General features: G+C 44.7%; 1 protein-coding gene across 9 annotated transcripts; it reads left to right on the top strand.

Moving 5' to 3' along the window:
- The first annotated feature begins 16,960 nt into the window (after positions 1–16,960).
- On the top strand, positions 16,961–71,620 carry pthlha (parathyroid hormone-like hormone a). Of its 9 annotated transcripts, none has more exons than XM_069519915.1 (12): positions 16,961–17,067; positions 22,889–23,055; positions 26,687–26,857; positions 53,595–53,788; positions 55,019–57,085; positions 58,116–58,248; positions 59,012–59,170; positions 59,461–59,671; positions 59,794–59,886; positions 66,123–66,231; positions 70,344–70,836; positions 70,997–71,620. In XM_069519915.1, the coding sequence occupies exons 10-11, from the start codon at positions 66,125–66,127 to the stop codon at positions 70,813–70,815; spliced, it is 579 nt and encodes a 192-aa protein (XP_069376016.1). In that variant the 5' UTR covers positions 16,961–17,067; positions 22,889–23,055; positions 26,687–26,857; positions 53,595–53,788; positions 55,019–57,085; positions 58,116–58,248; positions 59,012–59,170; positions 59,461–59,671; positions 59,794–59,886; positions 66,123–66,124; the 3' UTR covers positions 70,816–70,836; positions 70,997–71,620. The 9 variants fall into 9 exon arrangements, with proteins under 9 accessions (XP_069376016.1, XP_069376015.1, XP_069376017.1 ...); XM_069519914.1 differs by lacking the exon at positions 16,961–17,067 and adding an exon at positions 19,872–20,281 and having other exon boundaries at positions 59,461–59,667; XM_069519916.1 differs by lacking the exon at positions 16,961–17,067 and adding an exon at positions 19,872–20,281 and having other exon boundaries at positions 59,461–59,667; positions 59,791–59,886.
- Positions 71,621–72,089: the final 469 nt, after the last annotated feature.

Here is a 72,089-nt window from a genome sequence, read left to right as displayed (position 1 = left end):
GGCCGGCGGTGGCGCTCAGTTTCCTGTTACAGACGTTCTTTTGTGCCTCGTCCTCTCAGCTTTTATTTCCTCGAACACGGAGGTAAGAGGCCGCGCTGCGTTTCTTCCTGCAGCTAATTGGGAGCCACTTTAGCCGCCGCTCGTTATGACAGGGTTAATGGCTTTACTGAGGGGGCACTTTGCACTGGCGCTGCCGCTCGGTGCCTCACGGCCAATTACAGTAATCAGAGTCAGTGAGTGGACGGAGCCGGAGCGGCCACATGTGGAGCTTCAGGTGAAAACAAATCCGTGGAGACTCGGCTGCAGAATAAGTCATTGTTCAACCTGCAGAGAGGCTCAGGATCCTGCAGCAAGAAAAACGTCCACACGACGAGACAGAAGGTTTCACACAATTCAGACGATCAGACGAGATTTAACTTCAGGCCTCGTCAACTTTAATAAAATCTGTCTTCATCAGAACATGTCTCTGTGTGTGTGTGTGTGTGTGTGTGTGTGTGTCTCTGTGTGTGTCTCTGTGTGTGTGTGTGTGTGTGTGTGTGTGTGTGTGTGTGTGTGTGTCTCTGTGTGTGTGTGTGTCTGTGTGTGTGTGTGTGTCTGTGTGTGTGTGTGTGTGTGTGTGACGATGAGGACACTGATGTATAAACCAGCGTTGTGGGCGGAGTCATCAGTCCATCAGTCTGCTCACTGTCACCTCACACTCACTTATTGGCGTCAGTGACAGCAGCGACGCCGCTGCGCTCTGATTGGCTCCTGGATGTCTGCGGGGATCAGAGGATTAATGAGTCACCTGATGGGGACGAGGACGAGGAGGTCGTCTGAGTCCAGAGACGCCAGAGGTTCGGTCAGACGTTTGAAATGAGCGACATGAGGTTTTGTTGTTTGCACCTTGTTTGACATGAGATTCATCTGTGTGTGTCCTGAACACACGCCATTAGCTTAGCACAAAGACTGGAAGCAGAGGGGAATGTTAGCCTCGCTTCAACCTCTAAACCAGGAGTGTTTCCAGGGGCTTTGGGGCCCCGAGCAAAGAGGACCTGGGGGCCCCGAGCAAAGAGGACCTGGGGGCCCCGAGCAAAGAGGACCTGGGGGCCCCGAGCAAAGAGGACCTGGGGGCCCCACATCGAATAGAACCTGAGTGTAAATAAAATGTTTCCTCAATAAAAACACGATCAACAGAATCAACACTGTCACTGATCTTTGTATTGATTAATGATTATTAACATTTTAAATCTGAGTGTAACTGGAAAACTGAACATTGAACAAAATGTCTGCAGCTTCAGTCCCGTCAGTCTGCAGCTCCACGGCGTCCGCGGGTCGGCTGCGTCCTCGGGTCGCTGCAGAATGAAACAGTGACTGAAACCACGAGTGGAAGAAGAACGGTTCCAGCGTGTTCATGAAACCTGAGCTCTTAATTCGAACAGTACAAAGTAATAAAGTGGATCATTAATACGGCCCCCGCCCTCGCCGCTGTCTGTTCTTCTTCTCTGGTTTTTCCAGCGTCACGCGGCGGCTTTGATGCCACTCATCTGCGCGTGTCTCAGTCTGCCCACACTTTCCCTGCAGTCGTCCAACCGGCCGTCAAACGGCTCCGTGGAGAGCGTTCAGTGACTGAGCCCAGATGACGAGGCGGCCCCGGGGCCCGACATCCATCCCAAATGTTTTTATCAGCTGCTCAAGGATTCCTGAGCTCGATGACCTCATATAAACGAACACAGGAGCCGGCGCTCTGTTTACCGTGCGCCTGCTCTCAGCTTCCCTCAGAAGAAAAACCCAGCGGGACGTTTTATTGGTCCTGGGGGACAAAGTGTCCCCCACTGAAGCTGGAGTTCAAAGTTCACGTTAACGTCTCACAGGTGGACAGGTCACTGTCCTCAGGAGCTTCTGAGACACGTGTCCACAAACTTTTGTCAGTGTGAAAGTGTCCGGGGTCACACTGAACTCTGACGCTGACGACCTCTGACCTCTGACCTCTGATCAGTGACTCACACATATTGATTTTATATTGAATGTTTGAGTCAAAGTGTTGAAGTCGCTCGTCAAACATGACGTCCAATCGTTTTCCAGAATAATAGTTATTTATAATAAAGTTATTTATAATAAAGTTTAATTGATAATAAAGTTATTTAATAATGAAGTTATTTGATAATAAAGTTATTTAATCCAGTTCTTTATCTCGCAGCGTTAAATCACTGAAACCAAAGTGATGATGAGTTTATATGAATATACTTAAAGGGACAGTTCACCAGAAACAAAAGAAAGATTTGTCCTCACTGATGTTTGACATCATGGACGTGACAACAACGTCTCATTTCCTTGATTCCTCTCACATGGTGTGAGGAGGACAGTGAGGAAGAGGAGGAGACGTGCTGAGGAAGTGATGAAGGTGTCTCCTATTAGCAGCTCAGAAAACACAGAGTCCGTCTTTGAGCCTTTAGCTCCAGTAAATCTCCTGGTGTGGTGAAGCTGCAGCGATGAACCAGGAGCCCGAGGCTCATCGAGCGCTCGACCAGCGAAGCAGAAACGCTTCACACACTTTAATGAATCTTTGAAATCTTTGAAATCTGTCTCTTACAGTCTGGATGAGACGTCCGGTGCCTGAATCAGGGAAATGGGTCATGATTCATTTGTTCATGTTAACGATCAGAGCTGATGCTGAACGTTCTTTCGTCTGGAGTCACTTCTTTAAGGTCAAAGTCAAACATCAATCACAGAGAATTTCAGATTCTTCAGTCTCACACCACGTGGACGTGTCCTCTGTCCTCTGTCCTCTGTCCTCTGACACCATCTGTTGAGGGTCCGACCATCAGATAATACTGGAAGTACGTGAAGAGTGTTCTTCAGAATACACGGGACCATAAATGGTTTCTAACACGACGTTACCGGTAGATTTGTAAACGTGACGTGAGGATTAACTTCTTATTGGTTTAACTCGACCGATTGTCGAGTGAAAATTGTCGTCTAATTTCCTGAGCGTGCTCCTGAGAGGTCGTCGTGTTGCACCAATCAGACGTGACGGCTCGGCCCTGCGGCACTAATGGAGGCCGCGTGAAAAGAGCAGAGTCTGGCGGCTGTGAGCGAACCTGCTCCTGTCAGCTGACATTTCCACAGAGAACAAACCATGTGGACTGAATTTAGCGGAGGAGAGTTTCAGAGGAAGGAAACCTGGAGGGAGCGACAGGCTCGAGCTGACGGGATGAATGAGGAGGTTTTACTGAGTCTTAATTCAAAACACACTCTGTCACAGAGCGTCAGACGCTCAGGTTCTATAAAAGAGCTTTTTAAGACTTTCACTGTGATGACATCATGAGAGACGAGCTGACGACAGGATCCAGGACGAGGTCGTGAACCGTTTCCCTCTGAAATCAGATTGATGTTAAAGTAAACTACATGTTTCCACAAACTCATTTCACTTCACGATCACAGTTCGTCACGTAGAAGTTCAAAGTAAAAGATTCTTCTGGCCCTTGACAAAGACGACATCATTGAAAGGTTCGGTGAGTGACCTCGTCTCCTCCTGTTCCAGTCCGACCCTGAACTCGACTGTTCGTCATAAAGCTGAAGTGACATTAGCTGCACATCTGGAAACTTGTGAATGATCTTTAATTATAATCATGAACCAGCAGGTGGTTCGTTAAGCAGCAGGAGACAAAGACCACGTTAATTAAAGTGACATTAAAGTCACTTCTCAACAAAGAGCCGCTCTGACCCGTCGTCACCGCTTCCTCCTCCAGACAGGAAGTGATGGATCGGTTTATTCTGATTGGCCGATGTGCGGTTGTGTCTGACAGCATGTGAACGTCCTCACTGCGTTAATCACAGAAGTTCCGTTAGCTGTGAAGTCGCCGTGAAGCCGCCATGAGGCATTTATTTCTCAGGGAGGTCCGGACGCTAATTTGACCCTGAGGGGGATTTTTAACCTCGACGGAAATGTGGTGTGAAAAGATGTTTGCATGAGTCAACAACGGAGGAGGCTGCAGCTCGGAGGAAAACCCACGGATGATCATCGACGGCAGGAAAACACTTTATGCGAACGTCCATTCAGAGTTAGTTTGATCTCTGAGGTTTGTACGACCTCCTTCTACTGCACATCAGGAGGTGCAGTCACCAAACATCTGGATTCTCCTCATGTGTAAACTTGGATCTGTTGCCGGAGCAGTTGAGGTTTTGTGTAATCATGTGATTCGAGGATTATATTCGCTCTGTCAACTTTGACTCGCAGCCTCGTCCCTCCAGCGCCTGAGAGCCACACGTGGTTCACGCTGCTGAGAGCGGATGCTGAGATCCTCCTGCAGGTGATCAGGTGGAATCCAACCTCCTTCTTCCTTCAATCCCGTCTTATCTGCTTATTTGTTGATGGAGGCCTCCGTGCACCTGCGGCCACTCCGCCCGCAGCCTGTTATTGGTCTTAAGACCCGTGGGAGGCGAGCAGTGGCCCGGGTTGGTCCCACCCAGCCTTTCCACACGGGCGTGTTGATCCAGATGTCAGCGCATACCAGCAGTACAACAGAGAGCGCGGGGTTTACCTCCAATCCCCCGACCTGTTGACAATAGCTGCCAGTGCTACTGTGGGAATGTGCAGTGTTATGATGAAGGGGGGGTTCTCAGGGTTTTTAGTCGGAATCGAACAGTGACGTCTCCTCGGGTTGCTCAGTCGGAATCGAACAGTGACGTCTCCTCGGGTTGTTCAGTCGGAATTGAACAGTGACGTCTCCTCGGGTTGTTCAGTCGGAATCGAACAGTGACGTCTCCTCGGGTTGCTCAGTGGGAATCGAACAGTGACGTCTCCTCAGGTTGTTCAGTCGGAATCGAACAGTGACGTCTCCTCGGGTTGCTCAGTGGGAATCGAACAGTGACGTCTCCTCGGGTTGCTCAGTGGGAATCGAACAGTGACGTCTCCTCGGGTTGTTCAGTCGGAATCGAACAGTGACGTCTCCTCGGGTTGCTCAGTCGGAATCGAACAGTGACGTCTCCTCGGGTTGTTCAGTCGGAATTGAACAGTGACGTCTCCTCGGGTTGTTCAGTCGGAATCGAACAGTGACGTCTCCTCGGGTTGCTCAGTGGGAATCGAACAGTGACGTCTCCTCAGGTTGTTCAGTCGGAATCGAACAGTGACGTCTCCTCGGGTTGCTCAGTGGGAATCGAACAGTGACGTCTCCTCGGGTTGCTCAGTGGGAATCGAACAGTGACGTCTCCTCGGGTTGCTCAGTCGGGATTATATCTGTAATTAGTTTATCAATTAAGTGATTGTTCATTTGTTTGTAAAATGTGTGGCCCTCGTACAGGAAGTGATTTTGGAAGATGAATCTTTCAGGTCACAGGAAACATGATGGAAGTAATGAGATGTTGTTTAACTGACCGACAGGCCGATGATTCACCATCTCAACATCTATTGTTCATATTTCTATAATTATCAGACGCTCTGACCTTTCCTGATGATTTCCTGTTTGTTGTTTTAATGTAGATTAATGGTTAACGAGGAGTCGTGGTCTGAGGATGACCTTTCTGTCCCACGCACCACGCTGCTGACGGACGCGGGACAACAGGAGCGTGACATTTAGGGCGACCTGATCCTCGTCATGGCGACTGGAGGATGACTCATCGCTCACAGTAACTCCGCCGGTCGTGTTGAGGTGCTGCAGGTTTGACTCGTTACCGTCAGTAAATATTAAAACCCACGAATCAAAGTACCTGGGATTTAACCTCTGAGGAACATGAACTTCAGTCTGGACCAGAGTGATGCTCCGAGCCGCTGACCGACAAACTTAATTTATTCTTTCACTTTGATTCTGATGAAAATGTTAAATCATCAAAGAGTAAAATATATTTATCTCTGAATCATCACATGATATATTATTCAAGATTATATAAGATTAAGAAACAGATTATTACAATACCTGAATGTGAAGATGAAAAGTTAAACATGGATGATATTAAAGATATATCTAAAGTTTATTATATCTTTATTATATTTATATTATACAAATGGATGGCGTGTATTATTATTATCTAACATTGATTCTGACACAAGACATAAAATAAAACACATTTCTGAAATCCATGAAATCGACGTCCTGAGATTTCACTAGTTTCACTTTGTGTTGTGTTGTTTGTAATATTCTTCTTCTTCTTCTGTTCGGAGCCGTCGGACCTCTGGTTTCTATCTGTCTGATTCCGTGTTCAGCCACATGACGAAGATGATGAAGACGATGAAGACGATGAGGACCTTGTGCGTCGGCCAGTCAGCTGCCTGCTCACTTATGCAAATGTGAGAAGCTGCAGCTCATGCCTGAGCGTCGAGTACCCGCTCGAAGCAAAGCGACGGGCCTGCTCTGCATATTTACAGTGTGAGGAGAGAGTCTGGGAGATGAGCGGTGGAGGCTCAGACACTCGGTGGTTTTGGGTAGAAAATGATTTTACATCGCTGGTTAACCACAGCTCGAATACTGCACAAGTATAATTTACTCAGGGCAAACACAACAGAGTTTTTACAGCGTGTATTTCTGACGGGAAAGTAACCGCCGGGTGAATTAGTGGAGGCAGCGCGACTCAGTGTGACGGATGATGACAGTCGGAGCGCTAACACTCAGTTAGCCGCAGAGCTGCAGCTCTGTAATGAGCTGTGGACTGACACCGGGGATCGAGGTCCCTGCTCCCTGTGAGGAGGTCGGCTCAGAGCCCAAAGAGTCCAAATATAAATCTGAGGCGTCGTTACATGATTGGACGAATGAGAAGATAAATGTTGCACAAAGTTAAATATAATTGTTTTTTGTATTTTGACTCTAATGATCCTTCAAATGCTCATTTGTGTGGATTTACTCCTGGCTCACAAACCCTCCGTCATTCTGACTTGGTTGAGTTTTAATGAGTCACAAGTAAGAAGGTCTGGAACAGGTCGGACCAGGTACTGAGAACATAGTCTAGCTTCAGAATCTCTCTGCGGGGCGCTAAGAACACGGTTTTAACATAAATTAATAATAACGAGGATAATATTATGGTTCACTGTGACATTCATGGCTCCAGAGGTCGTTATTGAATCAGGAGGAAAACATGAGTGAGCAGAACGAAACAGATTCCAGGTAAAAGTTTCCTTCACCATGAACCAATCAGAGGCTGAGGAGTGAACCACGGTCTAATAAACATCAGCAGATCCAGGGTCAGTTTGCTACAACAAGAAATCAATTCAATTAGTTTTTTCCTTTAAATCTTCATCTTTTACTTTTTCTGCAGAAACACTTGAGCGTGACTTTAAATCCACGTTGTCTGTGTTTCAGAGAGACTTCCTCTCCAGAGGCAGAGAAACTTCTTCCTGTTCCTCCTCTGAAACTTTCTGAAGTGATGAATGATGGATTCAGATTCTGTCTCCGTGCTTCTCTTTCTCAGTCTCCATGTCCCATGGGCTAACATGGAGGTTTATGAGCTATGCTGCAGCCAGACACCAGGGGGCGATCCAGATGATGTAGCTTCTGTCACGTCGTCCATCTTTATTTACAGTCTGTGGTCTGAACAGATGTCGTCCCATTGAACAAACAAAAGAAAAGTAAAAAAACACTGATGGATAAATTTGGTTTAAAATCACGTCTCACAAACGTCTTTGGCTGGAAGCTGCAGCCGAGGATCAGATATGTTTCTTAATACTCAGGAAACTGTAAAGAGTTTGGTCGGGGGCCAGTTGGGAGATTTTTCGGTGGATGGGTTAGCGTTCGGGGGGATTAAGATTCATGACCTCAGCATTTCTAAAATCCCTCTGAGCAAGAAGCAACACAAACAGAAGGACTTTTAAGTACTCGCTTGGTTTCATGTGAAAATCTCACATTTAAATTTGGACTGGAACCTTAATCCTGTAATAGTGTAATGATAAACACATTGTAGTGCTGCGGAGCTGCCTGGCTCAGTCGCTCAGTAAATACATGCGTGTCCTTGCTTCGGTGAGCGTCTGCACTCAGCTCCTCAGAGACAATTTGTTTATTAAAGTTCCTCTAATTTTCCAACATTGCCGTTGCCAGCGTGTTTTGGAAATGAGCGGTGATGTCAGCGGTTTGTGCTTCTCGCTGTTTAAATGAGGCCAAGTTGGACGATTCGCTGAGGATGAGCAGGTCCAGAGAAACAGAGTCCAGAGGGCAGAGATGATCTGGGTGTGGGCCGCAGCGTAACATGGCCTGGACCTATCAGATTGATGAACACTTGGACCGCTCACCTCAGAGCGCTGTGTTTATTGGTGTTGGAGAACCACCCTCGAGTCCTTGAAGCGGTTCCAGGTGCTTCGATCAGGTCTGAGAGCGGAGGAGCTTTAGCAGAAACTGATGACACAGCTCAGACTCTGCTAACGCTTAAAGGTGGGAAGGATTTTCATGTTAAAACATCTTCGCCCTGTTCCCACTGACTCAACCCTCAGATCTGAGAACAGTTTTCAGGTGAATCCGTCATGAAACCTGACAAACGTAGAACCAGAAAATCCTTGACTCCCTCGACTTTATCTGGAATTCTGCCTGAACAACACTTTAAATACGAATCAAATAAACTTTGCTCATCATGGACATAAATGATCGTAAATAACTCAGCAGCCGATCAAACAGGAGCTCAAGGAGAATTTATCTCAACACATCTTTACTTATTTCAGATTTATTTCTATTAAAAACTAAAAACCATTCGTTTGAGTGACAGATCTTCAAACAGGAGATCCTACAGGCTCATTATGTTACTCTTGATTCCCCTCTAGTGGCCATGCTAAGTATAACAGGAGTAAAGAAGATTCTTCACTTCCCACGAGAACACGACACACAGATGATAAGAAATACAAACTGATTTGGATATTTGGAGGATTATAACGTGGTTTCCTGTCGGCAGCAGGTGGTTGCTGTTGCTAACGTTTGATGTTTCTGCTAACGCTAACACTGATTGTGTAGTAACAGCTGAGCTACATTAAACAAAATGATCTTGTTAGCATTCATCAGTAATATCCTATTTATGTCGAGTCTTAGCTGTTAGCCGCTTGTCAAAGCCTCCTGTGAGCTGTAGCTGCTAAATGCTAATGATCCTTTGTGCTGCCGCCTGTTGCAGGATTTTAAAAAACGTAAATCACGTTAATTTCCTCAGATCTCAGCTATAAACTCTGAAAGTAAAATATCATCAAATCCAACGGAACCGAGGCCAAAACTACAAAATCAGAACCAAGTTTGTAAAAGAGTGAAATTTCCTTATGTTGAGCGTGTGGAAGCTTTGGATGTGAACACAAACAGAATTCTCTCTTTCAGCCGTAAACTCGCTCCAGCTCCGTTTTGGGGGTTTTCCCTTTTTTTTTCCTCGTGCATTGAAATGATTAATTATGAGCAGCACAAAAGGCCGAAACCGTCCAAGCCGGCGGTCTGAGTTCCTGCATCAATACGTCTTTGATTCAGACAGTGGCTCTTTATAGGAGAGCAACTAACAGAACTCACATCAGCAGATACTGTTCCTCAATAAAGGAAATGTTTGCCTTGGCCTTCGTGGAAAAGGCTGACTCCCTCTTCCTCCTCTGACAACCTCCCAGGGAATGTCCAAGTTTACATGACACAAGTAGAGATCTCGCTCCAAACCTGAGCCCAAAAAAAGAGAGAGTAAGAAAAGGGGGGAGTTTGTTCAAAAGGAGCCGGAGACCTGCTTCATAAACCGGATACAGAGAAATGTTCCTCTGTGGAAGGAAAAGGAGGCTTCAAAGAGCGATTTATACGGGCAGTATTATAAACTGTGGAGAAAATGACCACACGCAGCAGAGCGCTGACCCCAGAACTGCTGAACAAACAGTCAGTGCAGCGAGAAAGCAAGAATTACTTAATTCTCCACTTAAAACATAAACCGTGAAATGGATTATTACACACAAAGAAGAGCTAAATTACACAGGTATCGGGTCACATCAGCTCCAAAGTTCCCGTCTGATTACTTAGAGCTGCAGCCAGCTGACAATTTACACTGCGCTCTATATATTTACTCTGTATACGTTTCTCTGTAATGGTTCCCATGCAGTTTGGACTCAAAGACACTCTTGTGGAGGAATCAGAAAGTCGGGGCCTCAAGTTCCCGAGACGTGTTGTTCAACATCACTTTGTGGCCTTATCTGAGATCTGGTTGTTGAACTGTGCAGCGGCTGAGGGTAATTTACCAGAAAGGAAAAATATTGGCTGAAGCTATTCTGCTATAATCCAATTTCATGTTCATGTGCGCCGCGGCCAAGAGTTTTCCCTCCGCTGCAGAGCTCCTCTCTCCTTCTGCACCTTTATCACTTTCATGCTGCCTCACACCGACGGGACGCACACTCCTCATGGATGATGCTCTTCACAGAATCCACGAGAAGTTCACTTCGCTCACGCTGGACGATGCAAACGCACCAAAAGTTCACGTCATAGAAATGTTTGAACTTGAAATGTGCTTGATGTGATGCAGCGAAAGCCGATCAGCGTTCAGGATATCAAACCGTGGTCAGCCTCAGGTAGCGCTGGACAACGAGAAGAGACAGTGGACGTCCCCGTGCTGTGTGCGCCTCCTGGTGGTCTCGTGGACCAACGCAGCAACAACTTCGCTTCAGCCACTGGACCATGTCCCATCTGCTAACATGGAGGAGGCAGGGTTTATGATCAGTACTGCAGGCAGCCACCAGGATGTGATCACACTGTTTGGGCTTCACTTTGAAGGAGCTGTTTTATCGGCCATCTTTATTCACAGTCAGTGGTTTCATGCCGTCATTGGAGCTGGTGATGTCCCCCCCAACCTTTGACCTCCAGGGTTGACCTCGTCCTCCTCGTCCTCCTCGTCCTCCTCGTCCTGATGTCCCTCTGCCAGCTGACCGTCTGAAGGACTGTGGACAAAAATAAATACAGACAGAGAATGTGAGAGTTGGACCTGCAGCTGCTCTCGTCCACACATGACCTACTTTTACTTTGAAACTTTCTCTGGCAGCAGCTTATCTGAGGCCAGAGACACGGACGAGGAAACGCTCAAAGACAAAACATTCTGCTGAGACGAACACCTGCAGGACGACATGGCTGCTGTCCAGTGATTGGACGGACTTCTACCAAAGAAACACAAATACTGAACCTTTCCATTTATCTGACCTTGTTGTTAGAGATGTTAGAGATGTTAGAGATGTTAGAGATGGAGGATGTTAGAGATGTTAAAGATGTTAGAGATGGAGGATGTTTGAGATGTTAGAGATGTTAGAGATGTTAGAGATGGAGGATGTTAGAGATGTTAGAGATGGAGGATGTTAGAGATGTTAGAGATGTTAGAGATGTTAGAGATGTTAGAGATGGAGGATGTTAGAGATGTTAAAGATGTTAGAGATGGAGGATGTTTGAGATGTTAGAGATGTTAGAGATGTTAGAGATGGAGGATGTTAGAGATGTTAGAGATGGAGGATGTTAAAGATGGAGGATGTTAGAGATGTTAGAGATGTTAGAGATGGAGGATGTTAGAGATGTTAGAGATGTTAGAGATGGAGGATGTTAGAGATGTTAGAGATGTTAGAGATGTTAGAGATATTAGAGATGGAGGATGTTAGAGATGTTAGAGATGTTAGAGATGGAGGATGTTAGAGATGTTAAAGATGGAGGATGTTAAAGATGGAGGATGTTAGAGATGTTAGAGATGTTAGAGATGGAGGATGTTAAAGATGGAGGATGTTAGAGATGTTAGAGATGTTAGAGATGTTAGAGATGGAGGATGTTAAAGATGGAGGATGTTAGAGATGTTTGAGATGTTAGAGATGTTAGAGATGGAGGATGTTAGAGATGTTAGAGATGTTAGAGATGTTAGAGATGTTAAAGATGGAGGATGTTAGAGATGTTAGAGATGTTAGAGATGTTAGAGATGTTAAAGATGGAGGATGTTAGAGATGTTAGAGATGTTAGAGATGGAGGATGTTAGAGATGTTAGAGATGTTAAAGATGGAGGATGTTAGAGATGTTAGAGATGTTAGAGATGTTAGAGATGGAGGATGTTAGAGATGTTAAAGATGGAGGATGTTAGAGATGTTAGAGATGTTAGAGATGTTAGAGATGTTAAAGATGTTAGAGATGTTAGAGATGTTAGAGATGTTAGAGATGTTAGAGATGGAGGATGTTAGAGATGGAGGATGTTAGAGATGGAGGATGTTAGAGATGGAGGATGTTAGAGATGTTAAAGATGGAGGATGTTAAAGATGGAGGATGTTAGAGATGTTAGAGATGTTAGAGATGGAGGATGTTAGAGATGTTAGAGATGTTAGAGATGTTAGAGATGGAGGATGTTGCCTTTGTGTGTGATTCACACATTGTGAGCAGCTCCTGGCACCTCCTCCTCCTCCTCCTCCTCCTCCTCCTGCAGCATCAATGTGTTCTCTGTTCTCCTCCGTCAGTTCTGAGGCTCCAGGTCTCTGACATCACGTCTAAATTATGCCACTGAGGAGAACACAAGCTCCGCCCTGAAGCTGGAGCTTCTCTGAGCTGGATTTAGCTCTGAATCACTGCAGCCATTATGAAACCCTCTGAACAGAGTATTCATGCTCCAGCATCTTACCTCCTTTTTCCACACGGCTCCTCGCTGCAGAGTCCGCACATCGTCATGACGACCAGGCGGCCTGCAGAGGGCCCTGAAGGCGTCCGCATCGTTTTCAATGCGCCTGAGGAAACAGCTGGAGTTAAAAACAGGCCTGGTGCTGGTGTGAGAAATATTTCTCCTCAGGTGGAATGAAAAACATTTCAAGAATTTATTTCCAGCTGTAAGAAGATTGAAACGACTGATCGTCTCTGTCCAGAGGTTTTCAGCTCATTTCCTGTTCATCAGCAAACTGAACTAATCCAGTGTCACTCCAACAAAGTGTTTTCACTGTAAACCAGGAACCATGGTCCAGTTCGATCCAGACCCAGAACCCCTGCTCACACCTGAAGCTCAGCTCCAGACGGAACTGAAACAAGAACGTTCTCTGAAGTTGAATCTTTATTTCTTCATGATTATTGATCAAACGTTTCCCACCAACACACGTTCTCTCACCCGGAGCATCGCCTGTTTAACGTCACCTGGTCGTTATTTAATAAAGTCCATTCAGTCGATCACGTCAACAGGACGTCGTCCTCTGGGCCGGACCACACAGACGCTTTAAAGAAAGAAGAAGAAGAATGTCAGACATCTTTCATCCTCTGATGGAAACTCAGGAGGGAGAGTAAGAAAAATAAGAGGAGTGAAGGAGGGATCCCACAGGGAGTCAGAGTGAGTCACTGAAAATACCACACACAGACTGAGCAGGTACCAAATACACCGAGGACAAGAAACCTCAACACATCAGAACTCTCTCCCCTTAAACCAGCTTCAAACCAGCTTCAAACCAGCTTCAAACAGTGTTTCTGGATTAGAGAAGGTACTTTACACTTTTAATTGAAGTTCTTCAAGGTTGTATTCTAGATTTAATCTCAACTAGAACTGGTTCCATGTATTTCCACTGATAAAATGCTACGTTTGCTAAGATTAGATAAGATTAGATAAGATAAGATAAGATAAGATAAGATAACATAAGATAAGATAACATAAGATAAGATAACATAAGATAAGATAAGATAACATAAGATAACATAAGATAAGATAAGATAAGATAAGATAAGATAAGATAAACAGATAAGATAAGATTAGATAAGATAAGATAAGATAAGATAAGATAAGATTAGATAAGATAAGATAAGATAAGATAACATAAGATAAGATAACATAAGATAAGATAACATAAGATAAGATAAGATAACATAAGATAACATAAGATAAGATAAGATAAGATAAGATAAGATAAGATAAACAGATAAGATAAGATTAGATAAGATAAGATAAGATAAGATAAGATAAGATTAGATAAGATAAGATAAGATAAGATAACATAAGATAAGATAAGATAAGATAAACAGATAAACGTAGTGTTTCATGTTGTTATCTTACTTTAGTTTAACTTCAGCTGAATATGGTTTATTACTTTAGGTTTATTTAGCTTAGCGTGGTTTACTCTAACCTTTATATTGGTTTAGTTAGTTAATTAGATTAGTTTTGCATAGTTTATGTTTAAGTTGTATATTAGTTTAAATTTAAGATCTATTTATTTTATCCATTTAGCTTAATTTGAACTTAAATTCATTAAGTTTAGTTAAAAGTAGTTTTTTCTGTCTTGGTTAATGTAACATACTTTATTTTGTCATCAGTGAGTTCAGTTGATCTTATTCTAGTTCCTCTGCACAGCTGATGACACGACTCATGGCTTATTGTGATTGGTTGAGCTGGTTCGCAGCCACAGACCCGGCGATGTGATTGGCTGAGAAGTGTTTATAGATCAACACCCTCGGATCTATATTTGTCTGCTGGTTCGGATTCTGAGGAAGAAACAGGGAGTTTTGTTTGTCTCATCTTTGGAGCAGATGTCTCGGCTGCAGACTGAATATTTTCCCTGGAGAATATTCAGGTGGAAAAGAACATTCTTGGAAATCACAAACTGAGGAAGTGTGAGAGAGAAGAGCGCTACAGAGGCATTGTGGGTAACAGGGGTTTATTTAGACTGGGTTTGCAGAGCCGTCACACACCAGGAGCAGCAGTGATGTGGTTCACAGGTAGATCTGTCTGAGCTGCACGGTTTTAATATTTTATTCCACTGACTGGAAAACATCTTCTGAACTTTAAACCAGGTTCACGTCGTCTGTTCCACTGAGGAGGCTCCGTCCAATCCGGTAATGACTACATTACCCAGGGTGCCACTGGACTCCGGACAGGTAGACTGGGGCGTGTGTCACTGAGCCACAGCGACATGTGGTCAGTTTATTTTATTTGAATAAAAAAAATATTTAACAGGAAGTGAAGAGAAAAAACAGGGATGAAACACCAACAGGGGAAATTAGATTAGATTAATTCAAGAGAAGAAGAAAAGGGGACATTTATTTTTCTGTTTCCTCTCGTTACGTCTTCTGACAAAGACTCAAACCAAACTGGACTTCATCCTGAGAGACTGGACTAGAAATGCAGGTTCTGAGTGTGTTGAAGTGGCAGCTGCAGCCGGACTCTTTGAAGTCGTGGAAATAAAACTCCACCGAGCATTTACATCTTCCACGGCCGTCGATTGTTTGTCTTTTCGTCGCATTAATCCCGACTCGTTCTTCATCTCTGATCCTTAAGACAACACCAGCTCTGAGAACTAATAAATGGAAGGGTTTGATTTCCGTCGGCAGTGCCAAACACCACAGGCTCACCTTCACGGTGCAGGGGTCAGGACGGAGCGGCCGGGCCCCTGAAGGCCGAGGGGCCGGGGCCGAGTGTTTACCCACAGGGCGTTTCCTTATTGATCTTATATATCAGCACAGGGCGAGAGTTAGAACATTTATTTCTAAAGCTCCGCTGAGATCAACACATGGTGGGAAATTCATGTTTTAACCCTCTGGAGCGACAGCGTTCAGCAGCTGCTCCTTCTGATCCGAGCTGACGAGATGTTATTGATTAGATGATCGACTGTAATCAGGCTTCATGTCACATGACCTCTGCCCTTTAGAATCTTCAACTGAAAACAAACAGACAACAATCAGGTCATTAAAAAACTAGAGGAATTGATTAACTTAAATAAGAACAAAGTGATTCAGGTTCAGATTTTTTAATGATCATTTTTTGGCATTTTCCTGAATGTAATGAGGAAGCAGAGGGTCAGAAACGAGGCCTCGAGCCTCCGTACGCAGGAAGTCCGTGTTACCATGGCAACGAGCAGGTGCCTCGTTAATGCTTTAATTAGTGTTAATGTGGTGGACAGAGGTCAAAGGTCACTGTGACCTCATCACCTTGTTTCTCACCATAACTCAAACCTTCAGATGAATGTTTAATGGGTTCAAATAAAAAGTGATGACAGTGATGGCGTCTCAGAGGTCAGAGGTCAGCTTCACTGTGAGATCATAACGTGGATGACTAGTCACTGTTTACTTTTGTTTATCTAAAGTTTCCTCAGTGTTTCTGACCTCTGACCTCAGCAGCGACAATGAGAACTCAACGCCTCGCTCCCGTCACAACCTCACGTCTGAGCTCAGGATTTCTGACCAGGCCCGCCGCTCGGCTTCTCTTCCTCTGAAACGTTCCCACGCGTCAGGACAGTTCAGACTTCAATGAGATTCGACGTAGAGCCGCAGAGAAATCGTAAAAACAAACGTTCATTAGCGAGAAGCTTTCGTATCTTTCCTGAGGAGCTTTGGCCTCAGACAGGTGGAGCGTTATCTAACGCCACATCTTTTTGAATGCCTTCCTGCCGGCCTGTTTGCCTTCGCCCAGAGCCGCTCGGGAACATCAACACTGGCTCGCACTCCGCCAACTGCCATCAGCGCGGTTGCATAACGTCTTTGTGTGAAGAGATCCGTGAGAACAGATGCTACAAACACAAGAGCAGAAAGAGAAACATATAAATCAGAGTCATTAGTTTCTCTGTTTATCATCGTGTCCTGATTCACAACAAATCAAACTGTTTCTAACACGAGCAGAAACTCTGGCTTCAGAATATCTCTGGTTATGTGTCACCACTTTTCTCATCTGTTTAGAACCGAGAGAATAAAGAACAAGCTCACGTCTGAACAGAAACTTGACTGTTTAAAACTGGAAAAGTTTAAAGTTCTGAAGATCGAGGACTAAGTTTGACTTCAATTTTTATTGAAGTTCTTATTTAATCTGCTGGTGTTTTACTTTGTAGCTTTAGTTACAAGACTCTGTGTTTTTAGTCAGATTCAGAATCAGAGATGATGAACTGTTTCCATCATCTTTGATTCTTTTGCATTTATCTTATTTACAACATATTTTCTAATTGGTTTTATAACATTGTGTTAAGTTTGGCACATTTATCCACTTCCTGTTTTATTTTGCCAACACCAGCATTTTCTCTGTCTTCACTTCCTGGTTCTGAGTCAAATTACCACTGCTCACCTGTTTCCTGTCCCTGCATTTCCCACCTGGTGAACCCCGTTATAAGCTCCTTGCTGCTCGGGTGCATGTGTCTCAGTGTTTCTTCTTCTCTTGTTCGGACGTCAGATTTTTGCTTCTCGTCAGTTTTTATTCGACTTTTCTTCAGAAGTGAGTAAAGTTTACGACTTTCATCTCGAACGGTGACGTCACCTGTCGGTTTGTCAGCTGCTGTCCTGAAGCCTCACTTTGACATTGTGTTCAGCGCCATCTTGGTTTTTCAAAGGACACGCCCACCTGCACCCATTGGACGGTACTGGCTGTCAATCACACTGTGGTATCCACTTCTATAGAAACTACCTGTGGAGTCGCCTCCTGCTGGTCACTGCACAGAAGACAGGTTTCAGACACTTCCTCACCGGCTTCGTTTTCTGTCTACCTCTGTTTTCATAAACTGTCTCTGGATTCAACACAACTTTATTAACAATACAAACCATGTGATATTCGCTGACATTTATTTTCCTGCTGAAGGTCACACGTCTGCGTTGCGTGTCCGTCACTGAGGAACCATGTGATGAACACGTGTTTGAACATTTGAATGGCTTTAGTTTGAAGACGTTTCTCCGGGACTTCTTTTAAACGTGGTCTGGTCCTGAGGGGCCGCGGTCAAACAAACAGGTGAGTGAGGTGAGGACACGTTCCTTTAAATAGAAAACAGGATCTGGTGCAGTCGTCTGTTTGGACCAAGGATGGGAAACACATCTGGGCAGCTGTGGGGGGGTGGGAGCGATGACCCCGTACCTCGACGTCTCCTGACTTTAAAACCTAAAAATAGAAAAGTTAGTGAGGAGGAATGTGTTTGTTCCTGCTGCTCCCGGGTCTGTTGCTGGATGTTTGAAGTGTTTAACGAGGCGAGACGGGAACGTCTACAGTGGCTGCTGAGGACAGAACGGTTGAAGAGACAGAAAACTATGTAAAGTATTCACATAAAAAACAGACGCTGTCATATTGTTGGTCTTTATTTACAGTCTATGGTTGGATTTTATCACCTGAATGAAAACTGATCTGTCGTCAAGTCGCTGCGTCGGGAAATTCTGACAATAGTTCGGTTGTGTGGTTTACAGGCCTCCTCCTCATTCTTCTCTTTATGACTGAGACAGTTTGGACTCGTTGTTCTGCTGCTGGATGAATCTGTGTGTGTGTGTGTGTGTGTGTGTGTGTGTGTGTCTTCTGGGTGGCATAATAAAGGGCGACACACCTTCCTGTGAGTGTGAGAGCTTTGAGGAGGCAGGTAGCCACAGACCTGCCGGACGGACGGAGCCGTGTTCAGATTTACAATCACTGGATTTTGTTTGGACTCTCACTTCCTGATGAGTCTTTTCCAAATAAACTGATTCTGTGGAAAAGAAGCTGAATGAACCGCACCAACCGGAAAATTCTCCAGCCACGAGACGCTCGCAGATTTGTTTATCGCTCTTCAGCAGATGTTGGAGACGCTGCAGGAGGAGGGAAAGTGATGTTTGTCCAGATTCAGGAGATTTCTGTGACTTCAGATTAGATGTGAAGGAAAAGGACAGAAAGACAGAGACGAGATAAAGGATAAGAAAGATTAGGAAGGACGGATGTGAGGGAAGCAAATATGAACCATAATCTGTAAACAAAGAAAGTCGACATCACTGCTCTGAAAAGCCAAATGATCTGGATCGCCCCCTGGTGTCTGGACCAAACTAAAAACTCAAAGTAGACGTTAAATAAATGTTTGTAAAGAAGTTTCTGTCGTTTCAGCTCGTTCTCATCTCTGATGTTTGTTCAAGTGTTTCTCATCAGTTTGGTTTGAATCAGTTATTGATGATATAAAAACAGGCGGAGACGTGATGATTGACAGCTGACACTGACTCCTGATTGGTTGACCAGTTGTATCTGCAGAACCTCGATACTGCAGCAACAAGAATCAACCTCATTTAATGGCAGTTTGGAATCATTGGAAAACTAAAATGTGTAACACTAGCCTGTGATGAGGAAACATTTTCAAACTGAGTCGACAGGAGACTCGACTGTAGGTTGAACACGGTGGTGATATTTTTGGTCTGTCAGGTGGAACATGTGGACGTGACGTTGTCATGGGAACAGTCGTCCCCTCGGGCCGCTCTGAGAAGCGTTTTCCTCACCTGACGTAATGACCTTTTCAGTGCGGCTGCCGCTCAGACTCGGCTTCACTTTAACGTCCCAGCAGCTGATCGGCAGCTCTAACTCTGGCTTTTGGCAACAGTTGGCCTTATGAACAACAACACAGAGGCTGGGTGACGTGACACGATGACAAAACACGAGACTGATATCTGAACGTCCAGGTCGTGGTTAAAAATCATTCTGTCCTCTGGCAGATAAAATATGTCAGACGCAGGTAAATAAACCTTTAAGTTGAACTTTACAGATCCTGTTATAAAATAATGTTATGAAGTCTGCGTCACAGTTTGTTTAAATTCTGTTTGACAAGTTGACGATGGAGAAGTTTCTCCTGCTGCTTCTGAGCAGGCGTCACTTTGTTTCACACAAACACAACAGTATAATCACTACCAAGAACACACACACACACACACACACACACACACACACACACACACACACACACAGTCTGAAGCTGCCACGTTCTTCATTCCTCATGTTTCATGTTCGTCAGGGTTGATTAACGAACTCTGTTTCCTCTGGCTTTTATTCTTTTATTGTGACACCGGTGGACGATTCAGACTCAAACATGAACAGACTTTAAAGATGGACGTAGACTCCGGGTCTGGAAAGTGAAGCTGACGTGAGACCTCTGTCCTCTGGAACAAGTCACATCTTTACAAACCGTCCACGATTGTGAAGGAAGCTGCCTGCAGTTCACTGAACGGCCACCGGGGTGATGGGTAACTCAGTTTTCTGAGGTTTGAGTCCAACGACTCAGTAGAAGAAGAAAAGAAAATGTCTTCTGTTTATCTCTGTCAAGGAGAATCCCAGATTTCACTTCACAACCAAACGTCTGCCTCAACATCAACATGTGGTCACTTCTGGACCAGAGAGTCTGCAATCATCAGTCGTCTGCCAAACTCTGCTCTCAGTTCCTCAGACGTTCTCAAACCCGGCGTCTGGAACCCAAACAGAAGAACCTTTGGCCTGAGCCCCTGTTTCCTCTTCCTGCTGTCACTGGGTCTGTTAGCATTCCTGCTCGCTACGCTCACGGCTCCACACTCATCACATTGTGTCTGTGATGACGACCCACGTCTCTGCTGCAGCCGCCCTGAGCACTCAAATCATCACTTTTAATTCATTCATTCATTTTATCTTCTGTGAGGACGACAGTCAGCCCACAGTCAAGATGGCCGACAGTGAGGTCCTCACTAAACTGGTGAGTTCACATCAAATAATAAAATCAAGTTTATCAGAGAAACAAGAACAAGTAGAACGTCTTCATCCACAATACAGCTAATGCTAGCTCTATATGGCTAATGGAAACACTTACACAGCTAATGCTAGCTCTATATGGCTAATGGAAACACTTACACAGCTAATGCTAGCTCTATATGGCTAATGGAAACACATAATACAGATATATACAGTCTATGGTTTACACCAATATATGAAGCTAACAGATAAATGAGCTAACAGCTAATGTTAACACCAATATATGAAGCTAACAGATAAATGAGCTAACAGCTAATGTTAACACCAATATATGAAGCTAACAGATAAATGAGCTAACAGCTAATGTTAACACTAATATATGAAGCTAACAGATAAATGAGCTAACAGCTAATGTTAACACTTATATATGAAGCTAACAGATAAATGAGCTAACAGCTAATGTTAACACCAATATATGAAGCTAACAGATAAATGAGCTAACAGCTAATGTTAACACCAATATATGAAGCTAACAGATAAATGAGCTAACAGCTAATGTTAACACTAAGATATGAAGCTAACAGATAAATGAGCTAACAGCTAATGTTAACACCAATATACGAAGGTAACAGATAAATGAGCTAACAGCTAATGTTAACACCAATATATGAAGCTAACAGATAAATGAGCTAACAGCTAATGTTAACACCAATATATGAAGCTAACAGATAAATGAGCTAACAGCTAATGTTAACACTAAGATATGAAGCTAACAGATAAATGAGCTAACAGCTATAAGATAATCTATAGCTGCTTTATTTTTGCAGTAATAAGTTACTTTCTTCAGTAACTAATTACTTTCCAATGCACTAATTTGTGACACAGCTCAGTTAGTTTTGATGAATTCAAGACTTTGTAAAGTATTTGAAACAGTAAGATTCAGGATGAATCAAAGTGCTTTGTATCTTGTAAATAGTGATAATACTGTGTTGTAGCTGCAGGACCTTGACTTCAGTGAGTGGAGGTTTAATGTTGCAGATCCCAGCAGTAAATCAATGAAAGCATCAGTGAAGTGTCGGTGCAGGACTGTGCAGCAGCAGGTCTGCTCGTATTGTTCGCTCCATTTCATCGTCTCCGTCTCATTGAAGGCCCCCGTCCTCTTTTTAAAACCACAAGTCTAAACACACTTAGCCCCGCGGCCGGCCACAAAAGCCCGCTGTTCACCTCCTCCTGACCAACATGCTCCCGTCATGTTTAGAAAATAACCCTGTGGTCCAAAACACACAGCCCACTCCACCGCTGAAATAAATCTCAATTTCCCTCAGCCACTTTCTTCATTTAGCAGTTATGTAATGAGTCGCCATCGGGAAGGGAAACTGCCGCTGTTCTCCGAGTCGATTGGGATCATCCCACGCTGCACACACACACACACGCACACGGGTGAACACACATGAGTGTACACGTGTCAGTAATGTGTTAATGGGGGTAAAATGTGGAGTGACATCCTCTGGTTAAAGGTCCCACTGTGAACCACACAGGCCATTATTCCTGCGCTCCGCTCGCCCACGTCACATTTAATGGGGCTGTTGGAGGAGGCCGAGGTGTGGTCACCAGCCATTTTCCAAATAATTACCCCTCACAACAGAGACGTTATTGTGTCCAACTGTGGGGCTCAGAAAGTAGGTGAAGCACAGGGAGAAGAGAAACCAGCTCAGACCTACTTTCACTCCACCTCCTGGACTGTGACGAGTAGAAAACACCTCGGCTCTGATAGAAACCTGCTCCACTCTGTTCTTCTGAGGTGAAGTGGAAAGAATCACAGCTGCTGGTGTGAATACAAACGAGAAAGATGAACAAATATGAGACAAACTTTGACCAAAGAAGCAAAAGAAAAACTGGTCGTATATTTAATCAGGAGCAGAAAGAAAACTTTCAAATCAAATTATAAAATGGAGAAATAAAAGAAGCTAAACGGATGTTTTGAGTCATGTGCTCACACAGATGTTTTAAAGAGACGTGATGGACGAGTCGTTAGCGTGTTGTGATTCTGACCTTCAGACCAGTTTCTACAGGAAATACCTTCACATGGTCACAGACGGAGACCAGACGTGAAGCGTCTGAGTCAGTGAGTCAGATCATTCACCGGATCACGTCTAATCTGCTGCAGCAGAACTCAGTGTGTTTCTATTTTAAATTTAGGAGCATGACTCAGGAGATACAGTGGGTCATCCACTAACCAGAAAGTCAGTGGTTCGATTCCCAACATGGCTGCAATGTGTGTAAATGTGATGGAAGCCAACAACAACAAACAAGAATATTTGAAACTATATCTAGCGTGATGTAAAATACTATATATATATATGTATGTACATAAAAATACTTTATATTCACTTACTGTTAAATAAATTTAGTCTTAAATGTTAGGATATAAAAACACAGTGTAAAACATGAATAGTATTTCAAATATAATTGAATCGAATGAAAAATAAAAGTATAAATACAAGTAAGATAAAAATAGAACATGAGTAGAAAAGGCTGGTTTTATGTTATATGTTGTGTGTGTGGCCTCTCTGACTCACCCCTCCTCCCCCTCCATCCTCCCCCTCCTCAGACGACTTCCAGAAGTTTCCGTGACCCTCTGAGCTCCGAGCCAAACGCCCTCTGGTCTCCGTCAGCCTCCGCTCGTCTCACCTGGCCCACCGGCGGCGCTGCAGCCCCCCTCCCCTCCGTCACAGTGGAGACGGACAGGTCCTCCTCGCTGTATTTATCCAACTTCAGGTGAGAGAAAAAAAACTGCACTTCCAAAATAATCAGCCTCCAAATATTTGTACAAGTTAGAGCAACATAATCAGTCAGAGAGCGGCGAGCTTTTCCTGTTCATCAGGACGGCTTATATAAGACCCCCACCGTACACTTAACAACACAGGTACACACAGGTCAACACTCTGAGGAGAGGTGGCGACAACATGCATCTCATTTTACATGACTTATGCTGATAAATCAGTTTCTCTGCTGCTGAACGAGCTGCAGCCAAATATCAAATATTAAAGAAATCACAGAGCGAAGAGACGCTGAGTTCAGATCCGACTTCTCCTCTGAATATTTACAAGATTATTATGAGATGTTTAGGTCTGTGGCCTCGTGTCAGAGTTGATTCATGAACCAGAGAGTGAAGATGGACGGACGCGTCAGTAACGTCCACGTTCTACAGTTTTAAACCTCACACTCTTTATCACTTACTCCAGACTTCAGCGGAACCAGAGCAAACCTGAGCTCCCGTCATCCCCTGCCACTGATTGTCAACATGAACCTCAGAGTGTTTGTGTGTCTGCTGGCTCCTCGTCCGCTCAGATAAAGTCTGACGCTGGACTCACACGGGGTCAGCTGGTGAACTTGGTGTACATCTGGTTGTAGACTTTATTTCCTTGTCTTTAGCATTGGCAGCTAGCATGATATCTATGTTGTGTGTCCTGAAGCATGAACATGATTCTGGTCGTTATGATGATGACACCAGCACCAAGTGCACGTCATGTCCCCCTCCTGCTATTCTACAGGCTCCACCCCTCGTTCCTCACAAGTCCTGTTGTTGTGAACCAGTCGGACCCGGACAATCTCCTGCTGCTGCGGGGGGGGCTTTTACCTGTGTGTACGTGTGTGTGTGTGTAAATACATTCACATAGGTCAGGTGTGTGGTTTGTTTACAGATGAATTCATTGATTCTTGTTTCATAAAGAGAGAGATCTAAATCTCTGCCTGCACTTTGTATTGTTCTCCATAAGGGGGCGTTGTGCAGGGGTGAGGGTGAGTCCCTTCTTCAGATGAAATTACATAATTCTTGGAAAGTTTTGTTCAGTGGTGGTGTGGAAAAATTAATTGACGCTCCCTCGGCATGCAGTTATTTTAAGACACGCTCAATCTGAGGCGAGGTATTTTCTCCGATACAAACACTCGTCCATCACACTGATTCTGAATTTACCGGCACATTCAGGAGGAAATGTTTCTTCTCATGACTCCACAAAGTAAAATAGGTGAGGTCTCGTCTGCCAGAGTTTACAGTCCACTGGAAGATTTTCAGAATAAAATACACCCCCTCTGCACTGAGTTAATGCTCGGACATTAACTGAGGGAGTAAATAAAAATCACACAGACACACTGGAGGAGGGGGAGGGGGACTTGAACATGTGTAACAGGCTGTTTAACGTTTGAAGTCAGAGACATAAAAATGTCTTCCAGGCTGCACAGCTGTGCTCTGAACACCTGAACGCTCCTTGTGTTTAAGCTGATTGTTCGAGTCACTGAGATGAACACAAACACTTTCCAGGTCCTAATTCTAAACGTTTTTGAGTATTTTTCAGTCTGAGACGTTAATAATCTGTAAATCTTTCTCCTCCTTCAAAAAAACAAAGACACTTCTGTAAAATCCAGAGATTTTAAACTTGTGATGTTTCAGTTTCATCTCTGACGTAAGATTTGTTTTTTTAACATTAAAAAAACTAAAATTCAACACGACATTAGTTAGTTTGTGGGGTTTGGGTGATTTTTATTTGACATATATATTTAAATTCAACCCACATTTTGAGTTTACTTAATATTTCAATTGTTTTAAATCACTTAAACGGCTCAAACTTCGCAGTTGTCAGTGAAAGTGAAAATACTCTGTAGATCCACGGGGTTTCTGGGCAGCGTTTTCCTGTTTTAGTTCATTTTGAATGAAGCTGCAGAGGAGGAGTCCTCTTTCTCTCTAACACCTTCACAGCCGGGATGATGAATTACTTCTGCCAACTCAGAGAGGAAGAGGAGTTGGAGGAGGAGGAGGGGGGTCCAGCATCCGTCTTGGATTTCTCCTCCAGCTCCTGTTTCATGTGAGGGGGGGCTCTGGACCTGATGGTCTGTCACCACTGTCTGCCCACACCTCTGAGTCTGCACCTCGTCGCTGACCTCCTGTAACGCTGCAGGTCAGGAGTCCAGCTGATTGATGCTGAAGAGTCAACATGGGTTCAACATGTGTTTTTAAAGCCTGATGTCTAAGTTTTCAGAAAAACCGATGTGCCAATATCCGGTATCTTAAACACAACGGCAACCAGATGTGACTCAATACAAACAAGAGGAAAAAGAAGCTGTGACTTGCTTAAGCTAATAATGTGCTAACTGTAGATAAACCTTGGTCCTGGTCACCAGCTCTGACTTGGCACCTTAGTAAAATAATTGCTTCAGCTGGCTCCTCTTACTTCTTCAGGTCTGTGACGTATGAAACCGCGACTCTCTGATTTTCACTGGACGAGTCTAAATGATTTTTGATTCCTTGACAAATCAAAGAGTAAATCTGGTCCCATGTTTGAAGGCAGACACCCACAACACGTATTACAACATGCAGGGGGAATTCTGGGCTGGGATTGGTCGGTGGGGGTGGACAGGTACGGGGGGTGTGAGATGCGTTCAGACCACACAGAGCCGTTGTGCTCGCGCTTCACGCCGTTTCCTCTTGTAAAAATGTGTTGGTGTCTGCCGGCTGCAGCTGGTGTGTGTGTGCATGTGCACACGCTGCTGTGGAAGGCGAGGCCTCAGGGCGAGCTTTAATTATCCTGTTAGCAGTAAAGAAGTTACTTTCATGTGGTACATACCTGTGTGCAGGTTTTTCTGCAGGGGGGGGGTCTTTACGACACTGCAGCTCTGGATGAATGTGAGTGTGTTGGGTAAAAACTGAGACTCTGTCTGATCACTGAAGAACACAAAGATTCTACCAGCAGACACATCGTCCTGCGTTTCTATAAACAAACAGACTTCAGAACACAACATCTGTTCAGGAGGAAGGTGAAGTTCACTTGAGACTGGAATCATCAACCAACAAAGTGTTTTCACTGTGAACCAACAGAACCGTGGTTCAGTTTGATCCAGACCCAGAACTCCTCTTCTGGTCTGAGGAATCGTTCACACCTGATGTTCAGCTTCAGACTGAACTGACGAGTCTGAAGCTCTGAAACAAACCAGGTGTGGACGAGTCCTGAGTCCGATGCTTCTTCTCTTGACGTCTGACTCCACGTCTTCATCACAGTTCATGCTGTTTCTAAAAATGACTGTGAAACCTCGACTGTAACTATTTTCATCGTCCCGTCACAGTTTTCAGCTTCTCTGTCACTGTGAAACTCGATAATTTAAGATTTGGTTTCCTGCCATAAAAACACAGTTTGTAGTTTTTATGTTTCTGCCTGTCGATCCTTTAAGTGGAGAATTATGGAGGAGAAGTAGAGGAAGACAGTGACTGACCACAGGCACACGGCCGCAGACCAAAATGACAGAGGTCATAAAAAGCCTCCGTGTCAGGAAAGAGAAGCTGCTGCTGCCAGAGCTGCCTTCAACACACACACACACACACACAGTCATTTACTCGTCTCTTCATGTGTTTTTCCAGCTTCACTTCACCGAGGTCTCCCCCACATTCACATCCACTGCAACAATAGATGCTGGTGCTCAGAGGCAGAGGAGGTCATGGAGCAGAAATATCCGCCACAGGCTAAAATCAGCTGAAAGAAGAATCTGAGGGACCTCCGGGGAGACGTCACGGGTCGAGGTGACCCTAGAGGTGAGTCAGAGGGTGAATGTCTGGGTCCAGACGATGACACATGTGAGAGTTGCTCCGTCAGCTGGTGACTGACAGCTGAGATGAAGCTGAATCTTCATTACTGTAATTGAAACGCTGTAAATGTTGATATTGTCACTTTAACCACAGTGATCAAATGTTATTAGAGCTCTTGCGGTGCCCCCCCCGACATTCTGTGCCCAAAGCAACCACCTATGTCGATGTCCCGCCCAGCTCTGAAGTCATACCCCTCCCTACGCTGCGCTCAAAGCACCATAAACAGATTTCATCACATGCACTGTGCCCGTTGAATCCACCTCTCTGTCGTCTGCTTTAATTTAATTGTTCTAAACATCATAAATAGTGAACGTGCGCCTGCAGGATGCTTCGGCCTCCCTGTCATTACGGTCTGCTCCGCGGCTCGGCCGGGAACAATGACGATGTTCAGCGAAACAAACGCTCCCCTGAACATCAAACACTTTCACCTGACAGCTCAGCAATTACCCTCAGAGGAGTTTGATTTCGGGGTGTGTCCGCTCCGCTTTGACGAGGACAGAACAGACGATTTCATGGACTCTGACGTGCAGGTATGAAGCCAGAGTGATTATGACCTGCCCAGGTTTATGTTCTCACTGGTGATGGACAGGAGAGAGCGTAGATCGTATCTCAAACTATCATCGACTGCTCTGACACATGCTGAAGGAGGTTGAGTTGTTCTTGATCTGAATCCAAGTCTGAGGTTTTTCAGCCTGAACTTTCCCATCAGAAGCTCAGATGAATTATTATGGCACATGGACAGGAAGTGGACATAGGTCTGATTTACCAGGAAATTAAGTTCAGTACAAATCCTGCAGCAGCTTCAACATCTGGTGGAAACACTGAAACTGACGGAGACACGTCCAACAACACATATGATCTCAGCGATGACATCACAATGATGCGAGTGTCTCCAGGTCATGACTCTTTGACCAAGACGAGGAGACTAGTCTGACCTGACTCAGTGTTACGGCTCTTAGCACCGAACAGACTCTAAATAAAGATGAATGACGTGTCCGAGCCAAAATATCTGTCTCCAACGCTGCCGGTGGAGTCGCCCTCAACTGGTCACTCCAGAGAATAACAGTTTCAGGCGCTTCAGCATTGGTTTTCTTTTTCGGACTTGGACTCTACGTCCATTTTGACAGTTTTACCACTGACTCAAACCAAACATCCGTCAGGTGTTGGACATTAGCTTCAGACTGTTTAAATGTATTCTGTTTTATGTTGGAGCATATTTTACATCGTGCTTGTACTTAGAACAACCTGAAATGACAGAAACCATCTTTATTCAACGTCTACTTTCCATGTCCCATCTGCTAACATGGAGGAGGAGGGGTTTATACTGCAGCCAGCCACCAGGGGGATGATTGAGACCCTCATGTGGTCCATCTATAGCATATTATTTACATCACAGTGGTTTCTTACTAAAGCCAGGAAATGGTAAATTAAATAACTCACTATCAGCCTCTTTTCTTTCCACCAAATCAAAAACTCAGTATTTCTGGATGTATCGTGTAATCGTCTTTGTCGTCTCTAAAGTTCCTGGAGGCTGCAGCCACGTTTCACACTCTTCATCTCGACTGTCAGTGCTGGAAGTTTTTACACATCTACGATTCAAAAGGCTCCAAATACTCCCCCCCCCCCCAAAAAAGGCTGCACAGATTCCAGAGTGTCCGACAGTGCAGGATAAGCAAATATACCTGGCCTCCCCGCGGCTTCAATCCTCGGGATTCACGGTGATTCAGAGAGTGTGAGGCCCCGCCGCGGGGGCAGGAAGTGGGGCTGGAGCCAATGCAGCGCTGATTTACAGGCTGATGAGTCGAGGAGCCTCCTCCAGGACTGAACGCTCTCCAGGACTGGGGAGGATTAGTTTCTTTCAGGAGGACTCGCTATAATTAGGCCTACATCTGTACTCTGGCTGCTCGGCCTGCTGGGAGGAGTAATTTACTGTGTGTGTGTGTGTGTTCTGGTGTAAATTCTTATTAAAGCTCTGATGGAGCCAACGGTGGAGGAAAAAACTGTTTTTCTACAACTACGATACATCAACTCAGAGCAGAGCTGAGAATCTGTTTTCATGGTGTTGACCAGGAGTCGTTCTGGTAACCACCAGATTCATAACTCTCCTCTTTTAAAAAGGCAATAATAGATTTAACTTGTTCACAATCAGCTGCGTCCTTTCACACCAAGTATCAACCGCCACCGTGACGACACCCGTTTGTTTGTGAGCTGCTCATCTGAGGCTTCGGTTTGACATTTTCTTCGGCGCCATCTTGGTTTTTTGAAACTAGTAGTGACCATATTTGGAGGATCGGATGATGAGTCAGCAGTTTTTCTCTGTGTGTTCGGAGCTATAGAGCTCCAAAGAGAGCGTCCCGTTCGCTCTGCCAGAGAAACTCATTCTGGACTCGAGTCTCGTCTTTGGGATCAAACGGCGACACTTTGATAATTAAATCTGATCCTGAACCAGTCTCCAGCTGAGACGGATTGTCCTGAATTACAGTTTATGAACGTGTGATTGTGTGTGTGATGCGTTTGCTCTCTGTGTGGTCTCTGACTCATCTTGTGTGAACGTTTTCTCTCAGTCTATTGTTACCATTGAAACTGGATCAGTGAATATTGAAGCTTCTTTCACTGGTCCACTGACTCTGTCTGAACAAATATAAAAGATTTTTAAGAAAAGAAAGGAAATGAGGATAATCACTTACACATTCAGCCTGATTCAGAAGCACAACAACCAATCAGCTTCTCCCTCAGAGCGACATCAGTCACCAGCTCCAGGCTTGGTTTCTAGAGGCCGAGCCAAGTGAGTAAAATAATCAATCAATCATCAATAATCAATAATCAATCTCTCCTTTGACGTCAGACAGGATGTGTATTTGCATAAATGTGATTTGATTGGCCGGTGGCTGCGTCGCTGCCTGAAACGTCGAGCTTTTCTCGCAGTGAATAGAAAAGCTCAAAAATTTACATTTTCTTTTGCAGATTTTACAAAACATTTTCAACACATTTGGTCGGAAACTCGCTGATTGTACGAAGGATGCTCGTCCAACAGAAACTAGATCAACCAATCAGCTTCCATATTGTTCTGGTCTCACACTTGGTGAGGTGCGGTTACCCATCAGCCCCTTCTCACCGATATTTACATGTCTTACAGAAGCATAATTCCACTTGTGGTCTCAGAACGTTAAATTAAAAAAGGATTCTTTTTCGTCTGTATGATTCTGATGCCGTCTACGCAGGAAAAGAAAACCGAGTTCATGGTTTTTCAGAGTGAGTGCATAATGTGAGTGTGTTGGAGCAGTGACAGGATCCAGGATTTCACTACATCATCTTCTTGGCCTGAAGTCGGTCTGATGACACTGAGGGATCGTGTGGAAACTCCCAGTGAGTTTAATGAGAGTCTAAACAATGTGTCTAAACTAACGTCTCACCGCTCCGTGTTTTCACACAAACACACTCCGACAATCACCAAACTGCAGATGCAAAGAAAATATTGATAAAGTCTCTGCTGAAGCTGCTACACTTCATCAGATGAGTCATGGTGAATTCCCCTGACCGCACTCTTCTCAGAAAAATCCAAACAGAGCCTCACTATACCTAAACGTCTGATCTCTGAAGGACGAGCGAGGCGGTTTCAACAGACCCTGAATCACTAAAGCTTTATTAACAAGCCCTATAAAAACAAAGCGAGTGCTGGGTTTGGTGCAGAAAAGGAACTCGTCCTTCAACTCAATAAAAGGATTAACAGCAGCAAAATACTGTGGTCGGAGAGGAAGAAGAATCTGAGCAATGAAATGTGAATATTTGACTCAAGAAAGAAGAAACAGACGAAGAAGAAAAGATTCACGGAAATAATGAAATAGATCTGAAGAAGATAGAGAAAGTGACAGAAACCAAAGGGATAAGATTTAAAAGAAGACAGGAAAACATTTGGAAAGACATGAAGAAGTGGAAGAGAAACAGATGAACGACAAAGAGAATTCTGAGATTCATGATTTATATTTTACAAGTTCTCCACCACGAATAAGATCTGTTATTATAAGTGGAACATTCTCAGTTGATATTATAGTTGTTGTGTGATGGTGGTTCCAGGTCTCAGAGGTCACAGTCTGTTCATTATGTTGTTTTAATAAGATCTGATGAGTCTCATCAGATCAGCAGGAAGAAGCTCAGACTCAGATCATAACTCTAACATCTGTGCAGGTCTGAACGCAGCACCGATGAAACCAGATGTGAAAAAGTCAAAGATTGACGTTTGTTCAGAGAAGAGAAGCTTCTGCTGATTTAAACTCAAGGAGAGTTTGAACCTCTCATAACTCAATCTGCACCAAATCTGATCTTTCTCATCCGGACTGACCTCCGTGGCTCCGATGTCCCAAACAACAACATTCGGCTGTTTTCGCCCTGGAGGTTTAAAATGATTCAACCAATATCGACATAAAACAACTTTGGATTTTCCCTTTACTGAAAGGATCAGAAGACAAAACCAGGTGAGAGACAGTTTCTGTCAAACTCAGATGAACATGTTCGGATAAAACCCTGAACATGAGATAATCCCACTGGAACAAAGACCTAATCCAACTTAATCCAGAACAAACCTCAGCTCCTCCTGCAACTAACTGAGGAGAAAACTTTCAAACGTTTGACATTTAAAACTTCTTTGTGTTGTGAGTTTGTTTCTGTGGAACAACAATCAGAAATTCCCCCAGTGCTGCTTCTGTCTTTGGTCAATTTGTGAAGTCGGACATCGAGCAGATGTGGAGGTCGTTCTGGAAAATGTTCCCATGATATTTATGCTTGGAAGGTTTGAGTCCTTCTGTGTCTGGAATATTTTAAAAGCGAACAAAGCCTAAAACCTTTTGAATCTGAGCCACAGCTGGAACATGGAACAGGAACACAGAGCGAAGGGAATGATGAACGATGATCTGTGGATCAATCAGTGGCTCTGATACCAGGAAAGGGATTTATACGCTCTCCTGGCACCGACGCAGAGGCAAAGGATTAGGACGTATCCTTAAATTACAAGTTATTTCACTGTGCAGATAACCTGCTTCAGAAGCTGAAGCCTCGCCTGGAGCTTCCCACTAGAACAGTTTCTAAAGATCTGCAGGGAAATACAGAAAACTAACACGTGAATGAGACAAGAGACAGAAACCTCATTCCTGCTCCTCAGAGGATGCACCCTGTAGATGTAATGGTCTTTTTTCATATCAGTGGCCAGAGCATTATGTGTTTAGGGCATCTGTCCATCCATAGACTCTGGAGGTCAAAGGTCACAGTCATTTTAAACAGAACACGAGTGTTTCTTCCTGTTGTTTTTAACGAGCTGTTGTTCTCAGAGCCTCACTTTGTATTTCAGTATGAGGTGTGGCCGTGTCTCGTTTTCTTTTACGACCACGAGGAGACTAATTGGACTTAAAATGTTTTGTCTACTTAGTGGAGAACCTGGCGATGATGACATGAGAACCCACAGGACTGAATTCCATTCAAACCCACAGAGATCCTCAGAGTCGTGAAATGTACAGTCGTCTTATTACACGTGACTTCATCCCACAAACATCAATTATTCAACATGTAAATGGTTCTTTGCACTCGACGCAGCGCTGTGGGTTTTTAAACATTAACGTTCAGCTGCAGTGATGTCACCAAAGGTCAGGACTTGGATATGGAAGACAAAGTCTGGCAGAAAAATAAATATAAATATAAATCATTGAAATAATAAAACAGAAAACCTTTTAACAGTTGATCCCAATCAAGAAATGATTTTTAAATTTCCACATATTTCAACGTTATAAAAATCTGTATATAGACATTTTGTACTTTTCATTTTGTGTCGTCAAAACTATATTTCAAAAAAAGTCACATTCACATTCTCGTAAAATGTGAACATTCTGAAATATGAAATGATTTCAGATCTTCAAATCTATTCAAGCTGAATTATGCTCCAGATCACAAAGACTCAAGATTCAGGAAGTCACAGCGATGAGTAAAAAAACTGAGTAAGTGAGGCAATAAATAAAGAAGTTAAGTAATAAAGACGGAGCGACAATGATGATAAGATTAACAAACTGTTCTTCAAACACTTTGGCGATTTCTAAATTACCACCAGTGCACGTCTTTGAGGCAGACTGTAGCTTCCATACAGGCTTTCTGTTTGAATCTGTTTTCCCTCTTGTCCCCGACGTGACCTCCGCATATGTTGCTGCACATATTGAAGTTTTTCTTTGTGTATCTGCTTTGACTCAAACTTTTATTTATTCGTGCTTTTTTTCTCGCTGACTTGATGCAGAACTTCAGTCTTGAACTCAACAAACTGTGATTTTATAAAAAAAAAAATGAAGGAAAAAACCTATAAACATACGTTTGCGGTTTGTAATCCCGTTGACCACAGAGAAGCAGGACTCACACGGTCGTGGCAGCCGTCCAGGCCCGGCCCAGCAGACCCACAGCTCTGGGAACTTGGAAGGAGTTTCCCAGCGAAGTGCGTCAGCTGGTGGGTCGGAGAGGACGCACCCTTCTGCAGCGATGGTTGCATCACGGCGGCTGTCAGACGCAACATCAAACGAGACGCCGCCTGCATCCCTGCTGAAGGCGTGGGCAGGGGCAGACGGCCCGCTCAGCGTGACACGTCCAAAATATCCACTCATACACATTCCAGCTCCGGAAATAACATGATGCTCGCCACACGGGGCTCCGGAGGCCACAAACCAAACAAAGCTCTTACGTTTCTTACGCATTGTTTGAGCCGAGAGGAAAGAGTGAAGGAGCTGAATGTTTAGACCGGAGCACATTAAAAATAGAGCCCACAGATTCCTCTGTGCTCACAGAAGCACTGAAATACTTCACTGTGCGTCAGTCACAGTGGAAGCCCTGCAGCTGCAGAGGCCCACACAGGAAAGTGTCACTACGAGACGCAGCGCTGCGCTTTCCCACCGGCCTGCACCCACTGTGGTGGCTGATGGGATACCTGGCTGCAGCCGCTCGGCAGGAGTCGAGCAGCTCGGAGAAAGACACGCAACCGCAAGGTAATGGGCATTCCTCCGAGCTGAGCACAGAGCGAGGCTTTGAACAGCTCAAACCACAACAGAACAGACCTCAGGGCCTGATCCAATCAGGCCTTCAAGGGGGTCAAATATCCCAGAATTCCCTGCAGAGATGACAGAACACCTCCTGAGCAGCTGACGATCACAGCGGTTCCCTCCAGAATTCACAGTTAAATGCAGTCACAGATCGATATGCTAATGTTTCATAGTAAAGTGGCAGAAGTTTGAGATGCGATTGGTCGATGTGTCTCCTGATGATGATGTCATCAGATTTAAAGTCCTTCCTGAGCTTCGTCTCTCCGTCTCTTCGTCTCTCGTGTTTCTCTCTGAGCTGCAGAGACACATTTATTCTGACGTCTCAGTCGGAGCTGCAGCTTCAAGCTGAACAGTCGTTAACTATCAGACCCAGCGGGGGGAGTGAGGAGGTGTAATGGGGGGGGGGGACCTCCGCGGTGCTGAACATGTCAACACGCCTGTTAAAGTCCCAGATGGCTTCACTTTGATCCAGATTTATGAACCTCACCTTCCCTGATTGTCTCACAGCCTGGAGACGGACCTGAGTCCTCCTCATCCTGGACTCTGATGCGCCCACGACGTCCTGAACAGATTTCTGTTTGTTTGTTTGAGGCCCTGTGGCGTTCACGTTCAGTCTCTCACTGCCATCAAGATTTTTCTTTTGACGGGAAAACAAAACAGAAATGACTGATTGATAAATGAGTTAGTGAGCAGGTTCAGTCGTGTCAGGATCTGAACTGGAGACCAGGATCTGTTCCATGAACGTTTGAACCACATTCATTCTAATATCCACGTTATTAACTCTGCATCAACAGATTCAACACGAGAACATCTCTTTTATGTTTGTGTGTACTTTGTAACGTCAGGGTTGTTTGTACATTCGACTTTTTTTGTCTTTTATATTTCAAAGAGGCTTTTGATTAGTTGTCGTTTCTCAGGGCGTCACCTCCACCTTCACCCTCCTGAGCAAACAAAGAAGAGAAAGAGAGACAGAGAGAGAGAGAGAGTCTCCTGCTTCGTCATTTGCCATCCCAATTTGTTCTGAGGGCACGAAGGCATGTCTTTTGGTCTTTTGGTTTGCCTCAGTGAAGCTGTTAACACATAGCAGATTTTTACATGCTGCCATTAAAAGCCACACTCTTTAAAAAGGCCCGTTTTTATTTTTAGCATGTCTCCTTAGAAAAGGGAAAAGTGGCTTTGGATTTCAAGTCGCTGCCAAAGGTCCTTTTGAAACTATGACTTTTACAGCCGAGGAGCCAGATCGTGCACTCAGAGCAGGACGGACCTCGTCTCAGGGCGTTTTCCTGCCACTTTGGTATCAGGCTGTGCGGAGATGCCCACCCACCTTCCTCTGCCACCCCCCGCCCCCAGAGCCTCCAGCTCTGCATGGCGAGACAAAGTCATTATGAGAAAATGCTTCTTAAACCTAAAGCAGACGGGTTTTTTTCATCAGCTGGCTGAGCTCCGAGGCTCCTCCACCAGATCCACCCACCGACCAGCACCCCCCCCCCCCCGTCCTCCATGCAGGATCATCATCTGACAGCCAGACTGAGATCCGGAGTCGAGGGAGCAGCGACGGTCTAATATGTGGTCAGAGGGAATGTGTGTTGGACCACAGTGCGTGAACCGACATATTCGTCTGTTTAACATCTGACACCAGAAGATAAACAGTTCAGAGCCACCGACTTCTCCTCCAGATAAATGTGTCCCCAGTGGGTCGTTCCCTCCGTCTTTGTCATACATTTAAAAACATCAAACTTCTCTGTGGTGATTTTTACTTCCCACGAAGTCGAGCTGTGGAAAAAGTGTTTCTATAATCTGCACAGATTTGAAAGTGCAACATTAATCTGCGTGTGGTCATGTACGGCGCTGTATAGATGTGGTCATGTAACGTAGTGAAAACATATGAACTAAAGAGAAAACTGTCACAGAACGTTTACTGACGCGTATTTGAGTGATTTGGAGAAATGTCTGTTGAGCTGACTCACAGCTGAAGGACTGAGATCCACTTCATACGCTGATGACATCACATTCTACTGCTGGTTTCTACTACGACAGATGGACGGAGCCTCGTCCGTGTCCGACTTGTTCTTCTAACGTCACATATGTCACTGATCCATGATCGGGCTTCAAATATTCAAATATGTTCATTCACAAACAGACAACTGCCACTGGATCACTGTGATACTGAAGGGAACAGTTTTCAGAGAGGACGCCGTCCTCAGGAAGTCACGCTGAATCTAAAAATGTGTGTTTTGTTCATATTTGACATTTGAGTTACGACTGTGAGAATGAGGTCGACCGCGGGGACTTTAAACCCTCTGATCTGATCAACTCTACATGTGTCTCTACATCAACCAAGTGACTTTTGAATCTGACCATGAAAACTAATGTCTCCACACAATAATATTAACAGCAGCGTTGCTGTTTAGTGCTGACATTAAAATATGGACCTCAGTGAATCCCACGGTGTCCGGAGACAATAGAGCGTTTATTGATGAGAAAACCATAAACATGAGTCTGTCTGTAATAATGTTCTGGGCCTGGATCGCAGCAGAGAGCACTTTGAGTGACTCATGGAAATAGCCTGAGCATGGATGGGAAAAATAACACACAACAAAGGGAGTAATTCACAATAGAAAACGGAGGGAAAAAAGAAAAATGCTGAGAAAACTCACAACAGATGGAGGCTGTAATCAATACTGCAGCCGAGCTGCACATCTGCACCGGCCTGCAGGGAATGGAAGCATCTTTCCATCCGAGCGCAGAGGAAAACCAGAGACCTGCACTTTCAGGGTGATTCTCCTCTGGGTGTTGGCGTCCGTTTCCAGGGGCGGAGCGAGACGTCGTAAACATTCTGGGCGTAGCTCAAACCTACGAGGTCCGGGGGGGGCTCTCTTCACCCAGCTACCTAGCTTTATTAAAATCATTAGAGATAACAGATCACTGCTGAGTCCCGAAAGAGGAAACGTGGTTCTGGTGTTTTTGTCTGATGTAACAGTTCGAGCAGGAATGTGATAGGAACAGAAAAACTCACACTGGAGTTCACAGAGGAAACTTCTCACTGACTTATTAACTGCCACAGATCTGCAGGTCGCTGTGGTATTAATAAGATCTGATGTAGAATGTCGTTCAGTCGAGCACAGACCAAGATGTCCAACTGTCGTCTGCAGACGTACTTCCTGTTGAGCCACATGCTTGTGTAGACGACCAGAAGCACCATGAGCGTAATCGTTCACATACTTGCTGTGTATCATGAATGTTACTGGAATATTCCATTAGAGGGCACACAGAGCTCAGACTGTTAGAACTTTCAGATCACAGTGGAAATAAAAACTATCGTACATATGCATCTTCTGAACACACCAGACACACGCATGACATGAGAGGCAGCAGTGATGTCAGTGCAGAAACCTAAATGCCTTAAACTCAGTCAAGTTGCACCAAATCAAAGTCAGTTCTCTAAACATGTCAGAGTTTATGAATTTGTCCAGATCCACCAACGTCTGCTGTTCATGTCCATCAATACAACACCTGACACACAGGTTCTCTTCTTCAGTCCCTCTGCTCCGCCCTAACACTTCAAATAAAAATGCAGCGCTGAAGACAAACTCTTTTCACGCTGCAGGAAAGAACAACAACTCGTCCAGGAACAAGCGGAGACAACAAGTGAACCACCAGGTGACACTGACCAACATCTTCTTCTGGAGGTCAAACTGAAACAAGAGCTAATCACTGGAACCTCATGAAGGTGAACACTGTGAGAACTGTAAGACTCCAGTGGAAAGTCTGGATTTACCCTTTATTGTGATGTGAGTTAAATACCTGCAGCGGGTTCTTCTACTTTGTGGCTGTTTGAACCATCAGTGCCCTCCTCTCTTCACCTAACGACTCCCACTCCGTCTCCGGTGTCGGGGAGGGACATATGGAGAAACGCTGAACAAGCTTCCTTCCTCCTCTTTCTTCCAGAGCGTTCCTTCAGCTCTTTCACTGGCCGTCCTCAAGACGTTTAAAAACAATTTACAACCACAGAGTCACAACAAGGAAATGTGTAACTGCACTTGTGTATCGATTACACGCCGCACACAGCATGGTATTACCATTATGAGAAACACAGCGCTGACACGACCTGCACTTCATTTTCTGCAAACGGCACTGACCCATACGAAGGAAACCTGCTGAACAGAAAACTGTACAACGTCGTAAAAACTTAAAACTAATGGACGTCAGCTGACTGGGATCCACAGAGTCTCTGAATATGAAGCTGTTCTGTTATATAATAACATTAAACTGACTTTATATATTTATATATATATATATACATGTATAAAGAGATGATCTGTGACTGTATATTAAGATGGATGTACAATAATGAAGCAGCCATCTTGCACTTTTAAAGTTTTTTCAGAATCTTAGCGTTCAGGGGCTGGAGCTTCTGTACCGATGTCCCGCCCATAAAAGCACAATCAAACCAATCAGGAGTCAGTCTCAGCTGTCAATCCTGACAGCCTGTTTGATTGAATGCAAGCAGCGTCTGTGGCCTGCAGACGATCGTACTGATCAGAAACACACGATGACAAACTCAACGGTCCTGCAGCTGAGCTCCTCTGAGCCTCATGTCCGTGTGTTAACAGAGAATTATCCAGATCATCTTGTGGCCGACGGAGCGAGGAGGGAAAAAGGACGGAGCATCAGTAAATCCTCTCTAAGCTCTTTTCTTCGTGGAATCAATGTTTGGAGAAAACCTGACACAGAACTTCCATTACCGTCCTGGAGGATCGAGCTCGCCAGTGAAGAAAGAAATGAGACAAATTGTTTCCTGAGTGGAAGTCAAGATTTCTCTGAGCGTCGAGGCCGGAGGCTGCGGAGTCAGAGCTGTGGATCAACCTCACCTGAGCTCAACGGCCCCCTGCTGCAGGCACGATGATGTCACCACCCGAACCCGACCTCATTCTTGATCAACCAGGAAGGAAGCCGCCATTTTTAAACCTCATCACTCACCAGGACGCTGGTGACTCAAACCTCTCCTTGGACGGACGGATGGGAGAGGAACTCTCGATCTCCACAGAGGAATCTGATGAGGAAAGCAAAGAAGGAATAATAATACAAATAAAAGTATGGAATGGTGAGGAAATAAAAGGAAGGAGAGGAAGGAATAAATGGAGAGGTTGAAGGAACGGAAATTGAAGAACGAAAAAAGGAAAGGAATAAAAAATTAAACAAAAAGAGGAAAGAAAGAAATCAAGGAAAGATAAAGACAGGAACATTTGGGAGATGGAACGAAAAAGAAGAAAAATTCGATATAAATAATCAGTAGGTGAGAGTAAAGGAAACAAGGGGAGGAGATGAATAAAGAGAGGAAACAAGGAGGAAGAAGAGAAGGAGGAAAGGAGTGAACAAAGAAGGATGGGAGGTAAACATAACACATTATTCAACTTTAAAACTTTATTCAGATACAAATCACCTGATGACAAAGACTTGTTTTATTTTCTGAAGCTGCAGAAACTCTACTTCTCCCTGAGAGAAGGATTTTTTTGCAGGATTTTCCCTGCATGCATTGCTCTCATGAGGCGTTGTGGGGATTTCTCTGTATTTGGCTCGAGAGGCCGCCTGTCAACACGCCCCGTCAACAAAGCTCTGTTTCCATAGCGACGCCCAAATAGGGGAAAAAAGAAACGCGAGCGGCCGAGGCCAAATTGCATTTTCTTCTCCTCTCAAGTCAATTGGTATGAACAAGGGAGTTAGGTTAAAGGAGTTGATACTTTAAACATGTCATTTACACTTACTGAGAAAACGCTGAGCAGATTTTTTCTCACTGGCGTCGAGCTGACACAGTTTTTTATTTCTGAGCTTTTGTCCGTCTGAATATTTCTCCTCTCATCGACTCCACAGGAACAAACCCCACAAAATAAAAAACCAACAAGTGGATCCTGTAAATGGCTCCGACACAGATGGAAACACCATCACAGTGTCCGTGGGGGTAAAAAAACACATGATGAAATAAATCTGTGTAAAAACAGAGACTCGTTCAGGTCAATGTTGATTTCTGGAGAAAAGTGTAGAGTTTAATATCAGATTTATTTATAACGCAGAGCTTCGAAATCCTCACGAAGAAAACACAGAACGAATCACATTAAAACATCAAATAATAACGTCCAACAATCAGAGTCCTGGTCACTGACTGAACGCAGGACATTACCCATGATCCTCTGCTTCCTGAACCTGCTCAGAATTCTTCATATTTTAACGTTTCCTGCTGAACATTGGAGATAAACTCTGGTTTTAAATCCATCTGAGGTCGTTTTCTCTGAGTCTGGTTTGTTTCCGGACGGATTGAAATTCTTTATTTTCTGTAGAACATGTTCTCGATTACAAACCACCTCCGGTTTCAATTAACTTCAAGCATCTGGAACGACGACTCCTGTAACGAAGACACAAGTAAAGTTTTATCACCCACATCCTCCTGCTGCTCCTCCTCTTCATCGCGTCTCTCCTCCACCTCTGAAGAAGACGAGTAGACGTATCGTTCTGAAACGCTCACAGACGAGACAGTAAAGTGGCAGCGACAGACGAGCTGAGGCCACACAGATTTCTCATTTCCCACGTTTCATTGAGCCTTTATAGATGCTTTTTATTTAAATGAGATTCAGCTCAGCCACTTCAGAACCTCGAGCAAACGAGCACATTTACAGCTTCTGTGAAATCACAGCTGGATTGAAGTGTTTTTATTTTGTAGTCGGCAGGAAACAGATTCTTTAAAAACTTCTGTCTGGTGAAGAGATTGTCTGTAGATCAGATTCAGAGTCGTCTCATTGTAGTTTCAGAGGCAAAGAATTAACAATCACAGAAACATGAACGAGGGTTTGACAGGTTCCCACAGTGGAGGTGTTTGAATTATTTGGATTTGTTATGTTATGAACTTTCTGATTAAGGCCTCGGGACTTGTTTGGTTGACGGACGGTTGGTTGGATGTCAGACCTCAGGCCCTTGATGGGATCGTCCACTTTGATTCAGATTCACAGGACGAGCTGAGGGGCTCAGACTCTTCATCACTCTTCATCAGTGACCAAGCTTTTTCTTCACTTTGTGGATTCTCATTCATGACGTCAAGAGAATTAGTTTTTCCTCAAATGTTCGACTCAAAGATGAACTGATTTGAGTGTTTAGAGGTCAAAGGTCATGGTCACGTTTTTTACTCAAGAATGAATTTTATTTCCCATAGGGCAAAGGTCGCTGTGACATCATTATGTGTCCTGACACTCGACTGGTTAGTGAAGGTGAATTATTAAGTTCTGATTCAAAGTTATTGATCTTTGGTCAAAGTTTCCTTTTTTCTGTTTGAAAGTTTCCTCGTTAAGATCAGATTAGATTAACTGTCCCTGAAGTGGAGTTTAATCGGATCATCTCAGTTAAACCTAAGGTCTGTTCAGGTCACGGCGGCTCTGAGGTGACTAACCCGTCTCGTGGCTTCAGGGTTTTTACTGGAGCTCAGTGTGATTCTGATTGTGGCGTGTTGTTTGTGTTTTATGAGACGAAGACGTCCTGCACCGAAGCAGACGTGTCGGCCACCAGACCGCCGCCTGCCAGGGGATTTTCAGACCAGAGGGAGACGCTCGACACGACTACTCCTCCTCTCTTTTTACTGTGCGGTGGAGTAACTCGATCCAAACCTCAGGAACAAGACAAGAGCTAATAAGTGGAGGCTGCACAGAAGCACCTACTGTAGGTTTACAGCTGCTGCAGCTCGTCCAGATGTTTGTGAGGTCTGGATAAATATAGACTCTGTCAGGAGCTGTGAAGTTGTTCTGTAAACATCGACCTCGCCATCATTTAAACTTTATTATAAACTCAGAGTCTAACGAGCCACTGAAACTGTTATAAACACGAGAGCAGCTACCGAACATGAAGACGTGAGAGATTTCACCTCAGTTTGTCTCAGACGGAACGTGTCCCACAGAGAGAACGAGCACTGAACCTTCAATAAACACAACATGAGAAGTTTACATTTCATCACTGATTCAAGTCAAAGTCATTGATAATGCTAACCTGTGCTAACTTGCTATCCTCGTGCTCGTTCACTGAAATGCACACAGGTGGAATCTCTCATGTTTACGTCTCTTTTCTGAAGATGGAAGCGTTGGTTGAATCTAATGTGTTTGTCTGAACTCGCTGTTAAATCTGCTGCTAATCAGGAACCACCTCCTTCAACAGAATTAAAAACATTGAAACTGTCAAACCACATTAGGAGCACTTGTACTGCATTACCTTCTATATGTCATGTGATACACATGTATGTTCCTGTGGAGACGTGTCTTCTTCTTAAGTCGTTTCTGGACGTATTGAACATTCCTCCTCCTCCTCAGTTTGAGATGTCTGAGGCCGTGAGCAGGTTTCTGTGGCTGTGGAAAAACCGGAGGCGAGGGAGGTCACGTTATTAAAAACCGACTCCACTACTGCTTATTATCTTCTGTCAGACCTGGCCTGTGTTTGTCAGGAGGTGTGGACATGGGAGTATTTACGAGCTCTGTTTTTAATAGACTGTTCCTTTTAAACTCAAACAAATGCGTCTCATTATATCCCCACTGGATTCACCGCAGCCTCAGTAACGACTGGTGGCAACTCCACCATCCACGACTGTCGCCCGTTAACATGTTTCTGAGCGAGTGTTAATCTCTCGCACTTCAGACTCGTTCCCTGACGTCTGCTGTGACGGGGCCTGAAATGGCCCCTGTGCTGTGAGTTCACCTCCTCACCTGGCCTTCATACCCAGACGTCCCATCGGAGAGGCTGGGGGGGCGAGTAAATAAGAAGTGAGCTCACGACTGGGCAGAGCGCACGATACCTCCGAGCTCCAGGGCGCAGAACCAGAGAGAGGCTGCCGGCTCGCTGCCATGTTTGGAATAAGGGAAAGAAAAATTGAAGTCGTTTTGAAGGGACAAGGTTAGAAGAATGGTTTTAGTTTATTTTCCATCATCATAACGATGGAATGTGTAAAAGCCTCTCAGTCACCTGATTGGTCAGAATGAGACGAGACGATTGGCGCTGACTTCGTCTGCAGACGAGGTTGTTTTTGTCCCATTTGAAAGTTACATTTTAAATTCATCTGTTTTATTTCTGCAACAAATCACCACAGATTTTATCTCAAAGCTCCTTTGAATCCTTTGACCTGTTCACAAATCCAGGTCACTGCTGCTTCATCCGTCCATGACAACACATGTTGGGCCTGAACACAGGTGAAGACAAACTGTGGAGCCGGTTGAGGGGACGGAGCTGAGATACCAGACATACAACCTGACTCCTCCAGGGTTTCAGCCTTTATTTTGAAGAGGAAAACTCTCAAAGGTCAAAGTAATTAGAGCGTAGATGAATGAGGCCAGTGTGGATACGGAGACAAGTTCAAACGTGGCTCTGGAGTCGGCTGCAGGGAGGCCGGGCTGCTTGGCTCGGCCTCCAATGACGTGACGCTTCTAATAAATGTCCACAGAAGAAAAGCGTTGAGTGTGCTGCTCCCGTCCTCGTGTCTCAGAGTGTGAAAGTGTCTCGGGTTGTAACTGTTCAAACGGACTGAGACGCCAGAGGAGTCAGGGGACAGTTGTCAGAATCACTGTGGACACGTAGACGTATATGTCCAAGTTAAGAGAATCAAATGTTTCCAGTATCAGACTGAACTGGTCGGTCCCAGCTCTGATGTGATGTCGCTGATCAACATTGACTGGATGTTGAGGCTGGTGTTGACAGCTGAGGTCAACGTGTCATTGGTCCTCTCCTCGGTTCATTCCTCCAGTCAGAGCTGGAACCTCCCCCTCAACTGATCAGTAATGTAAACGCTCCTGGTCCTCGCTGCCCGCCCACTCCCTGCTGTCGCCTCTTCATCAACAGAGCTGAATCATCTCATCTGGGCAGCCTGCAGCCAATCAGGAGACACGAGCCTCACTGGCTCCGCCCTTCAGGGAGATGATTCGCTCCTCGTCCAGGAACAACCCGTCACTTTTTCCTTCCAACTTAAACATAATTATTGACAGGTTGAGAGAGCGATGCACACCAGCCTCCAGCGAGCGAGCGAGCGGCTGTACAGTGGAACTCAACACACTTAATGACGCCTCCATTCAGGGTCGCACTCCACCCGCCCTGTGACCCCCCCCCCATCAGACCCAGACTATAAACAACGACCTGCGCAGGTCGACCTGCTGCCTGAGAGAACCAACAGCCTTACTGACACGTTTATTACTCATCAGCTCAGACGCCCCTGGTGGCGAGGCGCTCTGGAAACTGTGGATCACCCGCTGAGTAACTGTCACTGTTTACATACCAACGCTGGGGGGGGGCTGCTGCTGCTCGCTGCCGCCACGACCAGGATTTCATCACAGGAACATGAATATGAAAACAATCACATCATGCTGTAAATACGACCTCAGTGTGTTATGTCATATATAATACATTTAATCACATTCATATGAACATCTTGACTACCAGCTCATTTCCTCTGAATATTCATTGTCCCCAGAGGATCATCTCTGATCCCTCATCCTTCCTCCAGTGTCAAATTCATATGAAACATTAACACCATCAGAAACATCTGGACCTTCAGGGACGTTCATGATTCCCAGAGGATCAACTGTTATATCTCTGCTGATCCTCTGACTTTTCACGTAGCGCCACCTTCAGGTCAACATTTTAAATTGTCCAATCCTTTGCAGACTTAATGACGTTCCCATCAGCCTCAGTTTAGTGCTAATACAGTTTTTAAATGTCGTTTGTTTTTATACATTTTGAATTTGCACACAATTCTAAATGAATAAGTCACAATATGAAAAGATTGTTTCCCTCTTGTTCAAGGTGTGAAGTCCGTTTGAGGGGGAAGGTCCCACTGAGCTGGACGTGTTGTCTCATGATGTGGAGGCGTTTCTGTGTTTTAGTTTGTTTCAGGAAACATGATTTTCAGTCACGTCCAGTTATGAAATAATCGTGTGTTTGGCTCCGGATGATATAATTAGGAGTCGTGGAAATGCAGCGTGTGAAGTTGCCATAATACGACCACAAACAGAGCGGTGTGGTTTCCATGCAGAGTCCACGACGACGCTGAGTTTAAAGTGCCTGGTCACACATTCGTCTGCTCCTCGTCTTCTCCGGCTCCTCGTCTTCATCCTGAGATTTTTGTGTTCTCCAAGTTTCACGTCTGTCACGTGTTAGAAACCTCGACAACAAGTCCAGAAAATATCTGGAGCAACTGATTCGGACATTTGCGAGAAGCATCTCCGCTTTGTGGTTTTCGTGGTTCTGATTTTAGCTCGGCTCAAATCTTTCACTCATCTTATTCCGGTGTCATCTTCACAAGTACTGAAGTAATAAAAACATAAATAATAAGTTAATAAAACCACAACACATATCTTACATGTTTGGAGAACTCAGCAGGTGTGTTGTGTGGATTTGAATATAGAATAAATCGTGCTCATGTTTTCTTTGATTTCACTTCATCATTCGTTTTCTGACCTCATGTTCTGTATTTTGTGTTTTGTATTTTTAATTCAAGAACAAATGAACAATCTGTAAAAACAAGTGTATTTTTACTTTGGTCTCAGATCTGAGGCCTGTTCAGATGATGATTCTTCTTCAACGTCCAGAAAACAAACAGAGACGTTTTCTGTGATTGTGGTTTTTTGATGATGTCGAGTTGAGAGGGTTCAGAATCATTTAACACTCCGACCCCCCCACCGCCCTCCATGTAGCCACGCGCAGCGGTTTGTCGAGGCAGAGCTCGTTTAGTGTTTTACACACTTCTTTAAATGACTCGGAGCCTGGCCGGTTTCCGGAGAGCGACCAAACACGCCCATGGAGGCGACAGCTTCGCCCTGCGCCTGTAACCACAACACCACAACAGTGACTCACACTCAGCCCGCTAATATGGATCCTGTTCTATATGAGGGGCCATAAATGTGATTAAAAACAACACTCCACGTGTTGTACTTTCTCAATTACGGTGTAGACGAAATCTGAAGCTGACAATAAAATGTGTCTTTGGGCAGAAAGGTTTCCGTGTTGAGACGAGAGCAGTTGAACTGGGACGTGTAGTCCTGGGGAAGTCACAGTCACCTGTCCCAAGTTCACACTTCACCAAGACATGTTGCTCGGGCACCGATCACACATGAACCACATCAGATGGACAAAGATCGACCAATCAGAGCAGAGACACTGAAAAAGAAGATTCTCTATGAAGTTCTACATTTACATGCAGCCTCTTTTTCTACATGTGATCCATGAAGGTTTATTGGGGGGATTAGAGATGAAGATGATGAAGCTGATGATGAAGGAAGGGGATGTGTGTCCCATGTCTGGGTGATGACTCTGCATGTTGCTGTTTAAATCTAAAGTTAAAGTTAAAGCTGTGACTTCACACCTCAGTGTTTGTAGAATCCTGCTGCAGCTCTGAGGACTGGTGCATGAATCATTTTAAAACCTTCTATTTTTGAATTGCAGTAGTGTTTAAAATACTTCTTTTAGTGCTAAACTGTACTTTGTCTCAGTCAGGGTTTTCACGGGTGTTACTGTGTTCATTTAAATAAAGTTTTGAGTGCACGTGTCACAGCTGTCTGTGGGCCGGCGGTGTGTTTTCTTGGTTAGTGTGTAAGGTCTGAAGTGGTGAGCGGGCGGCTCTGGCCGATGCCCCGGCTTGTTTATCCACAAACGGTTCAGACAGAGATGGTTGTGTCTCGCTCTTCTCGCTGCGACCTGAATGGCCTCACTCAGCCGCCGCCGCACTCATCTCGGACCTGTCACTATGACTGATGGTCACTTTACAAATGGGGCATTTCCCCCACAAGGCCCCGCAAAGAGCGAGGAACCTCAGCCGCCTGCACCTGCACTGAAACCGTTAAAACTGAGTCCGAAAAGAAATTCACACGTTTGAATCTGTGCACGAGAAAACATTTTAACAAGTAGAACAAACAAGACTCAAGTCATTAAATTGCTGATAAAGGTGTTCCACAAGGATCAGTGTTCAGTCCTCTGCTGTTTTACTTTCTATATAAAGGTTATTTTATTTTGGTCTACAAACCAATCAGAGTCAAGTACAAGAAGACGACGCCCACTTGGTGATGACAGGACGTATGAATGTCAGACAGAATTCTTTAGTCCTTAAATTACAATGTGAAACTAAAACGAACAGATCAAATAAAACTGTGAACAAACTCTCGGCCGACAGTTTACGCTGATGTAGAAATGTGTCAGTGTGTTGGTGTGTCGCTGTGTGTGTTGGCCGAGGTGTTGTGTTCCCTCATTAAGACTCTGGACTCTTCACCGAGCCTCCTCACGCCGTCATTAACCTGTCAGCTCTGATGAGTGCTGCAGACCGAGAGCGAGCGGCCGCCTGAGGCCGCTCAGCAAACTGTCGGTGGTCCGAGCGGTGAGATCCCAAAACCACAGCAGCTCCCACAGCTCCACCTCTGACGGGAATCCACAGCACCTGCCACCGTCGATATGAACAAATAAATCCACACTGCACAAACACACAGTAACTGAGTACACGTACTCTACATTCACCGAGTATTTCTTTCAGTTTAGTTACTCTGATCTGTTTTTAGCAGCTTGTAAAAATATCTCTGCTCAGTTTTACTATGATACAAAATTGTGTTTGATAGAATAACCATCTCTGACTTAGCAACCAAGGCTAACTGAGCTTGTAAAGCTAATAATATGCTGCTGATCTACAGCACTGACTTAGCAACTGTAGCTAACTAGCTGATAAAGCTAATAATGTGTTGCTAATGCTAACCTAGCTTGTAGAGCTAACAATATGGAACCAAATATGGACTACAGCACTAAATGTGGATTAGTCCTCTGCAGAAAGTAGTTCCTCCAAACAACTAAATGAGCAGCTGATATTTATTTAAATCTAACATTACATTTTTTAATTTATATTATAAATATACAATTTTCAAAGATTCACATATTTTTTCTTCCAGTTCTTTCTTTACTTTTTTTCTTCTTGAACTGAAACAAACCTGTAGCATCGGTACATTCAGCTGCTAAAATGTGTAAACACGTATTTATTTTATTAAAATAAAGAGCTGAGATATTGATTTGATTGAATTGTGTGATTATACCCAGAGTTCCTGAGGAGAACCTGATCTTATTAAAGAGTTTGTTTGGAGAACTGAGGGACTAACGGATCGTAATGACCCATAATCCTTGGCGGGGCGGACTTTCAGCCTTGAGGCTCGGATGGTTTGAAGGTCTGAAGGCTGGAGTGTGCTGCGAGCAGAGGAAATAGGTTAACAGGATTCAGTCACACTCTGCAGCCAATCCAATTATGTCGTTAGCTGCAGCTCAGGTGCACCAGGCAGAAAAGAGCTGGAGCGAAGGTTTAGAGGTCTTTACATGTTTGAACCACAGAGTCTGGTTCAGCTCGGCAACTTGTTCCTTCAAGAAACTTGTTAAACAGGTGAAGGAAGTTTCTCTGGACGATGGATCGAACCTGACGTCTGAGCAGCTGAAGGTTTCTTCAAGGAAACTGAACCAACAGTCAGTGAATTGTGATCAGTCCTCTTCTTGAAGGTAGAAACACGTGTTGACGGTGAAGCTCAGTCTCAGTCAGTCTGTTCGTCGCTGTGGTTCCAATGTTCTGGGGTTTTTCTGCAGCAGTTTGGTCAAAAATCCACGATGCTCCCATGAGCCTCAGCTGGAGGCTAAACCGAACCTGTCCATTAGCGTTGACAACGCAATCTGCGTCATTCGCTCTGAGAGCTTTTGTCCATAGATCAGTGATGTCATCATTGTACACAAACATACTTTCTAACCTGCAATAAACATGTAGTCGGGTCAGTGTCACAGATGCTGTCATCATAGAGACATGTAGAAATGTAGAGGAGATACGATGAAGCTGGTTTTGTCTCATTTGATCTAAACCTTTAAAAAAAAAGATATTTGAAGGTGTTTTAAGGAGTTTCTGTTTGAACAGAAAATATCATCTGCTCAACATGATCCTGACGTGCTGATGATTCCAGTCATTCTGTGTGTGTGTGTGTGTGTGTGTGTGTGACAGAAAGCAGGCGGACTGGCTGCAGATCAATAGTAACATCATTCACTGACTATGTGAAGTGTTGAAAGCAGGAAAACGTGTGGTCTGTGGCTCCTTTAAAGATAAGCAATTTAAACATTAGACAGAGTGGCTGCAGTGTGTATTAGCCTCATTTTCAGGAATGTGTGTGTGTGTGTGTGTGTGTGTGTGTGTGTGTGTGTGTGTGCAGCTCAGACACTCACGCAGCGTCATTAGCGCTCGCTGCCAGGAGCGAGGGGCAGCCTTGAGATGTTTCCAGAGCTCTGGTGTACATTATTGTGGAGCAGCTGATCAAGGCACCTTTAATACGACGTGACGTTTAACCAGAGAGTCGTTAGTTAACAAGAAAAAAACTTGAGCGGCTCCAAACTTCAGCTTGTTACCATCGTGAGGAACGAGGTCCCAGCAGCAGAGTTTACTTTGATTTCATGACGTTCAAAAATAGAAACAGATTTCTGACTGTTTCCTGTTTTATTAATAAACATTTAAAGAGTGAAAACAGATTGTGAATGAAACCCTGTAAAACCTCTTCTGTTTTTAAAGCCTCCTCTGAGTCGACAGTAAATCTACAACCTGCAAACAATCTCGGTAAATGTCAGTGTTCCCCAAACTGTGTCAAGAGCTTTTTCTTTTCTCCTCTTTGTGTTTGGACCCACACCCATCTAAACAACGTCGGAGCCAATCCCAACATGCCCACTGTCCAGGAGCATGAGTTCAAACCCAACCAGAGAACAGACGACACAAAGATCCCAGAGACAGAAAAGAGGATCAATCCAGATGGGTCAGTGTGTGTCTGTGGATCAGTGTGTGTCTGTGGGTCAGTGTGGATCAGTGTGTGTCTGTGGGTCAGTGTGTGTCTGTGGGTCAGTGTGTGTCTGTGGATCAGTGTGTGTCTGTGGGTCAGTGTGGATCAGTGTGTGTCTGTGGGTCAGTGTGTGTCAGTGGGTCAGTGTGTGTCAGTGGGTCAGTGTGTGTCTATGGGTCAGTGTGTGTCTGTGGATCAGTGTGTGTCAGTGGGTCAGTGTGTGTCTGTGGGTCAGTGGTCCAGTAGAAGAAGCGACAGTGTCTCCGTCGAGCTCTGATGATGGACGAGGTGCATCATAGAACCAACATGTCAAACATGACGCCATTACACTGAGGCGTCTCCGGACGGGTGGAGACACTTCTGTCTCTTCAATCTGACCCCACACACACACACACACACACACACACACACACACACACACACACACACACACACACACACACACACACACACACACACACACACACCACCACCCATGATCATCACAGCTGATGTAAACAAACACAACATCAAGACGCAGTGATGTCACCACTGATACTGATCACACACTCCTCCCTGTGTTCAAACACACACACACACACACACACACACACACACACACACACGTGTCATGTTTTCCCTGAACCTAAAACTTTGACTTAATTCTTTAACGTCACATTAAATTTGGGAAAATGTCGTCACAATGTAAAGACTCACACTGGTCCCCACAAACATAGAATACCTGGTTCACACACAGAACACGGTTCGAGCTCAGTTGATGTTTTCAGACGTGATCGATGTTCGATGTCAGACGATCGATGACCTCACTCCTGTCACTCAATCATCTTCTATCTTGTGGTCATTTTTTTGTTTGTCGGTGTTTTTACGAGTCCATTTGTGAATTTAAAGGTACGAACTCTCAGGACACATGTCCGACAGGTGAAGAACAGGACGGGGCTGTGGAGGACGGTCGCCCTCTGGGAGCGTCTGGCTGCTCTCGCTCCTCTGGCTGGGCGTCGTCGTCTCAGACCTCCTGAGAAGCCGCTGTTGCCTCCAGCTGGCGGATTTCCCAGCAGCCCCTCCTTCGGCCGACGTCTGGGGGGTCCACATTCTGCCGAAAGCCTCTCGGGCACTTTGACAGTTTTTCTCTGTGAGGTATTTAAACTGAAACTTCATGTTGGACTCACATGATTCAACAAACCACTGAATCATCGTGTTCATCAAATGAACGTTTCTATGACCTCGACTCTGAACAACTAAATAAGTAAAGTTGTTTTCAACAGACAGAAAAACATAAAGATTAATTCACAGTGAATTAAATCTGTAATGTTTACGCAACGTTAGCAGCGCACTGTTAGCTAAGGTAGCTAAGTCAGAGCTGGTGATCGGGACCACTGGTTAGCGTAGCCACGTTTTGAATACAAGTCCCTGCAGACTGTTGTTCACCTGCATGTCCACCAGGGTCTAAAGACCAGGAGGGATAAGACAGATTTCTCCTGAACTTGAGATGGAAAATCACTGAGCTCCTGGTTCCTGGGGAAAGTTCCTGTGATGAGAACGCAGCTTTAGATGATCAGCTGGGATGTGACGCTCATGTCTCCAGTCCTGGATCCTGGTGCCCCCCCCCCCCTCCCATAAACCATGAAATGTACGAGGACGTCCAGACTGAAGCTTCTGCCCAGAGAGTAAACATGTAATAAAGATGAGCAGTAAATCATCAGGGATCATGAAACCAGGCGGAGGGGCTCCTCAGCAGCAGCGGGGGGGAACGCTGAGAAAGATACAGATGTTACATCGAGTTCACTCGACAACGTCAACACAACAACAACACATCAACACTTCAACATCAACAACATCAACACTTCAACAACATCAACAACATCATCAACAACATCAACATCAACAACATCAACAACATCAACACTTCAACACTTCAACAACATCAACACATCAACAACATCAACACTTCAACAACATCAACAACATCAACAACATCAACATCAACACATCAACAACATCAACAACATCAACACATCAACACTTCAACAACATCAACACATCAACATCAACACATCAACATCAACACTTAAAGACACAAAGATCCTTCAGACAAACACTGAGGGAAATTAAAGTTCACATTCTTCATTCAGTCTTTATCTCTTCCATATGTCCCCTCCTCTTCCTTCTCCTCTTCCTCCTTCTCCTCTTCTTCCTTCTCCTCTTCCTCCTTCTCCTCTTCCTCCTTCTCCTCCTCTTCCTTCTCCTCCTCTTCCTTCTCCTCCTACTCCTTCTCCTGCTCCTCGTCCTCCTCCTCCTGCAAATAATCCAAGGAGTTTCAGCTCCATCCAAAAAAAAACTTCAAGCTGTGTTCGTAGAGAGTTTGGCCAAAAGTATGTGGACAGCTGAACCGTCTACAGTTAAGCAGAGTTCATACGTCACTTCCTGTCTGCTCCACCTCTCACCTGAAGAACGAGGAGGATCTGATGCTGAACGAGTCCGAGCAGAAAACCTGCTGCTGAGTTGTTCAGCTGTGAAACATGAACTCTGGAGACGAGATTCTGGAGACGAGTCTCTGGAGACGAGTCTCTGGATTCGACCTGGAGCTCATGAAAACAGCTTCAGTAACAGTGATGAGTTTTAAAACGTAGATGTTTCAGTGTGGACGGAGCCTCGAACTATTCAGACTGTGACTGAACGTCCTGCGTCTCAAACACATTTAAAACAGTTCAGAACTTGGGATTGTTAAAAAAGTTGGTATTTCTGTTGTAGTGTGAAGAGACTCATTTCTCTGCTGCTGGTGAGTGTGTGTGTGTGTGTGTGAGTGTGTGTGTGTGTGAGAGTGTGTGTGTGTGTGTGTGAGTGTGTGTGTGTGTGTGTGTGAGTGTGTGTGCTTGTGTGTGAGTGTATGTGTGTGTGTGTGAGTGTGTGTGTGTGTGAGAGTGTGTGTGTGTGTGTGTGTGTGAGTGTGTGTGTGTGTGTGTGTGTGTGAGTGTGTGTGTGTGTGAGAGTGTGTGTGTGTGTGTGTGTGTGTGTGTGAGTGTGTGTGTGTGTGAGTGTGTGTGCTTGTGTGTGAGTGTATGTGAGTGTGTGTGAGTGTGTGTGTGTGAGTGTGTGTGTGTGAGTGTGTGTGTGACCACAGAGCCGTGCTGGCAGACGCTCTGGCAGTGTTGGTAAGCCTCGACTTACTCTGAGGCCTGTGACGTGAGCCAGAGCTGTTTCTTTCTACTTTGGTATCATAACAAGTGAACCTCTCTGTGTTTAGAGCGACACCACAGACATTATCCACAACATAACGCCCACTGCTGCTTTTAATAGCTCGCCTGTCACATGTAGATATTCAGGCGTGAGCGCGCCACACACTGATCAGTGCTCCTGTCCCCGAGCGGCCGGGACATTCAGGAGGACAGGCGACGTTAACGTGATCTACGCTGAGAATAATTCAACTAAATGAGAAACAGTTGCATAAAAAGGCGGCTGCAGCAAAAGTGGAGGTGGACGACTGTTGTGAAACAAAGAACTTGGGCGACACGCACATTTCCCATGGTGCCCTGGGCCTCGTCCTACACCGATGATACAGCGGCTTCCACCAGAACTGCCCACGCCACCAGCAACCAATCAGAGTGTCCAAGCATGCAGCTCAATGACATCACTGTTGCCTCAAAAACAGTTTTATTTAGCGGCGTGTGGAATCCCGCCTTTGTTGAGCGACCTGCCGCCCCCGCTGGCGTTACAGTCGGGCGGTGTTTACAGCGAGCTGAGGCCAAACGGAGTCAGACTCACAGTTCTCTGCTCTGTGTTTGTTGGCAGCCTTGGCGGCCATTTGTGGCGAGGCCTGAGGTTGAGGGAGCAGAAACAGAGAGTCTGGTCTGTGTGGGCTGAGGGGACCCCCCCAGGTCCACCACCACCCCCCCGCCCAGGGAGCAGAGCGCTGGCTACCGTGAGGAGGCGTCATGTGACCACAGCTGGACGTGACCCAAGAGCAACAGGTTCTGCAGGATCAGGTCAGATATGAAGCTTTGACTGTGACACAACAACTACACACAAAACACACACAGTGGACCTGTAGCATTGTTAGCATCGTGGGCGTGTTGATGAGGATTCTCACACGTGACGGGATGAAAAACAAGATCGTAGAAGAAGAAGTCGTTTTCTTTACGTTTCTCTTCGCTCTCGCAGTTTTCAGTCCAACTTTGGGACGTGACGTTAAAACGTATATTTCACTGCGTGACGTGTTTTCAGTCCCGTTCTACACTTCACATCATGTCACATGTTTTCAGTGGGCGGGGACTGGAGCTCGGACTGTCGTGTCCCAAACGATTCTTAAAGAGTCTTTGCTAATCGTGTTCCATTGAACATGCTTCATGGACACGCTGAGCGTTACAGCCGTTAGCTCGTCTCCCGTTAGCTCGTCTCCCGTTAGCTCGTCTCCCATTAGCTCGTCTCCCGTTCTGACTCCCTCTGATGTGGGGGGGGTGCAGTGTGTAAAAGGGGTGAATCCCTCGGGGGTCCAGACGAGGCTGATTGGATAATGTTGTAATAACACAGCGTCCTGGTGGAGGGACACCGCAGTCAGTCTGATCCCAGCCCAGCCACCGCCGTGGTTTCATCTCCTCGCAGCTCTTCTGGGTTTTCCCGCCACAGCTCGGTGACGCTCTGACGCAAGAGTCGTCCCTCTCTCCCCGTCGAGCTCCTCCAGTCTGTCACCGAGCTGCAGAGAGACACTGGAATCAAACCCTGAACGTCAACCAGAGGGTGAAGGAGGTTTCTATTAGTGGAGCAGCTCAGTGTGTCAGAGACGTTTCGATCAGGCAGGAAGATACAAACAGGAAACCTGCTGATGGTTCCCAGAGGATGAACCATGATCATTCTGATGACGTGTGATCTTCAGTATAAACAGCAAATATAGGATTTATATATTAATTTAAAATTTGATTAAATAGATTTAAATGATTTAAAGCTTCGTGATGTGAACACGTTCTAAATCAAGCTTGTGTGTGGGTGTGTTCTGTGACTCCGCCTCCTGCCCTGTCACTCATGCAGTTTTGCAGATGTGCAGTTTTCAGAAAACCTGCGTCTGTTCAATTTAAAGTTGCAGATGTCTGATTCAGCCTCTTCTCTAATATTTACTGTGCATGTGTGATGAGCTGTTTTTCTTGTGGCTGCTTCACTCTACTTTCCATGTGCAAAGGTGTCCTCAGAGATTAAGCTCGCCTACGATTCTGTAATTCCAGCCGCATTTCTTCCACTGCACCGCGGGGACAGGCCCGGGCGAACGACTGCAGAGCGCGGCGCCAGCTCCATCCCAGTTTTCCAGTTAGAGAGCGGAGGAATGTGATCGCGAGCAACACAGCAACAGATTTACTGTACGTTCACGACGGTGACGGAAGCTGCGTCAGAGCCAGTGGAGGCTGATGGATGTGCTGCTGCGCACGGCGGCAGCAGAAATCAGCGCGTGAGCCAGTAACGTGTGCGATTGTGCTGCAGCGGAGGCGACGGCCTGGCTTCACTCGAGATGTCTCCACTGAGCTTCACATTCCAAGTTGACTTTCCGCCACACGAAGCAAATCAGACGACTCACGCGACTATAAATAGATCCATAAAATACTGCTGCTAATAACAGAGTGCAGCAGACCTGTGTTGATTTAAGAGTGTGTGTGTGTGTGTGTGTGTGTGTGTGTGTGTTTCCATGTGTTGTGATTTGAACGCAGCTCTGAAGATTCAGGCCTGAGATTCATTTCATTTTTTTTAAATCTGAAGAATAAAAAACGACAGAAACATAAAGAGGAGATGATCCAGAATCTGTCAAAGTGTCAAAGGAAACATTTTTCACAAACTTTTCCCTCAAATCATCGACAGACGGACTCAAACTATTGATTCACTGAAATCCTTGATTTGATCCTTAGATTAAAATGGTGTCATTTTCCTTGACTGGACTCTTTCCCTCAGTGTCTCTGCAGCAGGGCCCTCAGACCCTCAGGGGCCCGTTGTTCACAGTCAAGACACTTTGTTGGACAGTTTGGACTTTTGGACCAATCACAGGAAGTAGAGACACATTAAACCATAGAAGAAGAAGCAGCCGCAGTCTTCACCTCTGACGATAAAATGTCTGAACCACGAGAGAAAACGTTTTTATTCTGCAGGAACACGAAGGTGATGAAAACATGAATCTGTTTCTCGACAGTCGAGGAGAAAAGAAGCAGAATAATCGAAGTTCGTTCAGAGGCCAGAAGAATGTCTGTGGGCGGAGCTGAAGACAACATTTATCTCAAAGACCATCAATCAAATCAAGGAGTTGACGGACAAATGAAATGAGGCGAGAAGACGAACAGATTTGACGGATTGTGATTAAATGTGACTCAGATGTTCATGTTCCCCTCAGGATGAACTGCAACAGCTTTACTGCTCCTCTGGACTTCTGTGTAGCGCCACCCTGAGGTCAACATCTGAATGTGTCCAGTCTTTGTTCCCGTCTTCTGCTTCCGTCTTCAGGTTCCACATTCGCACAAATCTTCTCCTGACTGAAACAAATCTGTTAAACCTGCTTCAGTCCTCACACCGTCTTCTTCCTGAGTGGGAGGATCTTCTGGAAGACGAAGAATTCAAACTCCATCTCTCGTCTTCATCTCCTTGACAATAAAAACATGTTTATCCACAGAAGTGGTTTTGAGTGAGTGTGAGGCTTTAAAGATCTGTTCTTGTGTTTCTCTTCCCAGAATCTGACTCGCAGCATATATTACCGTCCTGATCCTCCTGTCAGCTCTCATCTGCTCCTCAATGTGGTTTCACTTTAAAACCATCATTTGATTCACTTACATTTCACGCAGGAGACGGTCACACAGAGCAACACGGGAAACGTTCCACCGCGGCTTCATCCCGCACAATCGAACAGTTACACACGTATCGAATGACGAGCGGCAGCTCTTCATCATCATCATCATCATCATCATCGTCGTCGACCTCCGACCAATCTCTTTTATGGTGCAGCTACAGTGAAGTGATGAGAACACTGCTGCCGGGTGGAAGACAGACAGTTAAAGACCAGAAGAAGAAATGTCTCATTTGAAAGTAACCAGGTTGTGTGTGTGTGTGTGTGTGTGTGTGTGTGTGTTTGTCAGAATCATTCTTGATGAAAACTATCACACATTTAAATGATCACAGCTCTGACACTGTGGTTTGTGCACTTCGAGGTTTAAACGAGTTGACCAGTTGGGCCCTGGAGGAGAAATGAACTCTCCAGATGTTCTACCTGCAGGAGTCAGTGGGCGGAGCCTATCACCTGAGCTGATTTAAAGAACCAGGTGATTGTCAACGTTTCTCCTTTGACTGTGTCGACTTTCACCCGTTTGCTTTGTTTCTCTTCATTCGTCCTTTTTAATCTCGCTCAGTTTAATTCTTGAGTCTTTAAAATCAGTTTAATAACGTGAAGCAACGAGCAGAGTCTGGATGTGATTTCATTTATGGTGCAGCGACTTCAAACACAGATTCATTAGAGGAGAAGATAAACAAAGAGACGTTCTTCTTTACATCTCCACCACAAACACGACACTGAAACGTTTTACTGCTTCATTTTCATCTCAGTGTTTATGAAGGAAAGCTCCAGTAACTGAATCCACATGAAGCAGAACCCAGAGTTTATTAATGAGGATTCTTCTTCACGTTATCTCGTTAGTGACGATTCGCTGTTCACGTTCTATCTTTAGTCCGTTCTGTGACTTTAACAGCGTCAGACAGCGGCCGGACGTTTAATTAGAGAAATCATTTCATTCAGGTTCATTGATGACGAATGGTTTTCAAAGCAAAAACAATATTTTCATTGTGAAGCCGCTTCAAGCTTCATTATCATCGAGTCACAGTGACGTGAATATTAAGAGAAGTTGTTAAGAAAAAGAATCATTTCAAATTATACATTACTAAACAGTTTATCTGTTTATTTCCACTGAGACGTAAAAATGTTGATTTATTTATTGAGTAAAAACTCTGCTTCAGAATTTCAGATCATTTCATAAATGTCGTGTTTCATTTGAATGAATCTCACACGAAACAAAATCCATTCAAATCAACAGATCATGGAATCAAGAGCATATATTAAATTATATTATATATTATATTAACTAACGCTCTCTGCTGACATTTCACTTTTAACAACTTTTTCTTTGTCTTGTCTTGTTGACATTATTCTTAAAGTATTAAAACCCAAACATTCAATCACAACTTGTTTCTCCTTTATATCTTATTGTCTCAAGCTTCGCGAACGTTGTTCGTCTCAAAGTGAAACAATGATTAAAAATGATTTAACGAGCGTTTCTCTCTGTTCTGACTGTGGTTCAGGTCCTTGTGGACAAAGAGGAAACGTGTTACTACCTGTTAAACGTCTCCAGATGTCGTCTCCTCTCGTCTCCTCCTCTGCAGAAGCATCATGGGAAAACACTGACAGACACTTGAGTCAGCTCAGTGGTTGAAGGTCTGAAGATGAGTGGAGGAGAATGAGAGTCAGTCTGATGTTTGACACACTGAAGAGAGGAGACTGTTTGTCACTGAAAGGTCGTGAAAGGTTTCAGACACGTTGTCAGAATTAAAATAAATATCGTCATTAGAGGTTTTCCTCTGTTCAGTCTCCACCTGGAACCTGTTGTTCTCACATACTTTCATGTGATCGATGGTTTGAAACTCGACCTGCCTTCAGTTCACAGGTTAAGTTTCATTAATCCTACAGATTCCACACGTTGGTTAAAGCCTGAAGGAAGCAGGAGTCTCAACTCGTTGAGGTTCTCTGGATCTCTGTTCGTCACTTTTCCAAAAATAAAAGTAACATTTGACAACTTCACAAAATCCGTTAGAGCCGATTGTACATGACGAACCGATGACGTCAGAAATTCAGTGACGTGAACCAACGTTTGGGCAGATCTGTTCCGACTGAGTCATGGTTCAAACACAACCAGCAGAAGGATTTCCTGCTCAGGTCGACTTTGCTCACAAGTGTTTTCATCGGAAAACAACGTAACATGACTGACAGACTGATCGGTCACGAGAGGAAACAATAGGTGGAGCAAACAGAGAGCGCCCTCTGCTGGATCACTACAGTAGACGGGTTCTTTTCAGGTGATTACAGTTTGAACTGGACTCTGACACGACTCTGGTTGAACCAGGAGATTCTCGCAGCCTCGGTCGTTCACTGAGGGAACTTTAACTCGGAGCTGATCTCTAAACGTGACTTGTCTTCACAGATCCTGGAAACAGCAGCGTGCGGTGAAGAGAGTCTGACCCGACGTTTACAACCAAAACCACGACCCTCTGCTAAACATAGAGAACCTCAGACCCACGACTGGAAACTGGAGCACTGTGCTTTGGTGTTGGAGATTAGCAGCGATGCTACGTAAGCAGAGGTGGGTGAGATGCACGAAACCACCACGACCATGTTTTGGAGAGATTTTTCCTTTTTTTCCTCGGGTCAGACAAACATGCGTCTGCCAGCAGGGGGTCATTACTTAATACAGAATTAAACTGAGACAGACGAAAACAGAGACGACACCGGTGGAGACCCATCTGTCTGAACACTGTTTTCATTCTGGGCTCTCAAATTATCACATCGATGTGCCTAAGTAAAGTTTGAGCCGGTGCAGAAACAACAGTGAGGGGAGTGTTTGAACATGTAGGTTTTATTTCCACGCCTCAGTGACGTCGAGCAGAGTGAAAACCCAGCGAGGAGGATGATGGTGAAGCAAAGTGAGAGCGAAGCCACCAATAAAACCACAGCTGGAGAAAAGCAACAAGACGCTCAACCCCCACGTGTCATCACTTTGACTTGGAATCGAGTCGTGATGCGTTTACGAGGGAGGGAACAGGACGAAGGAACGAGGATGTGGGAGGAGGGAACACCAGAGTGAGTAAGTTCATCTAATTACATATGCAGCTTCTACGGTGAGGCGGTGATGATGCTGATGACCCGCTGTGATGTCATCAGGAGGGTTTAACCTTATTTAAAGAGCTTCTCCAACCTTCACAGCAGAGAGTCCAGAGGAGCAGCTTCTCACCAGAGGAACTTTACCTCCGACTCTTCACTGGAATCGTACAAATCTGAAGGAGCCAGCGACTGAAACAGGTAAGAAACATGTGGAGGGATTATTCTCTGATGTGGTTTGAGTGCGACCTCATTACCTGTTTCAAAGAAAGAGGTCAACGTTCCTCTGGTGCAACAACACGAAGCCAACGAGTCTCTAACCAACGAGCCCCAGTCAGACCAGGTGCTGGACGTTGTTCTGGACGTTGCTCTGGTTGTTGCTCTGGTTGTTGCTCTGGTTGTTGCTCTGGTTGTTGCTCTGGTTGTTGCTCTGGACGTTGTTGGTCCACTGGTGGTTTTAACACTGAAGCTCCGAGCTCTTTGATTCATGAAGTCTCTTGATGTGAAACATTCAGTTCTCCAGAACTGAAGGGTTTTGTTTTGTCCAACTAACTTGTTTTTTCAAAAAGATCAAACTTTATAGAAAATGTCTGTTTTAATTATCTGGAAACAAAAAGACAAATTTAAAGATGAAACGTTTCCACATAATTAATATTCTAATAATCAACACTTATATAATTCAACAATTTCATTCGTCGGCGTAATGGTTCCTGTATAATGTTGTTTTATTGTTTTATGATTTAGGTTAAAGACACAAACACATTTTCATTATCAGTGAAACCTGGACTCTGGGGTTAGCATTGTTAGCAGCACTAAGCTAATTTATCTGTAAAAGTTAGGAAGTCAAAGTGTCGTTAGCATCAACACGTTAGTTAATATGATGGAAGTAGTGAATCCTGTGAAAAGATCACAGTAATGATCTGTCATGATCATCACTGGGTCGTTAAAGACTCCAGCTTTAATCATGTCGTCACAGTTTCAGTCTAATGGTTTGTGACACTTCTGAGTTTGTGTCTTTCAGATGAAATGAAATCTTCATTAACTTAATGTATCAGAGTCATGAAGTTGTTTCCATCGTGTGTTTTAGTGCAAAACTATTTTAGCTTGATGCTAATGACTCATTAAACGCTAACAGCTTTGTTCAGTGAAGTCAAACTCAAACATTAATGAAATAAATATTTTCTCACCCATCACGTGAAGTGTAAAGATTTAGTTTTATCTGTTCCAACAGTTTCTTCATTAGTTTGATGCTGTTGATTCATTCAGTGATTCTTAAGATCAAACTCAAGCAGTAAATCTAGTTTCACTGTGGTTCTTTAATTTATTAACTGAAACATGAAGGAACTCGTAGTTTGTGCGTCGCTGCTGAAAAGTTTTCTTGTGAATTTAGATTCAATATTTAACAGCTTCGTGTTTTCATGCTAAAGGAAACATTTTCTGACAAACACATAAATGTAACACAACAAGTTTTCTGTTTCTCACTCGGATTCATTTCTGTAAAAATAACAGTCGCTGACCTAAAAACTCTAACACACTAAAACACTAATCAAATCAAGTCTTGACTCATAGAGACGACACTTTCTGTCCCTCTGCATATTCTGATCCAGTTTTCTGGCAGCGCGGCTCAAACCATAATCAGATGTAATTGAGCGCAGTGATTGTCTCAGTGGATCCAACAGTGACACACCAGCAGATTCTGTTCACTCATCTGGTGACATCTGCAAAAGTGTCTGAGCAGAGACGCTGGAGTCGACAGACGGCCGGCGCCTTCGCTTTCTCTCAGACTGTCGGAGGTTCAGAGCCGGAGCTCCGTGATGTGAAGCTCGCTGAGAGTCGCCAACAGACATGAAGACGTCTGCTGAGCGTTACTGTTCCGTCTCAGTGACGGAGCCTCAGACAGACGAGGTCGTTCTCACTGTGAACTCGGAGGCACAATCACTCTCTGTGCTTCTCTAACGTTTAAATGTTTTCTGCTTCAAGCTTCTTAAACTCATCATCTGCTGCTTCTCTTCAACATGATCCACTTAGATTTAATATCTTCAGGTTTCAGATGTTGGTTCCATAGAAATACTAAATTCAACACGTGACTCTGAGCTGTGGGAACATTTTCAGTATATATATTAACATCAGATTAATAATCACATAATCACAGAGCTGATGCTAAAATACTCTGTAATATAGACTATTATATAATATATATAATAAAATCCATGTTGAACAATTTAACAACTGAGATCCTCACTTCCATAATTTAAAGAAATATACTTTCAGATGTTTTGTGATGGATCATTGTAATTATGATTTGCTGAAATTAGTGAAACATTATGACCATAATAATATTATTATTATAACAGTGATGTAATAATAATGATAATAATAATAATAGTGATGTAATAATAATGATAATAATAACAGTGATGTAATAATGATAATAATAATAATAGTGATAATAATAATAATGATGGTGATGTAATAATAATAATTATACGTTGACCTGCTGAATGTTTTCATTCATTATAAATTGTATTTTATTTCTAGTTTAGCTTAGCTAGCTAACTATCATGTAGCCTAAATATAAAAGGTATAAAACTTCATTTTAAAAGTTGTTCGGATTCTTTTTCCAGCTGCACTGATGACGACGCTCTTTTCTGTAATTTGAATGAATTTGTGTTACAGCTTCAAAAACAAGTGAGCAGCTTGAGTCACATGAACTTTAGGACGTAGAGTAAACATCATATTTCAGTCTGAGTCCGTCACGACTGAGTGAAACCACCTCAAACCTCGGGGTGAACACGCTGCTGCACTTTTCATATTAAGTCAGATGGTCACAAGGTCAAGCTGGTTAAAAAAACCCGGAAAATATGTCGGCTGCTGCTCCGAGTCGTTTTCAGCTCCTCTCGGTTTTTATTTGTGGTCAAACAGCGGTGGAGGAGCATGTGTTCCTGTGGTGGGCGAGTGGTGTTTCATGAGAATCACACTGAAACAAGTTGTGAGGGAGACGGAGGGAAATGTTTCTGTCCTGGAGGAATGCAGAAAAGCACAAATGCATTCCTGAAATCAGTTAGAGGAGGAGGAGGAGGAGGAGGAGGAGGAGGAAGGCCAGAGAGAGACAGAGAGGAGTCTTTTCATCTTCATCATCATCCATCAGCGGCAACAACAAATATATCGGATACTAACGCTGCCATCTTGGATTCTGTGCTGTAGTGATTGTGGAGCCACTCTAACTCGTGGTCCGTGTCCCATCTGCTAACATGGAGGAGGTTTGTGACCTGTGCTGCAGCCAGACAGCAGGGGGCCACATCTCGTCTTCACTGTAGTTGGCCGTCGCGTCGTCATCTTTGCTCGGACCTTTAACAGCTTGAGTTGGATTGAAAAGCAGCAGCGGAGGACGTGCTGTCTTTTTAAAGGTCACATTCTTCGGCGAGCGTCAGATCTGTGGACTTTATTTCTGGTGACGACCTGGTAAAGAGAACAAGCTGTGAGCCGGGGGGGGGGGTGGCCTGGTATCGGTGTGGGGGCCTCACACGGAGCCGTGGCCCCGTCAGGACCACTGATGTGGGGGGGCTCTAACAGTACCGGCCTTTGTGTGGAGAATGGTTTTCAAAAGGAGGCAGCGGAGGTGGGGGGTGCGGTCGCGCAGATTAAAAGCGGACATTTGTTTTGTGTTTGTCGACTTCTGCCAAAAAGCTGCAATTTTCTATGAATCTAAAACAGTTTCCTGGCTCCGACCCGCGGGCCGCTGCCAGGAAACTGTTTCTTCTACCTGTTTACGTGCAGGTGAAGCTGAGGTCGTTCTTTCCAGCTCCACATGTGGGGGGGGGGGGCAGGTAGATGGACAGAGGACATCAGAACCTGGAGTTTGATCTCCATATATCTCATGGTCATTACCCATCAGGCCTCGGGGCTGTTGGAGGAGCCGCTCCCTGACTCTGCTGCAGGAGTCAGTGAAATCATCAGAAGTCAGATGTTGATGTTTGTTTAGTGACTGAGAGTAAAAAGTGTTTCCTGGTTTAACCTCCGCTCGTCTTCACTCTGCAGAGCAAACAGCCGTCAGTCACAGACGAGGACGAAGCCGCAGTTTGTGACTGACGCGTGTTGAAATATCAGAAATCTGTTCCAGCTGTCGTTCGATTCACAGCCCGAAGAAAAACCAGCTCGGCTCCGCAGCTCTTATCTCAGGCTGGAAAAAAAAGACGTGTGGAAATCATTAGTGGGAGAAAATGTTTACTCAAGCGTGCGGCATCAACACGTCACGCGTGTGGAGACGAGCTTCATGTGAAGGATTTTGAAATCTCGGGATGCAGAATTCTGTGAAACGATGGATTTGATGGGCCTTCCTGTACACGCTGCTCAGTTACCATGGAAACAGCTCCGAGGTGTCATCTGGTTTGAATCAGGTTAAAGTTGAAGGCTGTTAGCGCCCCCTAGATGCTGAATCTGAACTCACGTGTTTCCCCAGAGTTTCACCTCAGACTCTAAATAAAGACGACGCGTCTCCACTTTCTGAAGAAAACAGCAGCTGAAACAGGAACGCTGTCCGTCCCGTCGTCGTGAACACGATACGTCACGAGCTCTGGGAGGGACGGTCGGACGCTTTGGCACAAACGTTCAGTCGGACTCAAAGAGGAAGTCATGAGAATTCAGAGGTCAAAGGTCACTGTGACCTCACAGGAGTGTGGATGTCGACTGAAGTCTCGCTGATGTCATAGATGAGTATTTTAATGGTCGTAGAACAGAGACAGGAGTCTCCTGATGAAAAGAGAGCGAGTGAGAGTTTACACAGGAGGACGTGACAGGGTTGGTGGTCGTTTGATCCACATCAGGAATGTTTCCACCCAGAGTCGCTGCTAACGCCTTCAGATTAATGGGATTAGATCAGATTAGATTAGACTCCTGTCAGGATCCGAGTGTGTTACAGTTAAAGATGTTAATTATAAGACGGAGGCAGAGTCCGATGATTCAACGCTTCACATCCTCTGATGTGCAGATGTTAGAAAGACGTTTAACCGTCAGATGAGATGATCCAGAGTGAAGGATCCAGGATGATCAGGGGTCTCACTCTGAAACACGAGATGTTTCTCTGAAACACGAGATACAGTTTCTTCTTATGTCACTATCGGAGCTTGGTGATGTCACACGTTGAACCCATCTGTCAGACCTCATCACCTCCGGCCAAGCGTCGTACCTGCGGTCGGACCACCTGACTCCTCAGTGAGCGGGTAAAGGCCAGCGATGGCCGACAGTCACCGCGCCTCGGACAGGAAACACCTCCAGGTCCGAGCACAGTGACGAGTCGACGACTGACAGAATGAGACAGGAGAAGAGGACAGTTGGACTCTGGGAGACAATAGATTCATGTCTCAGTGTTTTTCAAACAGATCTTTAAAAATCTACCGACAGAAATAATCTGAGTCTGTGACACGACGCCCTCAGCGAGACGTTCACGAGGCCCCGCCCATACACAACCAGTCAGGACGTCTCAGCCCATTTTGCGGTTTTGATGTCACGTCTGCTAACATGGAGGAGGAGGCTTTATGACCTGTACTCTGTCGTCCATCTTTATCTTTCACGCTCATAAACTGAAACAACATTTTATCATATTTCATTAAAATGAGAAAAGAATGATCGTTTGCAGTTTCACGTTAGTTTGAATATTATCGTGAACAACTTGATTTATTATTTAATATTCACACTTGTTATATGTTCACGTGTTGAATCAAGAAAAGTCAAAGTTGAATTATCTCCAGATGATGAAACACGTCACTGAGCACAAACCTGTTTCCTTCAAAGACTCGTGTCGATCATGAACTTCAGCTCAAACTACAGAGTCAGAGGAAAGAAGTTTTGTTTCTGAGGTGGAACCTGAATCAGGAGATAAACTGTCAGAGACAGAACCAGAGCGTCTCCCCTTCATCGTGTGGTCTGTGGTGGAGCTGCAGGCGCTGCTCTAGCGCCACCTTCCTGCCTCCTCACTCTCCTGATGTGGGCAGAGTCATGACGGAGGCCGTCCTCTGTTCCCCAGTCCTCCCCTTCTCTTCTGTGACCTGCTCACATCTCAGCAGACGTCTCCATCAGCCCGACCTGCAGCAGCCGCCTCCTGCAGTGACATCACCTCCTCCGCAGGACGTCTGGACCAGCTCCTCGCTCACGCTCAGGAATTCTCTCTCTGAGGAACTTAAAGAAAAAAGCTCTGGATGTGTTCGGGCTCGTGGGGATTTTTGTTTCCTCGTCCTCACCTGGATTTTCTGAGTCGAGGTGGAACGTTTGAAAAAGGACAGTGAATAAATGTTTTGATCTCTTTGATCTGGGACAAACTCTGAGGGAAAGTAAGTTTCCTTCTGCCTGCTCTTCTTCTTCTGTGGTTTCTTTAGTGAGGCTTTGATTTGAAAGCTGTTGGACTCTTGTGAATCTTCAGCTCAGGTTGTGTTTCTCCTCAGAGATGTTCTGCTCCAGGAGGCTCCTGCAGCAGTGGTGCTTCGCTCTCTTCCTGCTCTGCTCCCCGGTGCCGCACTTCGGACGTCCCATCGATGCCCTGAGCAGCAGAATGTGAGTCTGGATTTCATTTTTACAAAGTGTGAGTTGAAGGCTCGGCAGGAGCAGAGAGAGAGAGAGAGAGAGAGAGAGAGAGAGAGTGGATGAGCTTTTTTCACATATTTGCAAACTGTCTTTTTATGTGTTGCTGCCCCCCCCACCCACCTTCCCTCCCTCGCTCCTGCACGGTGGGCGAGCAGCGGCTGGAAAATGTGTCCAGCTGTTTGGTTTCGCCGTCGCCCACCTGTGTGTTTACCTTCAGCTCAGAAACCATCTGCATGTGATAAACTCCCAGCAGCCCCGTCTGAGAGCCCCCGACCCCCCGGGCCCGGACGCACCTCTGACCCCCCCACACACGTCCCGCCGGCGTCCGTCCTCGGACAAAGACTTTGAGTCTTTGCTAAGCAGAGAAATGAATAATGCTGATGTTCGACTCGGCCCGGGACCAAACCAAATGTGCTGCTCCTGCTGAGGCGTCTGATGCCAAACAGAATAAATGTTCTTTCAAGTCCAGGAGCCAGAACATTAAACACACGGAGAACGTTTCCCTCGGAGATCAGATCTCTGAGAAGCTTTTTGGATCTAATCAGTGGACGAGAGAGAATTAAACAGGAGGAGGTGTGTGTGTGTGTGTGTGTGTGTGTGTGTGTGTGTGTTTGGTGGGGGGGTCACATCTGAAATGCATTTCAGTGGCAGCAGTTGTAGTTTAAAGTTTTTGCTGAAGGACGAGTGTTGAGCTTTTAAAGTGTCGTCCAGGTTTACGTGAACGTTAACGGGTTCCAGCAGTTTCCACTCACAGGAGTGTGTGTGTGTGTGTGTGTGTGTGTGTGTGTGTGTGTGTGTGTGTGTGCGTGCGTGTGTGTGTGTGTGTGTGGGTGGGGGGCCTGCTCTGCTCGTGTCGGGGGGAAGTCGACCTACAGCCGTCCTGTGATTTGCTCTTAATAGGATTTCAGGACGAGGGTTAACGCCTCCTGAGAGGAAAGGAAAACACGGAGCGATGTAAAGTGTGAAGTGAAACTCAGGCGGACGCTCGTGACCTTTGACCCTCGTCTGCTCTGATTAGAAAAAGAATCGGATGTTTGTATGTTTGGATTTTTAGGAAATTTAATTAGGGTTCGAGAAATTTTGAGAAAATGTCAGAGGTTTTTCATTAAAATCTTTAAAACAGTCGAGTAATTAATTAATTCTATATTAAATTAAAAGTTTCTGAGTTTTAACATTTGTGAATCGTGTTTAAAGAGAAACATCAAACTTTAGTTTCTCAATCGTGAGAATTTGCAGTTTTTCTTCTTCTCATCACAATAAACTGAACATTTATTGGTTTTATTGATGAAACAAGATTCATCTGTTAAATAAATCTAAAAAAGTTTTCTTCTTTTCAACAGAAGAAACAAAAACACAGGACGTCGAAACTTTATTTTAAAAAGTCTGAACCTTCAACTTTCACGTTTGTTTCAGGATTTTCAGATTCTGTCGTTTCTTTTCCTCTCAAATGTTTTAGATTTTTAAAAACGTGAAACGTTTTAGATTTTATGAAAAAAAGACGAGAGAAGTTTTTCTCTTTTCTCAGTCGTCAGAATCTGGACCAGGCACCAGTAACCGTAGCAACAGTCTCTCACCTCAGGGTCGTCTGTCTCCATGTCCGAGGCTCCGCAGCCTCAGGATTCAAACCGACAAACACAAGAAGCCAATGAGCTCAGAGCGGCGACGCGGCGCTGGTTCCATTGGTTTTCATCCGTCCGTCTGTCAAACTGTTTCACAGGAAATCAAAGTTTCCTCTGGAACTTTTCTTCTGATTCAGCAGAAAAACTTTATTTCAATCAACTTTGATGAATTTTCTGTTTTTAAACCAAAAGTCTGAAACTTGTGAAACTGTTTAGAAACAGTTTGATTAGGATGAACTGACCTGTGCAGGAGGAGGAGTGCATCATGGGAAAGTGTGACAGCTGAGCGAGTGTGTGCGTTCCCTGTGTGACTGTGTGTGTCTGTGAGTGTGTGAGTGTGTGAGTGTGTGTGTGTGTGTGTGAGTGTGTGTGTGTGTCTGTGTGTGTGTCTCTGTGTGTGTCTCTGTGTCTCTGTGTGTGTGTGTGTGTGTGTGTGTGTGTGTCTCTGTGTGTGTGTGTGGGTGTGTGTGTGTGTGTGTTTGTGTGTCTCTGTGTGTGTGTGTGTGTGTGTGTGTGTGTGTGTGTGTCTGTGTGTGTGTCTCTGTGTGTGTCTCTGTGTCTCTGTGTGTGTGTGTGTTGGTGTGTCTCTGTGTGTGTGTGTGTGTGTGTGTGTGTGTGTGTGTGTGTGTGTGTCTGTGTGTGTGTGTGGGTGTGTGTGTGTGTGTGTTTGTGTGTCTCTGTGTGTGTGTGTGTGTGTGTGTGTCTCTGTGTGTGTGTGTGTGTCTCTGTGTGTGTGTCTCTGTGTGTGTGTGTGTGTGTTTGTGTGCTCAGACACTCGAGGTGGAGCTCTCACTCGTTCTCAGGCTTCGAGCTGCAGCCTCGTGTTTTTCTAAGATTTAAGACTCTGAGTAAAACGACACCGCAGCAAAGCAAAGCTCCGATTCTTCACTGCTGCAGAACATGTGACCCACGAGAGGACGACTCGCTGGTCCGGACAGGACGGAGGGATGAAGGGATGAAGGGACGGAGGGACGAAGGGATGAAGGGATGAAGGGATGAAGGTCTCTCCACCTCTTCTTCCTCCTGCAGAAACTTTATGATGCTTTATTTTTGTCAGTTTAATTCTTTTATTCGAACACGTCCCATGATGCTGTTAGTTTGTGTAGACAGCACCACCATGTGGACAGTTAGAGACATGGCTCGTCTTCGTAGACCAGAGGTCGACAGTTTGAATATATAAATATATAAATATATATAAATATTCATCTCGATGCAGTTTAATAAGTAGAATCATTTCCTGATTCTGAAGAATTTGATGTTTTTCAAACTCCGACATTATGAAGCTGTTTCCTGATTGGTGGTCAGGGTGTGGTGGGTGTGGTCTATAGTTAAAGTCGTATAAACCAGGAGTCGTGAGTTCAAATCCCTGAACAAACACAGCAGCGCCACCTAGAGCTTATTTTATCATCTGTTGAACACAGATTTATTTTGATGAGTCAGATTTAATGTCTCAGTGATTTCTCCTCATTTCATGAGAAATAAACTTCTTCTTCAGACGTTTGAAACCTTCACTTGTTCCTGTGCTTATTCTGCCCCCTGCTGGTCAAACATGTGAACGTGTGTGTGTCTGTGTGTGTGTGTGTGTGTGTGTGTGTGTGTGTGTGTGTCTGTGTGTGTGTGTGTGTGTGTGTGTGTCTGTGTGTGTCTGTGTGTGTGTGTGTGTGTGTGTGTGTCTTCAGGTATGTTTAAAGTTTAACATCTGATCTCAGAAGTTTCTCTCTGACTTTTGTCTGTTGACTCGTTTCTGACATTTAAATTCAGGACGTTAATATTTTATTAACTTTAATTGGAATTAAAAGTTTCAGCAGATAAACGATGAACAGATTTCATTATTATTTAAATCAAGTTTTCACATGCAGAAATATTTCCCCACACTTTGTCTCTAAATGTACTTTTCAGTGTACTTGTTAGTGTACTTGTTAGTGTACTTGTTAGTGTACTTGTCAGTGTACTTGTTAGTGTACTTGTTAGTGTACTTGTCGGTGTACTTGTTTGTGTACTTGTCAGTGTACTTGTTAGTGTACTTGTCGGTGTACTTGGTGGTGTACTTGTCAGTGTACTTGTCAGTGTACTTGTCGGTGTACTTGGTGGTGTACTTGTTAGTGTACTTGTTAGTGTACTTGTCAGTGTACTTGTCAGTGTACTTGGTGTACTTGTTGGTGTACTTGTTGGTGTACTTGTTGGTGTACTTGGTGTACTTGTTGGTGTACTTGTTAGTGTACTTGTCAGTGTACTTGTCAGTGTACTTGTCGGTGTACTTGTTAGTGTACTTGGTGTACTTGTTGGTGTACTTGTTAGTGTACTTGTCAGTGTACTTGTCAGTGTACTTGTCGGTGTACTTGTTGGTGTACTTGGTGTACTTGTCGGTGTACTTGTTAGTGTACTTGTCAGTGTACTTGTGAGTGTACTTGGTGTACTTGTCGGTGTACTTGTGAGTAACGTGTCCTCTCTCTCTCTCTGTAGAAAACGCTCCGTCACTCACGCTCAGCTGATGCACGACAAAGGTCGCGCCCTCCAGGACTTTAAGCGGCGCATGTGGCTGCAGGAGCTTCTGGACGAAGTTCACACGGCCGAGATCCGGGACCTCCCGGTCCGAACCGTCGGGGCAGGGGGGGGCAGCGGCGGGATCGGCGGGGGTCTGCCCGGCGTCAGCCTGGGCATCAACCTCAGCACCACCGGCAGCACCCTGCACTCCAAACCCGCCGGAGGAACCAAGAACCTTCCGGTCGCCTTCGGCCTGGAGGACGAGGAGGGAACCAACCTGCCGCAGGAAACCAACAAGTCTCCGACGTTCAAGTCTCCCGGGAAGAAGAAGAAGAAAGGACGAGCCGGGAAGAGGAGGGAGGGAGAGAAGAGGAAGAGGAGGGTGCGTTCATTAGGTCAGAGGGAGGAGGAGTGGAGGGCGCTGCTCGGCCTGCGGGGGGCGCTGCTCTAAAACGCTGTCACACTGACGAAGGTGAGTTCGACGTTAATACAAACATCAAACTGATCCAAGAAATCTGATGAAGATCGATCGTTTGTTCACTCATGAAAACTTTAGAACTGATATTTGTTTCTGTTTGATCTAAAGTTATTGATTCAAGCTCACTCGTCTTTTCTGTGTCTTTGTGTTTCAGAACCGTGCGGGGGGGTGGAGCGGACTCCTAAACACTCACGTTGCACTCGTGTGTCATCGTGATTGTTTGGAAAGAAACTGTAAAATATTTATTGTCTGTAAATATTCTAAATATCGCAGAATATGATAAAAAAACGCGTTGATGCTCTGTGGGGCGACAGATTTTAATCTTTGTGAATCCTCGCTTTTCTCTTTTTTTATTCCAATTATGTCAGATTTTTTTGCGGTAATTTATTTTGTCTGAATGGTGTATTTATTTTGTAAATGTATCGAGGTGCTGCTGTCCCTCTATATTTTTGTACCATAATGCACTTTAGATATATAAATATAAATATATAAACCATGTTCATTGTTCTTGTGGTTGATTGAAATGAAGAAAAAACGACAGTCGTCTTTCGTGTTTCTTTTTGTTCTTCGCTCTGTTCAGACGTTTGTTTCTTTGCTGCTGTTGTTCAGATGTTGTCCAGATGTTTTGTTCGTCGTCTCTGTTTCCTCCACGACTCGCTCTGCTTCTCAACGCCAAAGTTCAGATTTGTACATAAACAAACACGGCTGGATATTGTTGTTTGTGGCCCTTGCACTGAGATTAACACCCTGTACTGAACGGATTAAACATTTGACAGAAGCTGCTCTGTCTCTGTGTCGTCCATGTTAAAGAACTCAAATAAAACCTGCTGAAGTGATGGGAACTTTACTTTCTTCTTTATTTTCTGCCCCCGAGGGAAGAGACGTGAAGTTATTGTTCTCATCTGTAAGTTCTAAGTTGTGGGTTCCCCAGGGTTCTATCTCCTAAACATTTAGTGGCAGAGTTTTTCTATTTGTCTCCAATGGGTTAATAAAATAGATACTTTGTTTTACTTTTGGCCACCAGGGGGCGTAAAATGGACAGAGTTCACACAATTGATCAAGCGTAAAAGTTGATTAACATAAATTATAAATAGATTCTGTCTGCGTTTATGTTGTTTTTCAAGTAAAATCATTTTGTTGTTGCAGATTTTCTGTTTTATTGAAACAATGAACTCAAAATATCTTTTGGTTCGGATTTAAAACCTAAGACGTCATAAACAACATCGATAAATAATTAAACAATGAAC

The sequence above is a fragment of the Paralichthys olivaceus genome, chromosome 23 (assembly GCF_024713975.1).
Source record: "Paralichthys olivaceus isolate ysfri-2021 chromosome 23, ASM2471397v2, whole genome shotgun sequence".
In the NCBI taxonomy this organism is placed as follows: domain Eukaryota; kingdom Metazoa; phylum Chordata; class Actinopteri; order Pleuronectiformes; family Paralichthyidae; genus Paralichthys; species Paralichthys olivaceus.
The sequence above is the reverse complement of the archived record's forward strand: the minus strand, read 5'-3'. Positions and strand labels throughout refer to the sequence as shown.

Excerpts from the sequence above, each read along its gene's own strand:
- pthlha (XM_069519915.1), top strand. The coding sequence starts at position 66,125 with ATGTTCTGCTCCAGGAGGCTCCTGCAGCAGTGGTGCTTCGCTCTCTTC. Across the intron at positions 66,232-70,343 it reads GATGCCCTGAGCAGCAGAAT|AAAACGCTCCGTCACTCACG; the intron begins GTGAGTCTGGAT and ends CTCTCTCTGTAG.